Genomic DNA, 51,721 nt, shown 5'->3' with positions numbered 1-51,721 from the left:
ATCTCAGCCCTCAAGGAGTCTCCCACCCTAATTGGACCAGAATACATAGCTAACAAATTCCCTTTTTCATCTCTTATCACTCCCCCTATTCCAGAGGGCCCTGGATTGCCCAATCTACTACCATCAAAGTTCAGTTTGATAAAGCCGCTTGGTGGAGGGGTCCAACAAAAACTTGAAGCTTTCTTAATCGAAGTTGATTCTACAATTTCCTTCCAATTTCTTAGCATCTCATCAACTAAGAAATCAACAAGCAATTCCAAAGTTTTTAACCAATGTATCACTCTAATGTGAATAATATCCAACATTACTTCCAAGCTTCTCTCTTGTCTAGAAAAATTCATGAATTTCTCTCCTCCCAAATAGTCCAACAAATTGCAGCCCTTACCATCTCCACATGAACCTTGCTTTTTTGTTGAGCAGTTGGGCATGGACATGAATAAGCTTTGTGCATTCAAAGGGGGAGTCCACCTGCACCTAAACAAAGAAGTAAACCATTCCCAAATAGTTTTAGCAAACTAACAGGAAATTAGTAAATGGGATCCAGACTCACCATTTGATTTATAGAAGACACACCAATGAGAAGACAAACAATTATCGGGTCTTTTTCTTTGAAGTAAATCTCCTGTATTAACTCTTTCCAAAAAGACTTTCCAACAGAAACTCCTAACCTTCGGAGGTATAGATTGACACCATGCTTCTTTAACAGGGAATGACAATCCAACAAAAGAAGGTTGTATTAGGGCTTTGAAGAAAGAGGAACAGGTGTAGGAGCCCAGGTTCCAACCGAATCTAGAAGGTGAGTTAGAAGGTACAAGGAAGGAGGAAATTAGTTCATTTTTAAGGGTAGAGATAGCAAAAATAGTTGGAAATTGATCTTTCAAAGGGGAATCTCCAATCCAAATATGTTCCCAGAATTTAATTAGGTTGCCTGAGTGCAAGTCATACTTGATCCAGGGAGAGAACACGGGCAAAGTAGCTTGAATAGCTTTCCAGGCAGATTCTTTTGTAGTCCTTGCTAGAATCCCAGAGTCCCATCCATTGTCTGCCACCCCATGACTACTTCCCACTACCTTTGCCCAAAGTTTTTCTTTCTCCAATGAAAATCTCCATAGCCATTTCCCTAATAATGTTAAGTTCCTATTCCTTATGTTCTCAGTTCCCAAACCACCCTCCTTACTCCTACACACCACCTCCCACCTAACCCTATGGTCCTTCTTTTCCTCCCCTGACTCCCATAGAAAATCTCTCATAAGTTTTTCCAACCTGCTAGCCACCCTAATCAGAATCTTAAAGACATAAAAAATAGACAGGAAGATTAGCTAATGTGGACCTAATTAAGGTGATTCTCCCTCCAAGAGACATAGTTTTTCTTCCAATTCGCAAGTATCTTTTCAAACATTTCCACAACTGGAACCCAAAATTCATCTCTTTGAGGATTATCTCCCAATGGAAAACCAAGGTAGTTTAAGGGCCAGTTAGATACTACACACACCAAAATGTCTGCACACTCATAGACCTCCCTTTCCCCCATATTGACTCCAACTATATAATTTTTCTCAAAATTTACTTTTAGGTTTAACATTTGCTCGAAAAGTTGTATAGTGAACTTCAAGTTTCTGCTCCTATTGAGATTCCTTCCTTCACAAAAAAGAATTGTGTCATTTGCAAATTGCAAGTGTATAACCGGTATATTCCCTCTTCTAATTCTCCATCCCCTTATTAAATCCCTAGAATCTACTTTGGAGAAGAGTTCCCTAGGATTTCAATAATAATATTTGTTTGTTCAATAAAATCCATCTCATTGAGGGGGTTTTGGTCCAATTTAAAAGCCCAATCGTGATGCCAGTGGCCTCCTCCCTGGTCCTTTATGATTCCCCAAACATGAAGGAGAAAATGACTGAAGATTATCAATTCCTGTAATGGTTTATTACTCTCAAGCAACACCACTGATACCACCGATGTAAAAACTTGGTTTGCAATCTATTGATGAAGCAAATAGTGGTTCTTCCTCATCCTCGTAAATGATCCACTTGGGCCTATTTCGCCTTTCTAGCCAAGTTATCCTGGATAAGTTGGCTCCGCTATACGATGGTCTATGATTTCCAACCAAAACGCAGAGAATCGGTATTCATATTTGTCTATCTTGTCATCAAAAGCAGGTCAACAAGATGCAAGGAAGATTTTCATCTTGTTAAACCCTAAAAATTTCTCAATATGGTGGTTATAAATGATGAGCCCAAGGTTCAAAATTTAGGCACGATAAGCCCCATATTGGGTGTATCGTATCACATCAGTGGGTACCTAATACATTTGTTCACAAGTGTTTTTTAAATAATTATATATATGTACTTAAAATTGAAACTTGAAAAAAAAAACTAAAAAAAATGGTTTAAAGTACTAATACACCTCTAGTGATACACATACTTTGAACCATCGATGAGCCTTTACCCAAATGATTGACTCTGATTATATTGAGCTTTTGGCTATTCTCTTTTCTTCAAAGATCTGAAGTCAAGAACCTGATCCAACTCCCTATTACCAGTTCAAGGCTAAATCTTGATGTAGAGGCTACAACACTTAATTATAAAGAAATACATGACAAATCTAGAAGGAACAAGAAAGTGAAGAATTCTTGTGCTTGAAATTAGCTATGTTCTTATTTTAATTTTTTTATGATTTCTTAGTCATTTAATGATTTCTAGTGGATTATATATATATATATATATATATATATATATATATATATATATATATATATATATATATATATATATATAGGTTATTTTTTTGTTTTCCTTACTATTTTGGGATAGGGGTATATTTTTCTAATTTTAGGGTTTTATTGGTTGCTGACCTAAATAGAATCCCTATATAAGAACATTATTAGCTATTGTTCAAAGAAGAAGAAGAGGATATTCAATTACTTCAAGCTTAAGAAAGTTATTTCTTTTCTTTCTTCACTATATTTTCATCATTTTCTTGAATTTCTTAAATAGTTTGGGTGATCTTTGTTGTAAAAATCATTAGAATAGATCTACTAAACCTATTATCCCACTTTAGCCAGTATCAAAGCCTGAGTTTTCCCTCAGACATGGCCCAAACAATGCTTCCAATGATGGATATGAGATTTGCTCAACCATCAAAGAGTTACAACAACAACAAATTGTATCCTTTCAATGTTTAGAAGTTGCTATTAGGTAGTTGACTAAAGCAATCACTTGGACTAATCTTCAACTGCCTAGTACAACACCTTCCCAACAAGAAACTAGGGGTTGCCTTCTATAGCAACAGGAAGAGTTGATCTAGAGAATCATTTTTAGCCACAAGTAGTGGTCCAGCCCTAAGAACAACAACGTTTCCAAGCCCTAGCAAAAACCTTTGATTTTAGTGATGAAGAAGAGGCTTTAGGAGATGATGTTCATTGGGCTTTTCCATAAGAAGAGAGATCTTTTGGTGTGGTCAAGCGTATTCTTCATGCAGCTAAGCAATCAATACTTGACACATGAGAAAAGAAAATCTTCAAGACACAATGTAGAATAAAAGAGATAGTGGGTGACTTAAATTATTGATAGTGGGGCGGTAGCGAATGTCATTGCCAAATCAATTGTAGAGCAGTTGGGCTTGCCAACAAGACCTAGCTCTGATCCTTTCATTGCTGATTGGGTGAAGATTCAGCCAGAAAAGGTTTCACAATAGTGCAAGGTGGCTTTCTCTATAGGTAATGTATATTATGATGAATTACTATATGATGTTATGGATATTGATGTTAACCACCTTATTTTGGGAAGACCTAGGCAACTCCATTGTGATGTCAGTCATGGGGGCAAGGATAATCTTTATATTTTCATTAAAGATAAGTAGAAGATTGTTCTTGCACCTTTGAAAATGAAGGAATGACCCAAAACGTCTCAAGTGGAGGGGCATACCCTTCTTACTCAAAGATTCTTGGAGGAATCTAAATAGACAAGGCATATATATATGCTATTGTTGCCAAGGATGAAGGTTCCCCACCTACTGGTGTACCCGATGCCATGAAACCATTATTTGAATAATATAAGTGTTTTTCCTAAAGAGTTACCTGATAGATTGCCTCCTATGAGGGAAATACAACATGCTATTGACTTGATTCCAGGGGCTAGTTTGACAAATTTGCCACATTATCGAATGAACCCTAAGGAGCATGAAATACTCCAAAGGCAAGTGGATGAACTTCTAAGGGAATGAATGGTGCAAATTGATACTAGCCCATGTGTTTTTCCAACTTTACTTACACCAAAGAAAGATGGGAATTGGAGGATGTGTGTGGACAGTAGGGCCATCAATAAAATAATTGTTTGATATCGGTTTCCAATCCCTAAGTTAGATGATATGTTAGATATGCTTTATGGAGCAGCAATGTTTTCTATGATTTATTTGAAGAGTGGTTACAATCAAATCAAAATCCGCCCTAGAGATGAATGAAAAACAACTTTCAAGACAAAAGAATGATTGTATGAGTGGAAAGTTATGCCTTTTGGACTTTCCAATGCCCCTAGCACAATCATGAGGTTGATGAACCATGTTTGGAAGCCATTGATTGGAAAGTGTATGGTAGTATATTTTGATGATATCCTGGTGTATAGCAAGAACAAAGAAGAACACCTACAACATTTACAAGAAGTATTTAAGATTCTCCACCAAAATCAGCTTTATGTCAACCTTAAGAAGTGCAGTTTTATGGCCAAGCAGCTTGTGTTTCTTGGGTATGTGGTTAGTGATTCAGACATTATGGTTGATGAGGAAAAGGTTAAGGTTATTAGAGACTAGCCTTTGCCTAAAAATGTACATAAGGTGTGCTTTCTCCATGGTTTGGCTATTTTCTATCGGCGATTTGTAATTTTGTACAACACTTCAACAACATTTGTCAGTCATATTGATTGCTTAAAAAGGGGTAGTTTCAATGGACACCAGAGACAAAAAGGGCATTCCAATGAATAAAGGAAAAGCTAACCAAGGCTCTCGTAATTGCTTCTCTCAACTTTGATAAGTTATTTGAGGTGGAATGTGATGCTTCAATGACAGGTATAGGTGTTGTACTATCTCAGGAGAATCGACCAGTGGCTTTCTATAGTGAAAAGTTAAATGAAGTGAGAAGGAAATGGTCTACCTATGAGCAAGAGCTATATGTAGTAATGCATGCTTTGAAGCATTGGAGGCATTATTTGGTCCAAAGGGAGTTTGTTTTATTTACCAATCGTCAAGCATTGAAACATATTAGTGACACAAACACTACTAATCGTATGCATGCTAGATGGAAAACCTTTTTACAAGAGTTTACTTTTACTCTCAAGCATAAATCAGGGGAATAAAATAAAGTAGTAGATGCTTTGAGTAGGAGGGTTCTTTTGATGAAAACATTGGACGTAGAAATCATAAGGTTCAAATGCATAAAAGAACTCTATGCTATAGATGAAGATTTCCAAGTTGAATAGAAGAAACTCCAAATGGGACAATATAGTGAGTTTATCTTGCACGATAGTTTTCTCTATCTAGGAACTCAATTATGCTTCCTAGAGGATCCTTGAGGGAGAAAACTATTAAAGAATTGCACAATGGGGGTCATTTGGGCAGAGACAAGACCATTGAAATGGTGGAGAAGCGTTATTATTGGCCACTCAAGAGGGATATTGGGAGGTTTGTACAAGGTTGCTATGTTTACCAAACATCTAAGGGGAGAACCCAAAACACAGGGTTGTACATGCCCTTGCCTACACCAAAGGGTCCTTGGGAGGATCTATCCATGGACTTTGTGCTTGGGTTACCTAGAACTCAAAGGCAGCATGATTAAGTGTTTGTAGTAGTGGATTGCTTTTCGAAGATGGCTCATTTTATTCCTTGTAGGAAAACAGTTGATACAACACATGTAGCCAACCTATTCTTTAGAGGAGTGGTTAGACTACATGGCATTCCAAAGTCAATTACCTCAGATCGTGACACAAAGTTCCTTAGCCACTTTTGGAGGACTTTATGGCGATAGTTTGACTCTGAGCTACAATTTATCAGCACTTGTCATCCTCAAACCGATGGGCAGACAGAGGTGGTGAATATAACTTTTGGTAATATACATAGTCTATCTAGTGGGAAGCCTAAACAATGGGATTTAGCTCTTGCACAAACAGAATTTGCCTATAATAACATGGTGAACAAAACTACTAGCAAATCCCCATTTGAGATTGTGTTTGGATGCACTCCTAGACATACTTTAGACTTGGTGCCACTTCCAAAATTGCTAGGATATAGTGTGTAACGAAACACTTTGCTGACAAGATCATATCCATTCATGACGAAGTAAAGAAACACCTAGAAGAGGCCAATGCCAAGTATAAAGAAGCAACTGATCAGCATAGGCGACCAAAGTTTTTCCACAAAGGGGACAAAGTAATGGTTTTTCCAAGGAAGGAGTGGTTCCCTACAGGCAATACAACAAGATGCAGCTAAAGAAGATTGGACCCTACAAGATCGTGAAGAAGATTAATAACAATGCCTAAGTTGTAGACCTTCCTACTTCTGTGAATATATCTAGAACTTTCAATGTTGCTAATCTCTGAGTACCATCCACCCATCTCTAAACAAGACTCAAAGGCGAGTCATTTTAAACTAGAGAGATTGATGTAAAGGCTGTAACACTTAATCATGAAGAAATACATGACAAATCTAGAGAAACAAGAAAGTGAAGAATTTTTGCGCTTAAATTTATCTATGTTCTTGTTTTAATTTTCTTTTGATGATTTCATAGGTTATTTCTAAGTCAATTATGTTAGACATCTTTGTATGCCCTTAGCTTCAATCTGATTTGATGTACTTTTGATATTTAGTGTAAATAAATAAAGTGCATATTTGATTCATGTTGTTTGGTTTAATTCTATATAAGACCCTAAAATTGGACACTTATAGAGACTCGTGTTAGTTTTAAATGTTCACAGTTGTTAGATAAGTCTAGGGAGATTTATCCTGTCAATGCTGATACTGGTGTGCCACCAAGTGTTGGGATGGCCTGTCTCGGCCACTAGGGTAAGACCCAAGGCACATGCAGTATGGGATTACTCAAATCCTTGAACCGGACCAGATTTCCAGTATTGCCCTGGACCTTGGAGACAGATGGAAAAAACTGGAAAGTTACACCTGACCCCTAGACTCGATTATGACACTTCACTCACTAGGTGTCAGATCGGGTTGTTTTTGATATGCCAATCAGTGAAATTCTTAACGGGGATCAAAACCTGGGTATGTTGGGACAGTCTGAAATTCATCTGAGTGGGTGATCATAGTGATATGATCAACCCCTTTGTCAGACAAAGGTAATGATCGGGAATGCACTCTCTTTGATGGAAACCAAACTGTCGGCAGTTGATTTCAATCGTTGGAATTTTTTTTTGCAAAATTTATATATGACATATTTATATACGGTTTCAAAGTGTTTGCAAATGGTTTTAATTCCCGGGATCCAAGTGAGCAGAGAGTGCGGCACTGTTCCATGCAGCTGAGGAAGAGGTCCTCTCTTGTCGGGCAGTGCTTGATCATTAAGGGCCGAGAGGTTAAGTGTAAGACCATTTAGGATAGTACCTAATGGGCTAATCTTGCACTTGCCCACAGTCCCTGGGTTTTTATAAGATGGCTTGGCCCAGGGACCACTTAATGTAAGTGTTGGGTCCATAGGGTCCATGTGATGGGCTCAGGGGTTCATTGAGCTTTTTCAGTGAATTCGACTGGGCCTTGTAATAAAGGTTAGGCCGAACCCATGTGGCCGGTGTGTAGATCAATGATTGGGTTCCACGCCATACAAAGAAACCCAACTGGGCAGCAGATTGGAGACTAGTTAAGCACTAAATACTTAATGGGCCAAAAGCCCATTTTGAGTTGGGCTGATATGATCACCCATCTATGGGGCGAATTTGGGATTAAAGTTAGCAAAAGGATTGGGCCTCTAACCTTATCCACTCTAAGATACAAAATTCAAATCATATTTGAATCTGGTAACCTCCTGATAAGATTAGGAGTAAGCTAATTTAATCTGTAGATAGGATTAAGATAATCCCCTATCCAAATACTGATTTGGATTGGGATAACTCATAATTTAGGAGGTTTCTTAATCAAGAAGAAAGAAGGAGAAACCCTAAGAGAGAAAAGATTTTTTCGAACCAAGGGTGCAAGCAAGAAAGTTTTCTGCGAATTGAGATAGAATCTCATACACACTCCAGAGAGAAGAGAAGCAATTCAGCCATCTTCATCCCAGGAGTTCTCTTCCAGCCGCCGCCATTCCTTTTGGCAAGATTTGATCTTTGTAGAAAAAAGAAATCAAGAAATCAATTCTTGACATCAGTCTTGCAGAAAAGTCTGAAAAAGATTTGGTGCTCAGAGTTTGCAGAGGATTCTTGAGAAGGATCCAATGTGTAGGACGCATTCTGCCGGTTCCGTTCCACATACAGTTGTGCCATCTTTAGCAGGAATGGATCTTGGTGTCCTCTTTGGGCGTGAATACCAACTTTGGGAGATACTGCTTCTTCGGATCATATATAATCCTCCATTTTCCTTTTAGTTCAAATCTGGTTCGATTATGGTTCAAGTAGGATCCTTGAATATTGTATTCTAAATTTAGGAAATACAATTCCCAGTTGGGAGAAGGCAGGAAAATTTTTGAAATTCGCCCACCCATTCCGCAATCTTTTTGGCGTCCATTAGATGGATCCTACCATTCTTTCAAATTAATGATTTCTAGTGGATTATTATTGTTAGGAAGAGTCTTATAGGATGTTATTTTTGGATTTTCCTTGTTATTTTGGAATAGGGGTTAATGAATCAATTCTTGGTCATGTATCAATCTTTTGGCTAAGTACCTCGTCATTTGGTCCGCTTCCAAGTGAACGATGACTCAGGCCGAAGTGGAGAACTTTGGCTGCCGAGCTGAGTCGAGCTAGGCAATGGCGAGCTGACTATAGTGTCGAGCTGCCTATGAGGTGCCGAGTTGCCTATGAGGTGTTGGGCTGACCAGGTGGCGAGCTACCTGTGAGGAACCGGGCTGACCAGGTGCAGGGCTGCCTGTAAGGTGCCAGGCTGACCAGGTGGCGAGCTGCCTGTGAGGCGCCAGGCTGACTGAAGTGAAGAAAATATATCATATTCTTATCTATGAAAATTCAGTCTTTCTAAACTTAATTTACATTTAAATGGATTCATTACTCATGTATTTCGGTTCAGGGCATGAAAAAAAGGCATCAGGAGAAAATGAAGGCAAATCGAATGATTTTTCACAGTTTCGGCACCGATTAGTAATCTGGGCCTAACTCTTGTATCTGAGGTCCGATTGGCTAATTCAAGACTCACTGGAAAGATAAGAGAGAAAACTACAACTTTCATGTTTTGGGCTTTGCAAATTCAGCCTACATCGAAGTCATATCCGGGCTCGAAGTCGGGGCAAATTCGTAGGAAGGCCCAATTCGCAGTTGAAGCCCAACTGACAGAAAAGACTTACAGCAGCTCAATTCACAGAGGAAGCCTAATACGAATTCAAGAGCAAGAAATTGAGAAGAATCCTACCAGATTTAAATTTGTGATGTAATCCTTGAAAGATAAAGAGATTGAGTTCACTAGATAAAGAGATAAGAGTAGGATTAGACTAAGGCTTTCTATTTTTGAAAGATAAACTCCAAGAAGGAGTTGGAGACCACCCCCTCCCCTTAAGCTATATAAAGGGATGAGGGGCGGACTAGAGAGGCATCAAGAAGCAAAGGAGCAATCCAACTATCAAGCAAGAAGTCTGCAAGAAGGAGGTGGCGGCAAGGAGAAGAGGAAATCTCAACTCCAAGGGCGAAACCATGAGTTCTTTCTTTCTTCTTGTTTGTTTTATTTCTGCTAGTATAAACTAATTTATCTATAGTTAGGGTTGTGGAAAGCCTAATCGTATCAATGAATATATTTTTATTTTGATTTATTCAAGATCGTGATTTCCATATAGTCTATGAATTATCTTGCTTAATGCTATTAGGAGTGACCATTTCTTAATTGATCAGGCGTATGTGAATGAATCGAGAGAGGAATTCACATAGCTGACCACATAATTCATTGTGTGAATTGAATGGTATATAGGGGTATATACACATGATTCATCTGAATATAATAGTTTTTCCTTGGACTTAATGCACTTCTATCTTGAGAACTCTAGTCGAGAGATCAAGGATTTACCTAATAGAAGTAGTTTTAGTATATCTCGAGAGAGAATATTAAATAAAATTGGAAAGACTTCAGCTTATGGGAATGACAAATTATCTTGGATAATCTCATCCATTAATATTCATTGGAATGGTTAGCTGGACCGAAAGCCCTAGCGAATTCAACCAATCGTTACATACTTCAGCATTGTTACTTCTGCTCTTGTTTTCTTGCTTCTGTTTTTTCCAGTTCTTATTCTCAAATCTAAAATTCGATTGTCCAAATAATTAGGGAATGTTGTAGTTCTAATACTTATTTTGTTAAATCCTCGTGGGAACGATATTTTTATACTACTTGATAACTAGTGCACTTGCTAGGGTTATATTTATAACTATCACTGACCAGGTGCAAGGTTGTCTGTGAGGTGTCGAGCTGCCTGGTGATGAGCTGGATTGATGAGTTTCGTTGCTCTTTAGAGACCTACAAGGAACCAAATGTCAGATGATCCGAGGTGACTAACCCAGCGAGGTCACTCTGATGCTTAAGTCAGTACTCTCATAGTAGACTGCGAGCTAAAAATCACAAAGTATGAGAGATAGAATTTGCCTACTTGCTTACTTTTTTACTCGCCTCCTTGCCATTGGGGTTGGTGCCTTTATATAGGCATTGTTTGGCATGGGTTTCACGCACCATATCCGAGATTTCTACGAGGTCGTCTAAGTGATTTGAGATTCCTAGAGGTAACCACCATGCACATTGACCACCCTCTGGATCGTTCGGCACGTGGGCCAACTTCCAAGGATCGTGTGAGTGTTTGGATATGTATGCTGATCGTGCCTGGGACAGGCCGCCAGGTCAATGCATGTGCCAGGCTGCCAGGTCGTGCCTGGACCAAGCCGCCAGGTCGGTGCTTGTGCCAGGCCGCCAAGCTGCGCCAGGGCCAGGCCGCCAGGTGGGACACCATCAACTTGTTGCCAAAGTGGTTTCGGGTGTCACCTAATTGTTTCGAGGTGTCGTGTGTCACAATATCATTGGAGAGCCAAATCCGCCCTCATCATTTGCCCCCCCCCACTCCCGAGCCGAAAGTAACTCGACAAAAGGAGTAGATTTCTCCTTTTGGCCTGGAATGAATAATTCGATGAGCTCGTAAGCGTCATTTCAATTCCTTAGGCTCTAGGAGCAACTCGTTGTTCGCTCCTTGATTTTTCCCATGCCGAATAGGCGACTGGGTCTTATATGGTGATGAGGTCTTCGCTAGTTCGGTATTTTGGCCCTTAGGCTCTGGGAGTGACTCATAGTCCACTCTCCTTGATCTTGCCCATGCCAAAGAGGCGACTGGGTCTTATGTGGTATTTTAGTCCTTAGGCTATGGGAGCGAATCGTAGTCCACTCTCCTTGATCTTTGATTTTGCCCATGCCGAAGAGGCGACTGAGACTTGTATGTCCATGCCGAAGAGGCGAGTAGGATTTATCGTAGTGCCAAGGTCTTTTATCAGTTCGCCAATTCGCACCTAGGCCAGGCTGCCAGGTCGATGCCTGGGCCAGGCCGCTAGGTCGCGCTAGGGCCAGGCCGCCAGGTCGCACCTATGTCAGGCCGCGCCTGGTCGGCTCCTTAGAGCTACGGCTGCGCTGCATCAACCTCGTTAGTGATGTCGGTTACCCACTCCTACAAGAAGCTATTAGGAGCTCGAACTACGGGGGCAGCACTACTAACTTTAGGTCACCAGCTCGCACGGGAGCCTTGGAAGGCTCGACCGGCAGGAGCAATGCAGTCTGTTGGTCGCCTACTCCTGCGGAAGCCATGAAGAGCTCATCTTTATAGAGGGTACCTCGCAAAGAGGACTAATGAGGCTTTATCCGAGTTGAAATAAAGTTGGTAGAGCTATTTAGTTTGTTAGCCACCAACTTCCTACATAGTCTTTGAGTTCATAAAAAATGGAAACTAGAAAGTGAGAGCTTTTAGTTTCTAAAAGGTGAGAACTTAGCTTTCTAGAAGAAGAGGACTTAGCCTTTCAAAGGATGAGAACTTAGCTTTTTGTAGCGTTTCCCACAGACGACGTCAATTGATGAATCGATTCTTGGTCATGTATCAATCTTTTGGCTAAGTACCTCGTCATTTGGTATGCTTCCAAGTGGCTAATGACTCAGGTCGAAGTGGAGAACTTTGGCTACCGAGCTGAATCGAGCTGGGCAGGCTAGGTGGCGAGTTGACTATAGTGCCAAGCTGCCTATGAGGTGCCGAGCTGCCTGTGAAGTGTCGGGCTAACCAGGTGTCAAGCTGCCTGTGAGGTGTCGAGCTTCCTGTGAGGTGTCGAGCTGCCTGTGAGATGCCGGGCTGACCAGGTGTCGAGTTGCCTGTGAGGTGCCGGGCTGAGCAGGTGGCAAGTCGAATTGATGAGATTCGTTACTCTTAAGAGACCTGCAAGGAACCAAATGTCAAAGGACCCAGGGTGGCTAACCCGACGAGGTCACTCCGATGCTTAAGTCAGTACTCTCATAATAGACTGTGAGCTAAAAATCACAAAGTATGAAAGATAGAATTTGCTTACTTAATTACTTTGCCATTGGGATTGGTGCCTTTATATAGGCATTGTTTGGTGTGGGTTTCATGCACCATATCTGAGATTTTTGCGAAGTCTTCTAAGTGATTCGAGATTCCTTGATGTAACCACCATGCATGTTGATCACCCTCTGGATCGTTCAGCACATAGGCCAACTTCCAAGGATCGTGGGAGTGTTTGGATATGCATGTCGAATTCGTTGGCGAGCATTAATTGCAAGTCACCAAGTCGACGCATGTGCCAGGTCACCAGGTCGCGCCTATGCCAGACTGCTAGGTCGCACCTAGACCAGGCCGCCAGGTCGATGCTTGTGCCAGGCCGTCAGGTTGTGCCTGTGCTAGGCTGCCAGCTCGCACCAAGGCCAGGTCGCGCCTGGGCCAGGCCACCAGGTGAGACACCATCAACTTGGCTAAGGCAAGTTGTTGCCAAAGTGGTTTCGGATGTCACCTAGTTGTTCCGAGGTGCCATGTGTCACAATATCATTGAAGAGCCAAATCCGCCCTCATCAGGGGTATTTTTGTAAATTTAGGGTTTTATTAGCTGCCAACCTATAGAACCCAACAAATCTGCTAAATTGTTCTACATTAAATCTACTACTATCCATTGTAATCTTGGAATTAAAGATTGAAATCCGATTTTTTCTTCCCTGTATTGAAATTGTTGTTAAAATCCTATTAAGTTGCCCTCAAAAAGATGAAATGAAGTGGCAAAAAATAATTGGAAGTAAAAGGTGGATCGAAGGGTCTATAAAATGCAAGCTCAGAAAGAGAAAAAAGAAAGTTGAGAGAAAGTTCTATATTAAAGTATTTCACAAATTTTGTTGTGTAGTTTCCCCCATTTTGTAATTCTATCTTCATCATACCAAACATAGACTTCCAATAACTATCTTTTATTCTTCGTGAAGTTCCACATATATTAGATATGGTTATCCATTTCTAACCCTTGCCCGCTTGTGCTTGTTGGAAAAAAAAAAATTCTCAAAAGATATTTAAGATTAGAGAAATTTTCACTTTGGTATCCTAAACTTTGGGGATAGTGTCAAGTTAGCCCCTAAACTTTCAAACATGTCACTGCAATACCTAGACTTTCAATAAGTGTCAAATTGGTCTTTGCCATTAACCAACCATTAGTTATCTATTAAAAATGTCAAAATTACCCTTCAAAAGAAGACACTATTAATAAAAATGAACAATCTCAAATCCTTGCAACTTCTATTCAAGAAAGTTGGGGTTACATCTCAATGGGCATTCTTGTGACCCCATCTTTCTTGAACAGAAAAGGCAGATATGAGACTATTCATTTTTTATCAATGTTTGAATGGTTGATAAAGAGAATTAGATGGCACTCAAAGGGTATTTGTCTTTTCAAATGGCAATTAATGAATAGTTAACGGATTGGTTAATAACAGATACTAGATTGGTGCGTTTTGAAAGTTTGGATACTAAATTGTAAAGTGACACTAGACCCAAAGTGTGGAATTTTCCTAAGCTTCAATTCATTTCTTTTTGGAATAACTTTGAAATTAATCTTAGAATTTTAATTAATTATGGACTAATTGTACATTACAAGTCAAGTACACATACATTCAGACTTTAGCAGTAGCACTGGACCACACCACGCGTACTCCTGCCAGTTTTCTAAAAAATAAAATGGTGGAGCCCAATTTGTTAAAGGCTTGTAGCTAAAGCAACATGGAAGGTCTAAAATCCAAACTCTCATTGTTGTGTCACATTGCTTTTTACAATAAGGACAACCAGAAGGAAGCTGAAGGGAAAGTGGGTAATAGATACTCTCCCTCCATCCTCCATGCTTGAGTTGCTTGTAGACCACCACACTTCTCTATAACAGAGATTAGAGATAATATCATTAACAAAACATTATCATTTTGATTTAAACCTTAAACAAAACTGAATATACACAATTGATCCCCCGCCTCCACTGTTGGAGTGTTGGGAGTGATGCCCATCTAAGATCTACCAACTCAACTAACAGGGTTATTAATTAGTGTAATTAGTGATTTGGCTTTCCTAATATAAATAGAACAAGAGTACAGATGTGAGATGCCAAAGATGTTAAGTCAACAGTAAACACCCATCTCAAGGCTTGTTTTCCGCTAGCTGGTCCTGGTCCAATAAAACTATTATTTGCATTCATTGCATTTAACACCACGTGCTGAGAATGCTATCCATAGATTACAGATCTGCTGCAAATATCTCAACGAAAATTAAGAAAGTATTAAATTTAATCAGAACGAGAAAAAAACAATACAACAAAACATATCTTTGTAAGAAGCTTGCTATCATGACAGCAAGGAGGGACCCTCGTAGATCAGGGCCCAGTGTAAGATGGATTATTTATGCTGCATGGTCAATTTTAATTATATTTCTTCGGTTGATAAATAAGTCCATTGCACACAGACACACACAGCTAGTTTTGTTTGGAATAGTTACCACTACTAGAACAATCAAAATATTTTAGAAATATGATTTTATTGACTTTTCAAAACGAGATACTTGGGTTCCCTCTTTGTCTGTAGCCTAGATCTTATCTAACAAGCTCTAACCATAGCTGTCAAGGTGACGCCTAGGCACCTGCCTAGGTGATAAGCTGTTCTTGGAGGGTCACCTTGCCCAAACGCCTATATACTTTATATGTAAGATTTCACACAATATTTTTATATTTTTATATGGTGTTATTTATAGTAGTACAATAGATATTATTAGACTATTATTCATATTGAATTATCAAATAAAGACTATTATTCATAATGTGGACTTATAGTATTAATATTATTATTCTTGTACTAGTTTCTTTTTGTCATCTTATCTATTTGGAGTCCATCGACACACAAATCGGTGACATTGTCTTGAACCCTTGAGAACTTTAAAACTTGAATTGGCAAGTGAGAAATAACTTGATTTTATCCAATTGACACACAAGATCACCAATAAGACTTCATAGGACCGAAAACAAGAGCTCAGCCCTTATGTTTTGTATGCTTTCTTTTCTTATAAATATGTTGATTATCTATCATCTGATATAGGGTTTATTATTTCATGAGAATTATGGTAATTATTAGTTAAAGAACACTACTTATTACTATGAAACCTAGGAATCTATCCTAGGATTTATATTTTTTTATTTAAAAAAAAAACATGGCTTAGGTGCCCGCCTAGGCGACTAAGCAACAAGGCGCCCCTATCGCCTAGTTTCACCTTGGCGCCTTGAAACCTAAGGCTCTAACAGCAGTTCAACAGGCTAACACCTTCAGAAAAGACGACTTTCGTGAAATCTGTATGTTTTCTGGGAGTCCTCTCTCAAATAAGACATTTTACATGAAATCCCACATTTCCCTATGTTTCTTCTATAACAATGATACAAGTACCTATTTGAGGGCCTATAATTTAACCATGGACATGGCATTAAATAGAACAAAATTGCAGAAGAGGACTTATGTAGTCGAGCCCATAAACTTGGGATAAAGCTTTGTTGAATTGAACTTAGTTCAGTTAAATCTTGTTCCACGTCCTGGAATATTCATGTGAAAAATGGTCATTTGTTTGGGTTGCTCCTACCTGGAGTATGCATGACAAGGTTGAAATGGCTAAGACCATAAGAACACAACCCCATCTGAAAATCTGAAGGCAAGGTCCTGAAAATGAAGGCTCAAGAAGATTAGGATAAGGATAATTTCACAATTAAGAATATTAGCCTCCTAATCATGTTATAATTTGGCCATTGTTAGCAAAATTGAGGTAAACAAGCAAAATAATCAATGAAACATTAAATAAAAGAGAATATGCTCCAGCTTCAACATTGTTACAGGGAAGCAAACCATTGTGCTGACTTCATGACTAATTTGGCTTGGAAGTCACGCGAAAGGCAGAAGGAATTTAGTACTCCACCACCAGGGATGGGCCCACTTCTTGCCGATTTTATGGGAGTTTCTAGTCCTTGTCCTTGTGTCTCTGCATAGTGTGTGTTTTGTTTGTATTTTGTATTTTGACTTACAGTTGGATCGGAAAATGAATAAGCAGATGGAGACAGTTTCTCTTTATTTTTCCTCCTCTTGAGGTTCGGGCAGACAAATTTTGGTTGTTTCAAACAGTCGTAGATAAATTCTTTAATAGCACTCCACATGTACATTGTCCTACATTTTACGCAAGAGCAATTTCACATATCTTGGCAGCAATGATCTTTTAGGGGGAAAAGCAAAATCTAAAACTTCCAGTTATTAATCGTCATTTTCAACAAGCTACCCATTTTTGAGTGTTACTTAGCTTAGCAATCAAATGGCATTGGTTTTAAAACAACTTACTAATTCTGTTTGTTATTTCTGAATCTGTTTACAACATATATCTGCAACAAGATGGCGGATGTGTGGAGCATACCATTTCACTCTCTCAACATGTTGCACATAAACCTCCCAACAGTGACCTAAAACAAGAAAATCCTCAATGACAATATGTTTAATGTCTTATGTACACACACATGCAGTAACTTGAGGAAATTATACCTTCAGAATTAGCAATCTCAGTTATAGATTTGGCAACATGCTCTGACCATAAGCCCTCCTCAGAGTCCTTCACATTCCCATGTACATGTAACAACCCCCCTTCATTCCTGCAGATTCAGAATAATGGCCAAAAAGATTCATTATGCAGTTGTATATAACTGAGATCTTCAATCACAATTGAATCTAGCATGAAGAAGGCAACTGACAAAATTAGTCAAAAAAAAAAAAAAAGCAACATCTACCGGATTAAATTCACTTTGTCTACTGAAAACCAAAATATGTTCCCATAAATCCCAAGCTCCTGACAGTAAGGACGGTTTGGTTTAAAAGTCATAAAATTGACAAAGGACCAATTCTGTGAAACCATCTCCACAGCATCACCATCAAGTGACTCAATGCCTAGTCATGAGTAAAACATTAAGCCATCTTTTTTTTTATCAATAACAACAGATTTCATTAAATAAAATAAGGTTATAAAAAAAGGGGAGCTAAAAAATCTTAACTGCCCAGGGAAAGGATAAATCCCAAGCTGAAATAGAACACAACAATTACAACTGAGCCCAGAACCCAGAAATCCTATTCACTCCTTGACTAGCCAGACCATCAGCAAACGATTTTGCACTTCTCTTAACCCAATTACACTGAACTTCCATATTCTTGGACAACCATTTGAATTTCCTCCTCATTACTGTAACTCCAGAGCTTAGAATTGTCTTCTTTCAACCAGTTCACTTCCACCACAGAATCTCCCTCTACAATCAGCTTCTTGACCTTTAGTTCTTTAGCCCTTTGTACCCCTTCCAAGGCTGCTAACACCTCAGTCCTCAACGAATCCCCCACTCCAATTAAGCTAGAGAACATAGCTGTTATATTACCATTCTCATCTCATAAAACCCCCCCAATACCCTTATATGGATTCCATGTAGTATTCAGGGTCTTCTTAGCCGAGACTGAACTTGCAATTTCTTTCCATTTCCTTAACATATCATCTGTGAACGCATCCATTGCCTTCAACCAGTGTATTACCCTTATATGGATCACTTCCAACATTTTTCCAACCCTCTCTTCTTTTCTAAGAAAATCCTTGAATTCCTTTCTTCCCATATTGTCCAGCAAACAGCAGCTCTCACACACCTCCACATGATCCTTGATCTTTTTGTTGGGCAGTTAACAGAGGAAGAGGTAAACAAGCTTTGCACATTCATTGGGGGAGTCCACCTGCACCCAAACAAAAAAGCAAACCATTCCCAAATATTTTTTACCAAAACACAGGATATTAGTAAGTGGTAACCGGACTCACCAGCAGCTCTACAAAGAATACACCAGTGTGGAGATAAACAACTATTGGGTCTTTTTCTTTGAAGTAAGTCACCTGTGTTAATTTTTTCAAAAAAGCTTCCCAACAGAAACTCCCAACCCTCGGAGGTATAGGTCGACACCACACATCCTTGACAAGGAATGACAAGCCAATAGGACTTTCCAGATGCAATAGAGCTTTAAAGAAGGAGGCACAAGTAAAGGATCCACAAGGAGACAAGGTCCAGATCCTACTATCTATTTTTGTCGACTCCAAGAAAACCCCATTAAGAATGGACAGGAGATTAGAGGTACAATCAGTTTTGTGTCCCTGAGGGCTCTTCTCAATCCCAAATTCCACCCAAACCCAGAATTTGAATTTGAGGGAACAAGGAAAGTGGAAATTGGTTCATTTTTGAAGGTGGAGTTTGCAAAAAGGGCTGGAAATTGGTCTTTCAACGGAAGATCCCCAATCCACACATGTTCCCAAAACTTAATTGAGTTACCCAAGTGCAAATCATACCTGATCCAAGGAGAGAATAGAGGCAAAATAGCATGGATTGATTTCCATGGTGATGCTCTTGTTGCCATAGCCATAATCCCATAGTCCCATCCATTCTCTGCAAGCCCGTGAATACTACCAATTATCTTAGCCCACAACTTTTCCTTTTTCCAATGAGAATCTCCACAGCCATTTCCCTAGTAGAGCCAAGTTCATTTTCCTAATATTCCCAATCCCTAAGCCTCCCTCTTGCTTACTTCTACACACCACCTCCCACCTAACCCTATGATCCTTTTTCTCCTCCCCAAGCTCCCACAAGAAATCTCTTGTCAACTTTTCCAACTTGTCAGCCACCCCTGCAGGCACCTTAAAAACTGAAAGGTAATAAATGGGCAGGTTAGCTAAGGTAGCCCTAATTAGGGTGATTCTTCCTCCTAGAGATAAAATAATTCTTCTTCTAAGATGCAAGTCTCTTCTCAAACCTATCCACAACCGGAGTCCAAAAACTTCCTTCTTGAGGATTATCTCCAAGAGGAAGACCAAGGTAAGTTAGAGGCCAATCCAACACTTCACATTCCAAAATGTTTGCACATGCAAAGATCTCACTTTCCCCCATATTCACACCCACCACACAACTTTTATCAAAGTTAACTTTTAGATTTGACATTTGCTCAAAAAGTTGTATAGTGTGTTTCAAATTCCTAATCCAAGTCATGTCCCCTCCCTCACAGAAAATAATCGTATCATCTGCGAACTGCAAGTGTGTGAATGGTATGTTCTCGTTGCCTACCCTCCACTCTTTGATTAAGCTCCTAGAATCTGCCCTAGAGATCAATCTCCCCAAGACTTCAGCAACCAAGGTGAACAAGAAAGGAGAAAGGAGGTCTCCTTGTCTTATTCCCCTCAATGCCGACAAGAAGTCCACCATCGTTCCATTCACCAAAATAGTGTAATGGCAAGTCCTAATACACCCTAGCACCCACCTGCACCATCTATCCCCGAACCCAAAATTGATCATCACCTCCAGCAAAAAGGACCAATCTACCAAGTCATAGGCTTTTTCCAAATCTAACTTACAAACCACACCCTTTTTCCTTGATTTCTTGAAGTCCTCCACACTCTCATTTGCTATAAGTATTTGATCAGTTATCCGCCTACCTCTCACAAAAGCTCCTTGGTTATTTGACACGATGGTAGTGAGTACCTGTCTAATTCTAATAGACAAGACCTTCGCAATGATCTTATACAAGCTATTAACTAAACTGATTGGTTCGTAGTCCCTTGGGTGTGTTGTTTCTCTCTTCTTAGGAACCAAAGCAATGAAAGTAGAATTCAACCCCGGATTGATCTCTCCTCTTCTGTGAAACTCATCAAAGACCTTCATTAGCTCCTCTTTCGAAATCTCCCAACAATCTTGATAGAATGCCATCGTAAAACCATCTGGGCATGGTGCTTTTGATCTATCCATAGAGAATATTGCCTCTTTGACTTCCTCTATTTTAAACTTTCTCTCCAACCACTCCCTATCCCTTCTACTTAGATTTGGCCACTCCATCCGCTCAATCCACACTCTATTACTTAAAGGCTTCCTATAGATAGATTTAAAATGGTTTGCAAAGGCCCTAGCAATCTCACCATGATTAAAATGATTGTCCCCTTCACTTCCAGGCTTGATATGAGATTTTTTCTTCTTCTCCCACTTGCCATAGCATGAAAAAATTTGGTATTCCTATCCCCCTCCTTTAACCATTTACACCTTGACTTTTGCTTCCAACTAATTTCCTCCTTGAGCAATTCATCCTCCAATTGTTTTCGCAATTTCCACCTTTGTTCTTTGTCCTCCTGTGTAATACAACCCCTCCCTTCCTTCACATCCAGATCTTCCAATTGTGTGCAATCACAGCTTGCTTCCTTTCGTCTAGCCTCCCAAATTCAAGCTTATTCCATTCCTTAATTTTGCCCTTCGAAAATTGTAACTTCCTATTGAACCTCATCCCATACCATTCTACTGAGAGGTGGCTTTCTAACCACCATTCATTGATTTTATTAATGAAACCTAGGTGGTGTAACCACATATTTTCAAATCTGAACAGGGCAGGCTCTGTATTTCCCAATTCTTCCTCTCCAATCATAATAGGCCAATGATCTGAGGTTACCCTAGGAAGTGTCCTCGAGGTCAAATTACCCCAATGTTCCTCCCAATCTACTGAGAAGAGAAATCTATCCAGCCTAGAAGAAATGGGATTAACTTGTAGATTGGACCATGTGAAGTTACTGTGCACCATAGGAATCTCTTTAAGTTCAAACACCTCCACAAACTGGTTAAACTTCCTCATGCTTGTAGTCACCCTCTGGTTAGGATTATTTGTTTCTTCTGAAAAACCTGATTACATTAAAATCACCTCCTATACACCAAGGTCCTTCCCACAAACCCCTTATATCCCCAAATTCTTCCCACTGAACCCTCCTCTCTCTATAATCATTAGGTCCGTAAACATTTGTTAAAACCCACTCAAATCCATCCTCCACCTACCTAAACTTCAAAGATACTGAAAATTGGCCTATCAACTCTTCCAATCCTATGCAGACCTCATTCTTCCAAAGTGTAATTATACCCCCTACAGACCCCCAAGGAGTAGTAACCCAACTGATACCCCTAGCTCTCCAAATACTCCTGGCCCATCTAGCATCAAATTTTGCTCTCTTAGACTCCTATAACATAACTATATCTGGGTTTATCTTTTTAATCATCTCTTTAATTACTGCTCTTTTCCTAGCACTTCCCAACTCTCTAACATTCCAACTGACAATTTTCATTCTGCTCTCTTGTTTTCCTCCCCCAAACCCAATAGGTCATCACTTAACCCCCTTCATTCTTTCCCCTTTGACACCCAAAAGCTTGTCCCCTCCAGCATCCCTTGTCAGTCTTTCGGCCTCGCTTAGCTTCCTCTTCCTCACCTTACCTTCCTCCTTTTGCAAGAAAATCTTCAGATCATTTGGGTTTTTCAAGCTACACCCCAAGTTCCTCACAAAAGCTGCCATGGAATCCTCACTATTCCCCTCCCTCACACTTAACTTATTGGGACTTCCTTTCCTACTTATTCCCTCACCACTTCCTTTCCTACTATTCCCCTCCCTCACTATTCTCCTTTTGTAATTTATTTTCCTCAAATTCATCCACTAGCCTCTTTAACATTTCTCAGATTCTTATATTTCTCTCTATTGCCTCCTCCCTTTCACCTTTTTCAATGTCATCTCCACTTCTACCACTCTCTTTTCTTCCTTCTTCTCCAACACAGGCTCCGTCCTCTGGAATGGGAAGGGAATCTGGCACAATAGACAGAGAGCAGTCTGTAGAGAAGAGGGGCCAAATGGCCCATAGGCCTTATTCTGGGCCCATCCTGTCTATATTAAGTTTTTGTAAATTCTTGCCCAAGGGCCTCCTTGTAATTATTCAAACCTATCTTAATAAAATAGTGTTAGAGTGCTGAGAGAGGTCAAGTTCGAAACTCTCATTCTCAGACCCTCATTGCTGAACTCTCAAGCTCTCCTCTCTTCAATTTTCTTCATGGTATCAGAGTAGGCCTGAACTTCAATATTCTAGGGCTGGAAGCTTAGGCTCGTGTTGCTTGATTCTTGGAGGTCAATGGAAGTGCCCAAGACTAGAATCTCTTGGAGAAGTGTTTCGGTGACCAAAAAGAATCAGAGAAAAAAAAGAAAGGGGGACAGTTCGGTTCTGATTTAAAGCTCTAAACTGTAAGTTGTGCTCAGATTTCTAGATTATTTTCTAATGTGTTTGGATTGTTGAAGTGTCCGAGAAAATCTGGTTGTTCTGTACTACTTTCGACTGTGTTTGGACTGTTGAAGTGTCCGAAAATTTCTGGTTGTTCTATATTATCTTTAGCTGCCATTGAATCTGGTTTAACCCAGAAATTTCTGGGCTGTTTTTCACTCCTTCTTGGACTGTCAAAACTGCCGAAACATCCTTGTAACAAAGTTGTGGATTGTTACTTATATTTGGCTGTTTTTTGGGAGCTGTACGAACTGTTCTTGAGGCCTTTTTCTTTTTTGACAGTGGGGTTGTCTCTATTGCCCACACTGTGTTTGTAAAAAGGCTTTTTTAGCAATACCAATTGGTATTTACTCTTCTTGGTTATTTCTTTGGTGGTTACCTTGAAGTCCAGATTTGAAAAGGTACTTCGGCTGAGTGCTCAGTGCCTAGAAGTTTCTGATTACTTCTTGAAGGCTGAACTCAGTGTATTGCCTTCTTGTGGTCGGCTGAACTCAGTGTATTGCCTTCTTGTGGTCGACTGAACTCAGTGTATTGCCTTCTTGTGATCGGCTGAACTCTGTGTATTGCCTTCTTGTTCAGTATACTTGTAGAAGTCATCTGAAATCATATTTGAAGTGTTTACATGATGTACTCCTCAGAGTTTGAAAACAAAAGTGGTGCTGAATATGGACTGGTTCAGGGGACTCCAAGTGATTCCTTATTGACTGTGACCACAGTTAAACTAGATGGAACTAATTATCTAGCATGGTCACAATCAGTAAAGATTTATGTATGTAGTAGAGGAAAGTGGGGGTTCATTTTCGGGAGTAAGAAGGCTCCCCTAGCAGATGATCCATCCTACGAGAAGTGGATGCAAAAAAATTACACTGTCATTAGGTGGCTTATGAACTCAATGCAGCCACAAATTAGCCAACACTACCTATGGATGAATTCAGCAAAGGAAATTTGGGACAGTGTTGCAGAAACCTATTCCCAAAAACTCAATGTGGCACGAGCATATAAATTGAGAAGTGATGTAAAGAATTTAAGGCAAGGGGAGAAGCCTCTTGCTGTATATTTCTCAACCCTGAAGTCTCTATGGCAAGAGATTGACCTAATAGAAGCTGTAACTTGGGACACCACCAATGATGCAAAGACCTATAGAAAATTGGTTGAAAGGAACAGGGTATTTGAGTTCTTAACTGGACTAAACCCAGAATATGATATCACAAAACAGAATATTCTTTCCAAGGAGTGTGTCTCATTGTCACAAGCTTATGCATTGGTGAGTAGTGAATAGAGCAGAAGGGCTGTCCAGGTTCAAGGGGCTGATATTAGTGATCACTTTGCCAATATGGGGGTTAAACCTAAAGGAAATGTTGGAACTTCTGGTGGCACAGGAAAGAAAGAATTTTTATGTGAGTACTGCAAGAAGCAGAAGCACACCAAAGACAAGTGTTGGAAACTACATCCTAATCTTGTTCCCATTCGGTTTCAGAAAAAACATGATAGTAAAAGATCAGGAAGTGCAAATGTAGCTACCGGGCCAGATAGTGAAGAGATGTTTGCTTCTGCACAGTTGGCAGCCATGAGAGCAGAATGTGAAAAGTTTGGGAAGATGCTCAGTCAACTGGGTAATGTGACTTCTCCTTCCAACCCTTCAGGAAATTCTGCTTCTTCTGCATTTGCTCATTCAGGTATAAGGGCTTCTGCCAATCATGCTACCACTTCAGGTAATCTCAAGATCCCTTGAATTATTGACTCAGGTGCTTCTGGCCATATGACCAATCTTTCTACTTTGTTTGTTTCATATGACTTGCTTCCTAAACGTGATAAAATCACTTTAGCTGATGGTTCACTTGCACCTATCTCTGGTAAGGGAACCATCAAGGCTACGGATTCCTTGTTATTACCTTCTGCCCTTCATGTACCTAAACTAAATACAAATTTGTTGTCTGTAAGTAGTTTAACCAAGTCACTAAACTGTTGTGTAACATTTTTTCCTTCCTACTATGTTTTTCAGGATTTGGAGTCTCAGAAGGTGATTGGGAGTGGCCATGATGCGAACGGAATATACTTGCTTGATACTCCGGGACAATGCACTGATCATCTTGGGAATGTTGCTCTCGAATCTGTTTCTTCAGAGTCTGTTAGTCGGATCATGTTGTGTCATCGTCGTTTTGGTCATCTGTCTTTTTCTGCCTTGAGTAATCTGTTCCTTGAACTGTTTAAAGGAATTAGTTTGTCCAGTCTCCATTGTGAATTGTCAAAGCATTGTAGAAACAATTATCTTTTAAGCAATAAAAGATCTTCTCTTTTTAATATTGTGCACTCTGATGTGTGGGGGCCTTACCACTTACCCTCCATGGGTGGCTACAAATATTTTATTCTGTTTATTGATGACTTTTCTCGTTCACTTGGATATTCCTGATGAAATCCCGTAATGAAGTTCCAAGACTTGTAAGACAATTCCATGAATTTGTTCTAACCCAATTTGATACCAGGATTAAAATCTTCAGATCTGACAATGCAAAAGAATACTTTGAGAAGAACCTATCCTGCTATCTCCCTGACATTGGGGTTATTCATCAAAGCTCATGTGCTAGGACCCCAGAACAGAATGGGGTTGCTAAGAGGAAAAATAGGCATATTGTTGAAGTTGCAAGAAGTATCTTTTTTTTTTTTATCAATCAAGAAGTATCTTATTTGCCTCACATGTTCCTACAAGGTTTTGGGGTGATGTTGTTGATGTTGTTCTTACTGCTACCTACCTTATAAACCGTATGCCATCCAGGGTTTTGAGGTTTAAGTCTCCCTTCAATCTCCTTCATTCGGACAATGACCTTTTTCCTGTTCCTATTCGTGTCTTTGGCTGCACCTGTTATGTACATGTTCCAAGTGTCCAAAGGCATAAATTTGAACCCAAAGCTCAAAAGTGTATCTTCCTTGGTTATTCCCCCACACAGAAGGGTTATTGTTGTTTTGATCCAAAGACTGGCACTTGGTATGTCTCAATGGATGTCACCTTTGATGAGCTTTCCCCCTTTTATGGTTCCTCTCCAGAAGGGCATTGTCCACAAGGGAAGGATTTGTCACAGGTGTTTGCTCTTCCTCTTCCTGTCCCTGTTGAGTCTCTTGATGTGTCTGCTTCTCCTTCAAATGTTTCAAGGGTGGATCAGTCATTCCATTCTCCCCTGTCCCAGTGTTCTTCCCTCTTTACCTCCTCGTCCTATCCTCAATCCCAAGGTGTATCAAAGGCAAAGATCCAGAAATGTGTAGGTTGCTTCTCCTACAATACATGAGCCTCATACACTTCCAGTCACAGAAGAGACAACAGGTACTATTTCAGCACCTTTGGGGTCATCCTTCCCTGACCTTGATATTCCCATTACTGTTAGGAAAGGAAAACAGAAGTGCACTGCACACTACATTTCCAAGCACCTTTCTTACAGTTTGCTTTCACCTTCATACTTTGCTTATCTCTCTTCTGTTGCTTCTAACCCTATTCCCAAGTCTGTGTCAGAAGCTCTTAAGATTCCAGAATGGAGGGATGTTATGAAATCTGAAATCGATGCCCTACACAAGAATGACACATGGGAAGTGGTGGATTTGCCTGAAGGGAAAGATCCAATCGGTTGCAAGTGGGTCTTTACTATCAAATATCGAGTTGATGGCACCATTGAAAGGTACAAGGCCAGGCTGGTTGCAAAAGGCTATACACAGACATATGGGATTGATTATTTGGAGACCTTTGCACCTGTTGCCAAGATGATATCTGTGAGAGTTCTTCTATCTTTAGCTGCTCACTTTGACTGGCCCCTTTCTCAATTGGATGTGAAGAATGCTTTTCTGAATGGTGAATTACATGAAGAGGTTTATATGCCTCTTCCTCCAAGGATGTATGGAACTGATATAAAAGGGAAGGTATGCAGGCTAAAGAAATCTCTTTATGGACTAAAACAGTCCCCTAGAGCATGGTTTGAGAGATTTAGAACAACACTTGTTAACTTTGGTTATGTGCAGACACAGTCCGATCATACTCTTTTTGTGAAGAGGAGTGGACCTCTGGCAGTATACCTCATGGATGTAGATGATATTGTAGTGACTGGTAATGATGTTTCAGGAATTCATGATCTAAAATCTTTTCTCCATACAGAGTTTGAGATTAAAGATTTGGGGGAATTGAGATATTTTCTTGGCATAGAAGTGGCTCGATCCAAGAATGGGATTCTTATCTCCCAAAGGAAGTATGTTCTTGACTTGCTCTCTAAAACTGGAAAGATGGGTGCTAGACCAGTTGCTACTCCTATTGATACGAGTCATAAACTCTCAGCCTCAGAAGAGATTAGTTGAAGACAAAGGAATCTTTCAGAGACTTCTTGGGAAACTTTTGTACCTATGCATGATTCGGCCAGATATTGCATATGCAGTCGGTTGCATTAGCCAATTCATGCATGCTCCCTGAGACACTCGTATGGCAGCAGCAAAAAGAATCCTATGTTATTTGAAGGGCTCCCTAGGAAAGAGTATTTTGTTTGCCAAGCATAGTCATATGAAACTTGAAGCCTACATCGATGCTGACTGGGCCGGAAACATTGACGACAGAAGATCTACTTCTGGGTATTGCAGCTTGGTGGCTGGTAATGTTGTTTCTTGGAGAAGCAAGAAACAATCGGTTGTTGCACGGTCTTCTGCTGAAGCTGAATATAGGGCCATGGCACATGGAGTTTCTGAATTATTATGGCTAAAATCATTGATGGAAGAACTTGGGGTTGAATATGACAAGCCAATGATGTTGTACTGTGATAATCAGGCTGCCATCAACATTGCTCACAACCCAGTGCAACATGATAGAACCAAGCATATTGAAGTTGATCGACACTTCATTAGGGAAAAGTTCTCTTCGGGTGAAGTGTGTCTTCCTTTCGTCACATCTAAAGGATAGTTGGCGAATTTTATCACCAAAGGTATTCCCAAGGCAAAACTTCAGCATGATACCAGCAAGCTTGGCATGATTGACATCTATGCTCAGCTTGAGGGGGAGTGTAGAGAAGATGGGCCAAATGGCCCATAGGCTGTTTATTCTTTCTTGTTATTTATGTTTTTCTGTAATGGGCCTTATTCTGGACCCATCCTGTCTATATTAAGTTCTTTGTAAATTCTTGCCCAACTAAGGTCCTCCTTGTAATTATTCAAACCTATCTTAATAAAATAGTGTTAGGGTGCTAAGAGAGGTCAAGTTCGAAACTCTCATTCTCAGACCCTCGTTGCCGAACTCTCAAGCTCTCCTCTCTTCAGTTTTCTTCACAATCATAAGTAACAAAAATCGAATTGACACAGATACCTTAGTTTTGCTAGTTCTAGGGGGAACTGCAGTGACTGGTAACAATGTCTGTTATTCCCTGTTTTGGAGTGTGAATGTTATCTATTTCCTCGGCTTAATTCTGAATGGACAGCTTTCCTTTCTCTTGTATAACACAAGTAATACTCCCCACACCCTGTTGTTTACCCCTTACTGACATACTTCTATTTTGTTGTTGGGAAGCATCAAAAACTTACATATAGCCTGCCTTGGAATTTGGTTTGGCAATGGTTCTTCTGGTTGAGAGCAAAGGTTTCCACCCCCAAAGATTTGTCTGTGCTCAGTTGCGTCAACCTCCTCTTCTCTATCAAGTCGAGTTGTTACACCATCAATAATGTCGTTTTCTACTTCTTCAGTAAAAAATTGTTCCAGGTCTAGATTGGCTACAATCTCTTCCACCTACAACTCCCTTTCCGCTACACTACCAAGACTGGAGGAAACTTCAGAGTCATCTTCCCCTTCAACCTCCTCCAAATTGCAAGCTACCCAACCTTCATCCTTTGAGTTCCTCTCCGCCACATCTGCTCATGCATACCTAGGGTTTGGGCGGTCTGAATAAGAGTGACCATCAAAGTTCGAAGCCACATCTGTGCAAGGTACCCATTGTAGGAAACCCCTTGAACCCTGTTCAGTCCTTCGTGACTGTCCAACCCAAACTATCTTCGTTGGAGAAGAAGATAGACAGAAGCTGCTGTCTATAGTCGCGAGTTGCTTCCCCTAACCCACGTGATCACTTAAAACATCACGTGGGTCGGTCTTCACACCACTGGTTAAACCGCATCTACCCCCGGTTGGTTCAGAGCAGACGGTTCTCATATTATAATTACTCGACCCACTCCCCCTCTTGTCCACATCAGCATAGGAAACCCGACCCTCTTTTGCTCCTAATAATTCAAAATTTTTTTAATTTTTTCCTTTAATTAGCTTACTTGTGCCTTGGTTTTCCTTGGCCGACTTTACAGCTTCCCCAAATAAATCTCCTTGCTCGCCAATAACTCTCACCACCGGTTGCATGCCACGTGTATACCAGCCTGCCACCTCAGCATCTTCAACCTTTTTCTTCTTCCCCAAAGAGTCGCTTCCACTTCCGAAATCAGCCAAACACGATACCAGTATCCATCAGCTAACACATCAACTGATCTGGGCAGGAACTCCGGTTTCACCCCTGCAATTTTAACCTCAGCAGTGTATAAATCCTGAAAGTTAAACTCCTCCATGGCTCCTCCCAATAACACTATAAATCAGCCAAACATGATTCCATTCAATATTCAAGTGGTAGGTTAAAAGATGAAAAGTTTCCCTTGAACTAAATGTGTTAAGGGAGACAGGATTGAAGAGACACTGGATTCCTGAACTTTGACCGGCTACTAGCTGAAGATATGTTTCTTTTGGTACAGAGAAACCATTTAGATCTAGGCAGTATATTTTAGTTGAAAAGGCAGTATACACTTCTGTCAAAACTAAAAATATGCAGAAGACTAATATTTATCCAAAAGTTTACAAGAAAAGGAAATTAAAATGAAATAAAAAAGTTCTTCTCCTAGACATGTCATTCATCAAAAAATCAATTTCTGTATCACAATTTTCCATTGCACATAAGATACTAGTAGGTTGTCAAATCTTGGAGCGGAATGTTGTTGGGCTATTCCTGTTTTTTTGAGAACTTCAAAATGGGTTGGAGGCTTAGAGCTGAAAAGTATAATTAGCTTTAGAAACATAGCAGGTCAAATAGTTTTTTAATGCTTAGTCATGTTCTCTTCTTTCATATGTTTAATGAAGCTTTCAGCAGCATCATTGCCCGTCCTCCCTCTGTTATTGAACTTTGAGCCTTTCTCTTGGCAGCATTAGCATCACCTGCCCCAGCAATCTTTCATTTTACCCTTTATTTGCGTGGGTGGGTGTGCGTGTGTGTGGGTGTGTGTGGATGGGTGGGGGGGATATTTGGACCACTCCCTTGGAAGTGAGTATATAACCCCCTCCTTTATTAAGGGACCTTCTCCGCATACATTTTAGAGAGTAACCTCCAAGCATCACTCAACATGAAGGTGTTTTCCAGGTAATCCATTCTATTTTATTTATTTATTTTTTTTTTTTGAGAGAGAGAGAAATTTTCCAGGTAATCCTGTCAACAAGAGTGCTTTCCAGGCAAGCTATTTAAACTTGGTTAGAGCATTTACCTAGCAATCCCTGTGATAGAAGGCACCTTTAGGGAAGCCCTTTATTCGAGATGCTTTCAAGGCAACTCCTATAATGTGGGAGCTCATAGCTCTCTTCCCAGCATGTTGTGTCATACCATCCCATTTGCAACATAACCTCAACCTTAGATGGATTTCATCACATCTTGAAAATAGGGACATGTAATAGTATGAAAATCTCTATACACAGCATGAAAAGGACAGAGAAATTTGGCCAAATAAATGTGACAGGTTAGGGATACACTTGCCTTTAATACTTCTCTTAAGGTTTTATTGGTTTCCAGTGCTATTTCATTTGCACTTGGTACAAATACATGAGTGCAAAAAGAAGAATGCAAATTCTGGTTCACTTCTGTTTTGAATTTTACTTAATTTGGTTCAGGTTTTATTTTACTTCATTTGCAGTGCAAACAAACAAAATAAGGTAAAATTTGAAACAAAAATAAATCAGAATTTACACTAAAATCATTGGCACTCCCATACTTTTTGCACCAATACAAATGAAACTGCACTGCCCCCCCCCCAAAAAAAAAGGCCCAAAATTCAAGACAAAAGTTTGGCTTTTTTTAAGTAAACATATTTTCAATATTAACATACATATATAAATAAAACAACTAAATATAAATGTATGAAGAATTATTAAATATAACTTCTGACCTGAGTTTTAAAGATCAGTACAATTCATTTGTTAAACATTATCTTGATAAATTGACTTGCTGACAAACTTTCTAGTTGAAGTCTTAAACATCACCTTAATGCCTTCACAGCAGTAAGCCAGCTACCCTCACTTGTTGGCAAGAGACCCAGGCAGACACGATCAGCAACCCCCTGACACACCAATCAATGAAATAAGTCATGGAAAAAAAACACTTCTTATTTTGATATCATTTTTTTAGTAATAAACAAAAAATATAATTTTATTAATAAAAGAAGGAAGCACGCTTTGATGTCATAGGCTTTTCTGTTTTCTTGGGAGATAATATCACTTCAATTGGTGTTTTCTTTGTGAGAGACCTCTGGATACTGGATAGAGTGGTGTTGAACTACCAAGTCTCCTAATTAGTTTTGAGTCCTAACTGCGCTGATATTAACACAGTGCCTAATCTATCTACAGCATGAACTTCTGGCTTTCAACTTTAGGTTCATGTTTTTACCATGTACATGCAGAAATTAGAGTAAGATAATGCACAAGATAGTGCTGATGACACTAGATAATGTTTAGAAAAAAGCATCTAGGTTTCATGCAGAAGCATAGGTCACAAGGCATTCTATTAAAAACGTAACAATAGATGTAAGCATACTTTAGCAAAATAAAAACAACAAATAAAAGCAAAAGATGTAAACACACCACACTGACAGGACAAATTTCTAGAAATGTCATACCTATGAGATCTAATCCAAGATCAAAGTTGAATGGCTTGATGGGATGACGGTAACCACCCAATATTCTTTGGAAAGTCATCCCTCTCTGGAGGGAGAGGCAACCTCTTAATATAATGTTATGCACCTTTGTTCTTCTTAATATAAAAGATTTTTATTAAAATCTTTATCCCTCTCAGGGGATCTCATTTTTTATTTATTTTTAATAAAAATCATTTATATTAAGAAGAATAAAGATGCATAACATTAGTTGGGTGGTTAAAGTCATACCTCTCTGGAGAGAGCAACAACCTCTTCTCTCTCTTCCCCCGCTCCTACAAAAAAGGAATCTTTGGAGGGAGGGGCTTCTAGCCTAGGGTAGCAAGAAGGTATTTGAGGTTTCTAAAGGAGATAAATACCTTGTCTGAATAAATTTACTTTACCTTTTCCAAAAAAAAAAACAAATTTGCAGGTGAAATGGGATCTGGGGGAGGAGGTGTTGGAGACCTCTTCGAGGCCGGGACCATCACTATAGTTAAGTTGGATGGTACAAACTACTTAGAATGGTCACATCTGCAAAGATGGCCATTGGTGCTCGTGGGAAATTGGGGTATGTCACCGGTGAGGAAAAGAAACCTGAAACTAAACACTCTCGGTGGGTATAAGAGAACTACATGGTGATGACTTGGCTAAGCAATTCCATGTTACCATATATAAGTAAGAACTTTTTATGGGCTAACACAGCTAGGGAGATTTGGGATGGAATAGTAGAAACCTATTCACATAATGAGAATGTTGCTAGAGCCTACCAGTTGAGAAACCAGGTGATTGCTACTAAGCAGGGAGATAAGTCTGTTGCTATTTATTTTTCAGCCCTCAAAACCTTATGGTAGGAGATAGACCATCTCAAGACTGTGGTTTGGGAAAGTAGCAAAGATGCAACAACTTATCAAAAACTGGTAGAGAAGAATAGGGTTTGTGAGTTTCTAGTTGGACTTAAACCTGAGTATGACATTGCACGACCGCATATTCTTTCCCAAGACCGTGGAACTCTCTCTCAGGTATATGCCTTTGTGTTTGGAGAGGAGAGTAGGAGGAATGTGATGATGAGGAACCCAGGCCTTATTAAGTCAACTATGGTTAGCACAGTGAAGCCTAAACCGAGTAGGGACAAGGGTGGAAATGAACTGAGGACAAGAAGGATCTGATACATGACTACTATAAGAAACCTAAACATACCAGAAATACTTGCTAGAAGCTTTATCACGCCTTGTACCGAGCCAACTAGAAACAAGAAGGGAAATGTGAATATGGCACTGGCAATGACTGGTGATTTATCAGGACCACCTACAACAGCCTCTAAAGTTTGTTGCAGTAGTTGCAGTAAGGGTCGAATTAGAATGACATGGGCAATTTCTGAATTAGAGAGATACAACCAGCTCTAACTCATTATTAAGTGGACAGCAAGGTGCAAGTGGATCAAGAGGTAACCATTCTCCTCATACTACCTCTGCTCTGGCAAAGATAGAGTTTCCATAGCAGATGGGTCACATGGTCCCATTGCTGGGAAAGGGTCTGTCAGGACAACCGATACCATTACCCTACCTTATGTCATTCATGTTCCTAGACTAAGCACTAATCTTTTGTCTATTGGTAGCTTGACAAAGAATTTCAACTGCTCAGTAATTTTTTCTCCTGGTCATTGTGTTTTGCAAGATTTGGAATCAAAGAGGACGACTGGAAGTGGTTGTGAGGTGAATGAAATCTATCTTCTTGATGTGCTTCCCAGTCATTAGAGTCAACATGTCAATAGGAGCATTGAGTTAGAGTCGGTGGGTTAGATTATGCTTTGGCATAATCGGTTAGGATATTTGTCTTTTTCTTCTTTGTGTTTTTTGTTCTCAAATTGTTTGAGTCTATCAGTTGGTCCAACTTGGAGTGTGAGGGTTGTCAACTTGGAAAGCATTATAGACATTCCTTTAAAGCAAGTAATAAAAGATGTTCTTTTGTTTTTGATATTGTTCATACTGATGTCTGGGGGGCATACCATGTTCCTCTATGGGTGGCTATCGGTATTTTCTTCTATTTGTGGATGATTATTCTCGATACTCTTGGATATATTTGATGAGGTTTCATGATGAGGTATCATCTTTGGTTCAACAATTCCAGCAGATGGTGCTGACGCAGTTTGGGGTACGAGTTAAAGTGTTTAGATCAAACTATGCCAAGGAATACATTGGAATAAAAAACCTAGCATCGTACCTATTGGAGCATGGTGTAGTCCATTAGAGCAGTTGTACATACACTCCACAACAGAACAGTGTAGCAATAAGGAAGAATAGATATATTGTGGAAGTAGCAAGAAGCATGATGTTGAGCTCTACTGTACCAGTTCGTTTTGGGGGTAATGCAATTCTTACAACAACTTTCTTGACTAGTCGAGTGCCTTCTTGTGTCCTTGGATATAGCGCTCTGTTCAGCCTTCTTTTTCCTAAGAGGAGACATTCCATATTCCTCTAAGGGTGTTTGGATGTGTATGCTTTGTCCATGTTCTTGGTCCTCACCGCTCAAAGCTGGATCCTAAGGTGAAGAAGTGTGTTTTCCTTGGGTATGTAGGAAATCAGAAAGGGTATTATTGTTATAATCCAGTCTCCGGGAATCGGTATGTTACTATGGATGTCACCTTTTTTGAGTCCACACCTTTTTCTCGGGGGGTTCCTCTTAGGGGGAGTGTTATGGAGAAGGAAGTGAGCAATCTATACCACTTCCTGTTCTAGCTCCTTTGTCCACCTCGATGTCTAACCAAACTATCTCACCCACTTAGCCACCTCCATTGTGTCCTGTCTCTCAGTGTTTTACATGACAGCACAGGGAGGTTGATTCCACAGTAGAGGAACCTACATCACTCCCTATCGACACGTAGGAGATTCTAGGTTCGACTGACACAGACCCAGGTATGCCTCTTGTTTCCTCTGATGGTTTAGTTCCTATTGATACTACTACCCCTACTCCTAACACCATTGCAAATGACCTCGATTCCCTATTGCACTCAGAAAAGGGAAGAGGAAGTGTGCTACTCATTGCATCTCACACTATCTTTCCTACAATGGATTATCTCCTACATACCGAGCCTTCCTTTCATCCCTTGACTCGGTGTCTATACCCAGGAGTGTTAGTAATGCTCTCTCCAAACCTAAATAGAAGACAATAATGTAGGAGGAAATGAAAACATTAATTAAAAATCAAACGTGGGAGATTATGGATTTACCTGATGGAAATACAGTGAAGTACAAAATTGATGGAAGTATAGAAAGGTACAAGGCATGGTTGGTTGTAAAAGGGTACACTCAAACTTATGGCATAGATTACTTGAAAACTTTTGCACTAGTGGCAAAGATGAACTCAGTCCGAATTCTTCTATCACTCGCAACTACATACTCTTGGCCACTCTTCCAACTTGATGTGAAGAATCATTTCCTCAATTGGGACTTACAAGAGGAGGTGTATATGGATCTTTCAGCTAGCTTCTACAATGATGTAGAAAAAGGAAAGGCGTGCAGGTTGAAGAAGTCTCTATATGGTTGAAGCAATCAACCAAAGCTTGGTTTAACAGGTTTAGAAGTGCATTGGTTGTATTTGGCTATACTCAATCTGATCACACTCTTTTTGTGAAAAGAAGGGGGTCACTAGAGTCAATTTTGATAGTGTATGTGGATGACATTGTAGTCACAGGAAATGATCTGAGCGAGATTGATACTTTGAAGAAGAATCTACACAAAGAGTTTGAGATTAAGAATCTTGGGGAGCTAAAGTACTTTATGGGCATTAAGGTGGCAAGGTCCAAGCATGGGATCTTTATCTCACAGAGGAAGTATGTTCTAGATCTACTACAGGAGATAGGAAAACTTGGGGCAAGGGCAGTTGATACACCTATTGATCAGAACCACAAGATAAATGCTTCAAAAGGTGAACTAGTGAAGGATCTTGGAACGTATCAAAGGTTAGTGGGGTAGTTTCTATACTTATGTATGATGCAACCAGACATCTCTTATGCAGTGAATATGGTGAGTCAATACATGCATGCCCCACGAGTTCAGCATTGGGAGGCTATTTACAAGATGTTTTCCTATTTAAAGGGGCACCTAGGTAGAGGGATATTGTTTGTTGACCATGGACAGTTGAAGTTAGAAGCTTACATAGATGTTGATTGGGTAGGGTGTCTAGATGACAGGAGATCTACATCAAGGGTTTGCACTCTTGTTGGAGGTAATCTAGTTTCATGGAAGAGTAAGAAACAGACAGTTATGGCAAGGTCAAGTGCAAAAGCTGAATACAGAGCCATAGCACATGGTGTCTCAGAGCTCCTTTAGATCCGTTCCTTGTTAGGGGAGATTGGAGTTGAGGCCGAAGAACCTATGATGCTATATTGTGACAATCAAGCAACAATTAACATTGCCCACAACCCAATTCAGCATGATAGGACGAAGCATATAGAAGTGGATAAACATTTTATAAGTTTGCTTACCATATGTTGCATCTAACTTGCAACTTGCTAATGTTCTTACAAAAGATGTTGCAAGAAACAAGCTGGAGCATGATCTACGCAAGTTGGGAATGTGTGACATTTATTCCCAACTTGAGGAGTGTTGAGTTTTGGGCTAATATTACTTGATTTTTATTTACATAACATAGTTAGCGAGTTATTGGGCCTTAGGCCCATTAGTTTATTTTTAAGTTGAGAGTGCTTATTCAGTTTTTACAAGTAGCTGACTTATTAAGGGCATACTTGTCTTTGTACCCTCTTTTATTTGTGAGTATATAATCTAATGAAAAGGGCGGCCAAACCTAATTTTTGGCTTCTCCCATTCTCTTCTATCTCTTTTCTCTTTCTTTCTCACCTAAAACCTTTTCTTCTCTTTCTTTTACAGTTTTTATATCAAAACAAGTCATCCAAACTTTTCTACTTTTCTTTTTCAGCAAATATCCTTTGATTCCTTTCCTCCCAAATTGTCCAACAAACTATTTCCCTAGTGTACCTCCGCAAGATTTTTCCCCTCTTTTTGATCCAGATACCAACTGAATAGATGAGGAGGCTTCAAATGCTTGACGGGGGAGTCCACCTGCAACCAAATAAAGAGAGAAACCACTCCCAAATAAATGAAGTAAAAGGGCAAGATATAAGTAAATGAGAGCAAGACTCGCCATTGGCTTTACAAAGGGTACATCAGTGTGGGGACAAGCACCAAAAAGGCTTCTTTCTTTGAAGTTGACAAGTATTAATCCTTTCCAAAGCTATTTCCCAGCAAAGTCTCCAACCGTAGGTGGAACCAGTCTTCCCCACACTTCTTTAGAAGGAAAGGGAACGACAAGAGAAAGAAAAGGTTGAGTTAGGATGCTAGGGCATTGAAAAAGGAGGCACAACTAAAAGAGCTAGAAGAGGAAAGGGTTAACCGGGCAATCCCCCTTTGACGGTTCTAAGAAGACCTTTTGAAGTACCTGAACCAAGGACCACACCAACTCCATCTTAGAATCTTTAAGACCTCGTCTAAAACCCAAATCCCAATTAAATTAAGGTCCTGGACCAACAGATGAAACTAAAGATGAGGTATTTAAGTTTTTGTACCTAGAAAGGGAGAACAGGGAAGGGAATTGGTCTTTAAGTGGTGTCCCCCCCACCCACACATGTTCCTAGAACCTTACCATGTTTCCAGAACACAAGTTATACTTGACAAAAGGTAGAAAACAAGGAAGAATGGAATGAATGGCCTTCCAAGGTGTTGTCGTTGCTCCGCCCGAAATTCCTGCATTCCATCCATCTGTCGTCAGCCCGTGTATGCTCTAAATCACTTTTGTCCACAATGTCTTGATCCACCAAAAATCTCCATAACCATTTTCCTAACAAGGTCGTATTCCTCTTCTGAATGTTCCCAATTCCTAGACCCCCTAGTTCCTTACTTCTACTCACCATTTCCCATCTCATCCTATGATCCCTCTTTCCTCTCCCGATTCCCATAAAAAATCCCTCATTAGCTTCTCCAACCTTCTACAAATCCCCGTAGGCATCCTAGAAACCGAAAGAAAGTAGACTGGCATATTGGCCAAAGTTGATTTGATCAAGGTAATTCTTCCACCCATCGGAAGATAATTCCTTTTAGGCAAGCCTTTTTGAGAACCTATCCACTACGGCACCACTAGGCTCCAAAGATTTATGCTTCTAGGGTTGCCCCCCAGAGGTAAACCCAAATAACTCATAGGCCACTGCTCCAAAAATTTGTCCTTTTAAGCAGGCATCATCCATGTTGATGCCTGCTACAAGTCTTATTGAAGTTAACTTTCAATTTGTCATTTTCTCAAAGACTTGGATCACCTCCTTCATATTCCTCACCCAATTAAGAGCACCTCCCTCATAGAATAGGACAATATCATCGCCAAACTGTAGGTGAGTAATAGGCACACTTTCTCTTCCCATTCTCCAACCTCTCACCTCACATCTGCTCTCTAGAAAAGAATGCCTAGCACTTCTGCTACTAATGTGAATAAGAAAGGAGAGAGCATGTCCCCCTGTCTAATACTCAGATGGCTGGAAAGTGGTCAACTATTGTGCCATTAACCAAAAGTGAGTAAATGACAAATACTAATGCATCCCTTAATCCACTTACACCACCTATCTCCAAAACCAAAATTCCACATCACTTCCACTAAGAAATCCTAGTCCACCAAATCACAAGCTTTTTCTAAATCAAGCTTGTAAAACAAACATGGGGAGTCTTTTTGGGATCAAAACTGATTTGCCACATGAACTCCATGGTCATTTAGAGTTCCATTAAATGGCCCAATTAGCATACCCAGCCCCATTTGGTGTAAGAGATAACTAAGGCAAAGAAAATCCAATATCTGACCCAAACCCCTTGCATAAACAACCCATGTAGCAATACACTGTTAGTAACAGTCAACTTAACCTATTTACCAGGAGGCACTACGGATTTCCTTTTTAGCATAGATAGAAAATAAAATGGCATTAACATAAAAAACAGCCTCCCACTAAACCAACATCATATGCCAAAGTACCTCAGAAGTATACAAAATTGTGGTTGCAATTCTACAGTCAAGCCTGGGACAGAAATATGGATAATAGAAGAATAGATTTGAGAATAAAAGGAACCCAGCGAGACATACCTTAGGTGCTGTGACACAGTTATCTCCTTCAAGTATGACACAACGATCTGCAACAGAATTGGCTTCAACATTTCGTCTGAGAGCCTCTACAGCATGGGGATTCCATTCACATGCATAAACCAGCTTTGCTTTGGCCCTGCTTGACAAATATTTCATTACGATTTAATAAAGAAAGGATCCAAATTTTTCATTGAGATTAGTTGCAAAAATGATCAGTAATGGCATATTAGCATTGTGCACACAGGCAAATGGATAGGGATCCACCATTCCATGTGTCGAAATCATCTCAACTGCAAAATTTTCCTAGCTAAAGGTCAACCCCATGGGATGATGTTCACTATCTAATCTATCAAAACTTTAACTGAAGCAGCTGCAAATAAATTATCAATAAAAAAGTATCTGCTGCAAACCATCCAAACAAGTGAGATATAAAGGTTATGATCATTTGATCATCTACATTTTTGGTCAAGGATATCTTTAATCTGGGACCCAGCAAAGGGTGAGCCAACTTACTGCAAGCCTCATGTACAATCCTATGCAATTCATAGATAAGCATATGATACATCTAATTGCACTTAATTATCTCTTCAAACAATTATGTAAACTGCAAAATGTTACAAAGGACGGAAGCTTCAATAGATTCTAAACAGGAAGGAGGGGAAGAAAATTTTCCTCTTGACATTCAACAAAGAAATTCAAAGCAAATGAAGAATAACATCCATACCCAATAAGAAAAGGCAGCACAAAATATCCAATTCCAGCAAACAAATCAACAATAACTTCATCTCTACAATCCAAATGGGCCATGCGGAGCTTCTCAGAAAGATTTCCCCGGGAGAACATGCACTTTGTCGCGTCAAATGAGTATATTATTCCATTTTCACGATGATCAACCCAGCCATTTTCTCCCACAAGGATCTCCAGGGTACTATCCCGTGTTCCAGTTGGTGCAATGCGACCCTAGAAAGAGCCAGCAAGATCATGTGACAAGCATTCAATGATGCCAACTCCTAGAACACCAATTTTAGGCATTTTTCCAAGAACTTCTTGGCTAGAGAATTTAGCAAGGGTTTTTTATCTCATAAATTACCAATTGACAAGAAACATGATATTCAATATTCCAATTTCTATTTGAACTATGAACGTATATGATTCATAGTAAGTCAATCATTTATAGTAAATGGAGTGTAATTATATTCAGGATACAGAACAAGTCATTGGAAGGTTAATGCTTTACTACCTCAGTAAGTCATTAAAGAAGGGATTACTAATTTTACATCCCTTGTTATGGGATGAAAACTTTTATCCCTGCTGTGATTTCATAATACTTCTTTTACCTTTTATGGGTAACAATGAATAACTCTATCAAGAATTGGAACAAAAATGAGTATAAGCTTCTGAGATCTTTTTTTTTTTTTTTTGATAAGTAACTCCTGAGATCTGATTGGAAGTCCACAAGTAAAGTAATTACACCTGATTTCAGAAAACACCTGACCTCATAAAGCAACTATCAGAACTAAGCTTAATTGCTCCAAGGAACCTCTGCAATCTGTTATTACATAATACTCAGGCACTTCAGCATACCTTGGAAACAGAGTATTGTACCAACCATACCATAGTGGACGAATACAATTTTCAAGATCCTGTTCTAATGTTAGTTATTTCCTAGCACTGCTATTGCCATGACTCATTTTGACCATAGGAATATGAGAATGTTATATCATTGCAGAAGCCACTGCATTAGAGTTTATAATATTAGAAATTTTCAAAAAATAAATAAATATTACTCAAAATTAGTAGTAGGTTGGCTGCAATCAAATAGTTTGGGAACGTGATCCCTTAGACAACCTGTAAGGGAATTATTGAGCCTCACAAGGGATCTGGGTGCACAAGTTTCTTGGTATAGGAGGTCAGCAAATGCTTTAGCTGACAACCTAGCAAAGCAAGGGGTGAATCAGGAGTTTTTGTTTTGGGCAGTGTTGTAATTTGTTTTTGTTCAGGTCACCTTACACTTTAGTAGGTGACAGTTGTATCTCTGGCTTATTAGCCAATGAAAGTTACCATTTCCTATCAAAAAAAAAGTTTGCAATATCAGTGCATGCATATGAAGTTATCATTGATCATGACCTCTCTACATTTGTCCAAGTGCCAGATTTTGGCAAATACAGTTGGTTTTCTTGATTAAAATCTCATGGCATCCATGATATCACAATCATTCAGGTTTTGTTATCAATTTTCCTATTGAATATCATTTTCCTAGGAAATAATTCACTTTCATTATATTTATATTCAATCTAAACCTTTACCTTTTTGTTACTATTCCATTCCTTGTTATGCCTGGTACAGCAATGATGTATATCCCAATCATAATATAGTTTCAAGTTAGGGAAAAATCGTTAAACATCCCCCGACATTTGTAACAAATACTAAAACTCCTCTCAGTTTTACCCTAATCCTTAAAACTCTCTCTCAAAAAAATCTGCCATTAATTTTGACAGAATTGAGGACATGTCGAGAATACCCTTAAAACCTTTAAATTTTTCAATATGCTGCCAAAGATACCCCTTTATAAAAATTAAAAAAGAAACAGAAACCAAAATTTACTATTAGCTCTGAAATGACTGCTTCACCAAATCCTAAACTATTTGCAACAGTAGAATATTGTGATTAGAGAAGATAATCCATAGATATGATGGGTTCATATATGCATGTAAGTTTATCCGGTGAATGAATTAAAACTTCTATATTTATTGTTCTTTTATTTTTTATCACTAATATATTCATAATGCAATTTCTTATGCATATCATGGTAGAAAAACTGCTACTTACTTCTTGTTGAATTTAGGACTGATATTGAATCAGTACAATATTGCAGGTTTCAAACCCTGTAAATTCTTCATGAACCTCAATTTAATGTGACTTTTTGTTCAATTTAACATGATTTCAAATAGGGGCATTATTGGGTTTTTGATAAAACTTTAATGTCATATCTAACCATGTACCAATGGCAATTAATGGCAGACTAATTGATGGGGTATTCTTGTCCTGCCACATCAGCCAATAAGGAAGGTTAAGTCCTCTGAAAAAGGTGAGTAAAGGTTTGAGTATTTATAAGAAACCTATGGGGAAACTTTAGTATTTATCCCTTCAAATTGTTATAAAATAACCATGAGCATAGTCTTATTGAATTAAGATGCATTTGATAACACTATATGCCATTAAAAAGAAACAATTTTAGACAGAAAGTGGAATAAGACAGCAATTTCAAAACCAAGATGTTATTTCTTTGTTCCTTGTTATGCCTAGTACTGCATTACATATTTCTATCCCTTCTCTGATGTTTACCATGATCTTAAATAGTTCTATACTATTATAAAATAACCATCAGCACAGGCTCAATGAATTAAGATGCAGATGATGACACTAGAGACTACCAAAAAGAAACGATTTAAGATAGATAACAGAATCAAACACCATTTTGGCAACTAAAGGCATATTAAATCCAAGCCCTAGATAACATACTTGGCGAGCAAGCCGACGAGTACCAAGTGATCTAGCAACAGTAGACCAAAGTTCCTTCCCAATTGAATCCCACAATGGGTCTTTAAAGGATGTCACTGGCAGCACAACAACATCTCCAAGCTGTTCCCACCTGAAGTAGTAGATTTATTAAACTGAAGGTAATATGTATTAGATATAAACAACAAAAGCACCATATTGTCATACTAGTCGAACTTGAAGTGCCAAGTTTATAATTGAAGAATTTAAGTACCTCTGAAAAAATAAGTGCATACCCACTAGGGCCTACAGGCAGATACCAAAAAGAATAGAAACAAGCAGCATCTACAGCATGAACCACAAACCTTGTAGGTAATTGCTCTAGCAAATGTTGTGGTAGGCCTCTGTGCTTTATCAAAGAACATACTGCTCCACTCATCATCTTTAGTGGAGACTTTGGAAATTTTCTGACACTGATTACCTCATCCACAAATATGGAACCACCACATGACAACAAAAAATTCAATGCTGTTGAACAGGAAACTTCATTTACTGAAATCTCCTTGCTTGTAAATTGTACAACTGGATGGAGGCTATCAAGGCCATCAAATTTGTCTTTAATATTATGCTCCTTTTCACAAAAGAGAACACAAAACTTTTCAGTGATAGGTATGCAAATATATGTTCCATCTTCTTGGGAATAAACCTTCCTCCCAAGATCCAACCATCCAAACTTTTTCAATATATCTTTCCCCAGTTTGGCATATTTCCTTTCAAGTTGAAAAACCCAATGCTTAGAACCCATCTGATTCTCGACACTTGCACTAAATACTTCACTCTCATTATTTAAGTTAGAATCTTCAGTTATGGTATGTCCAAGATTATCCACTGGAGTCAAAATGGCACTGTTGTTCTTTGTCCTCACATCTCTTGGATGGTTTACAGTAGGTCTTAGTCCCATATCTAAAGGAATAGAAAATTCAGCTAAAGATGTTAACTGTAGCAAACTCGTTTTCATTGGCTCACTGAATTTTGTTCCAAATGCATAACATGATGCTCCACCACCAACCATAATAAGATCATCATGAATAACACTGGCTGTGCTACGAACAAGCAAGTGTTTGCCTGCAGAATTGAGCATAACATGCTTCCAAAGGCGGAGTTCTAAATCAAGTAAAGCTACTTTTTGATGCTGCTGTCTGACAGGACATCCCCCAATAATGCCAAGGTAATTTTTATAAACAAACATAGAATGCGAAAACCTTGCATGAGGCATTCTCCCTGTTGTTGCCTCTTTCTTCCAAAGACATGTTTTGCTATCAAAGCTGTAAAGGTCTCCAAGTGCTTTTTCACCATCATACCCTCCAAACATAAATAACTGAGACCCATGTGCCACTAAAGAATGGGAATGGCGTGGAGATGGCCACTCCCCCCGGATGTTTACCTCAGTCCACTGTAAATTCTCTGTGTCAAGTACATGCATAGAGGAAAAGATCACATCATTGTTAAGTCCACCAAATACATAGATTTTTGAGCCTACAACTGCTGCAGCATGCCGGTGCCTGTGTAATACAAAATATATCAAGTTACAGGTGGGAAAGAATTAATATCTACTTTGGAATTGTTACTCAAACAAGGAGACTAATGTGTAACTATTAAGCTTCAAGAATGATAATAGGTGATTAACATTTAACGAGGCTTGCCAAGGATGAAAAGTTCTTTTTTTTTTTTTTGAGTGAAGCAGTTTCTGTAGATAGTTATACTACTGATGCTCCTGCACAAGTTTTTATCATACATCCAATTGCAAGATTCTTTTTCACAACAAACTAATCACCTAGCAGTGCAATTAGGACATTAAAATAGAAGAATTTAGAACATACTAATTACATCACCTAGGATGGAATACACTGCCAGTGCATTCTAGAAACTTCCATGTTTTCTTATTTGTGTCAAGAACCCAAACATCTTTCAGAATATTCATAGGATCACTCCTCCCTCCAATAACAAAAACGCATTCCCCAACCGATGAAGATGTGTGACCCAGGCGCGGAGATGGAGGTCCCTCGATATCAATGGCATTTAATGTCCCGCACAGTGGGTCGAGTACTAAAGAATCATTTCTTCGTGCATGTCTCCCCAAGCCTCCAAAACCACCAAAAACCAGAATCTTTCCGTATTTTGCATTATTTAAGGTACAGGCTGAGTGACCCCAGAGAAAGAGCTTCTCAACCGATTCTCCAACAATCATCATCTGAACAACAGAAACACTGTATCCAGTATCTCTAAGAAACCCTGCCAATTCAAGAAATAAATTATGACCCATGGTCACTGTCAAAATAAAGAGAAAGTTGTCCTGCACTAAAACTCAAAACAGAAACAATAGAAACAAAGAAATGCGGGATGCCTGTGCTTATTAGTAGCTATCGAAAGATGAAATGTACACTCATTGAAGCATTGTACAGTTTACATAGAACTAATTTGCATTGTTTACCAGTAGCCATCAAAAGAAGAAACTTACACTCATAGAAGCACTGCGCAAGCTACCAAGAACTAAAGTTGCACAGAAACTGATTCAACTTGCATTTAGAATCTAGTCATAAACCCATCAATAATAAGATTACCTGATTGTGCGTCATCAAGTCTAATCTGGGAATTTTGGTCACCATCTGTGAGTTTATTAGAACCAACAGTCAGTTCATCATTTACACTACATCCGTCTTGCCCTGAAGTACACATTGAGGAAATCTTCTCATGTGTTCCCATGTCCGGAAGAACTCGATCCTCAGGAGTCCCCATTATTGATTCGGAGATATCAATGCACTGCAACACTCGAAAAAAGCCTTGGGTTCTCTTCCGATTAGTCTCCAATTTCTCGTTGGCAATTCCGACAAGGTACCGAACGTACTCGGGTGAGACCATAATCCTGCCCATCTCCCCCAACGGCACCTCCAACCGTATAGAGCATCGAATAGCGATGATTATACGCTTGTGCAAACTGGTTATGCCCGATTCTCTGAACCCACAAGATATGGCAGTTGATACGAGAGACTGAGCCGACGGGATGTCTTTGCATTCAACGGCGAGGATAAAGGGCTCGAACCTGAATACCAAGTCACCTTCCAGGCTGGGAGGAGTGGAGTCGGAGGGTTTAAAGAGAAGGTTGACTACGGAGTCGGGATCGGCAGGGTCGTGGGTAATAAAGATCCAAGAGCCGCCTCTGGCCTTCTTCTTGGTGTGTGAGGAAGTGGCGTTGTAAAAGGGTTGGCAGAGGATGGAGATACGGCCGGAGCAGGAGCTGGTGGTGAAATAAGCGGGATGTCGATTAAGTGCTTTGAGGAGTGGAATTATGGTTGCGTCCAACGTTCCTTTCGGTGATTTATCCGTCTCTGTTGAGTCCATGGCTGCAAGAGTACTCGCCTTTCTCTTTTCGAACTCCATGCTTGCTTTCCGTTTCCGCGTGGACTGTCTATTATCCTCGCCGCTTCACCAACCTCGGCCGCGCCAGGCGACATCACTCCATCACTCCTCCATGTATAAGTAAGTATCTGCAAAAAATATATATATCCTAGTTGTTTTTGACTTTTGACTTCCTGATTAGGTCTTCGAATCATGATCTAGCCATCTGATTTGGATTCTGGATTTCGGCAATCGGCATTTGGCATTCGGTATTTGCTGAAGCAGCGAAGCATACAGTTAAATGGCCGGCTAATAGGAGAAATATCTCCTATGGCACCAATCCAACGATTCAAAATAGGCCACCACAGTCCATATTTCCTACACGGTAGGAGTAGAATCTTTTATCGATGTCCCCAGTCCCCACACCCACATGTGGACAGCCACTTGGAGGTTGGACGCTACCCTAGAGGGGAACCCAACAGCCTGCGATTGGAGAATGCTCTCCACATGACACGTAACCCCACACTATAATATGCTATGACCACAATAAAAATTTTAATCCTGAAAAACTCTTCCCGTTACCCCAATCTAGTTTTATCCCCCTCCTCTCTCTCTCTCTAATTTCGTTCCTCTCCACCGCACCCTACAAACCTGGATTGCAACTGGAGCATTTTCTTTACTCAATCCACTATTCAACCTCAGGGGTGTGGAAGGCCATTTAGTTTTTTGTGAGATAATCTATTGCTATTCGACAGGTGAGATAATAAAGCTCTGACTCTTTGTTTTTTCAAATAGCCAATTATATTTAAAAGGTTCATAATAAATTTTATGAATTCAAATTGCTTTTCCGTATGTTCAATTAGTTTCCAAATATTTATAGTTTACTGAAATTCTTCAAGGATAACTTTGGGTCACCCAACCTTCGTAAGAAGAGGAAAATCCTGATACCAATTTTATTTTAGGCAAGACCATAGCACTACTTAATATTTTGTTATTTGCCTTCTACATTAATATGCATCATGTAAAGAAATTTTAAAATTTGCAATGATACAGTTAGGAATGACAACGGGGCGGAGATCATATTCCCCATCCCCAATCCCCGCCAATGATAAAATTTGTCATTGGGATTGGGGATGGATCCCCCACGGGGACCTAAATCCCAAAATTTTTTAGATAATAGTTTTTTTTGAAAAATAATTTATTTAAAATAAATAAAAAATTAAATTATAAAGAATGTTTTAAATATATTTTGATATATATATATAAATATTTAATATAAATAACATTTATATATATAAATATGTAATCGGGGTTAGGGCGGGGTAGGGACCTCAATCCCCATCTCCAACCTCGACCCTGATCAGGGATTCCTATTAATCCCCACCCCCGTTCCCACCCCCACCAAAACAATCCCCATCCCTGACCAAAGTCGGGTCCCCATCAGGGATGGGGAAATTTTCCATCCCTAGATACAATGTTCATGGTACTGTTCTAATAGATTGATCAATCTATCTCTATTTAGATAATTTCTTATATAGTTCTCTACAACTCCTCAGTGTGAAGGAAATTCTAAAAGTAAAGTTGACTTCTTTCAAGTTTTCTTTAATATGTTTAGTTTTACCATATGTTTTACTAGAAATAAGGTAGCTGAATTAATATAAAATAAAAAACTCATATTATGCCCACCATTTCATAATTGGAGATTCGATTTATTTTCAACCTCTACTATGAAGCTAAATGGTGATGCTTAATTACCTTTTTTATGCATGGTGAATTACTTTACTCATTGCTATAACCATTCTCTAATATATAATTTTATTTCAGTAAATGATCATTTTTATGTCTTTACTTTTTACCTAAAATTTAATTAATGGCCTTTATTTGCAAAATGTTGCCTCCACATGCTTGAATTATAGGAATTCATACTATATAAATGAAGTCTAACCTCCTTAGAAAATCTTTTTCTTGTGTAAAAGGTTCTTGCTTGCTTCTTAGTACTTTTTTTTCTATTAACTTATGCTTGGTTTTAATAGAAAGTAAGAATAGAAAAGGGCTAATATGGCCACATGTTACGGTTTAAAGAAAATGATTGGAACAAATTGGTATATTAGTTGATTTGTGTTTTTTTTTTTTTTTTGCAGAAAATGGAACAACTTCCTAGCAGAATAAATAATGAAGAGTGTAATGAGAAGAACACTCAACTTGATGAAGATATAGAGAACAATCAGTTCGATGAGGATTTAGAAATTGTATGTAGTGTTGCACATAAGCTTGATTTTGATATGAAAGGAATTTGCACTAGCCCCTCAAATGCAAATTTCTAACAACCAAGCAATGAAACAAATGTAAACCAAAACTTTATGGTCCCAAAAGTTGGTATGATATCTGAAACTTCGGAAGATGCTTACCATTTGTATAATGAGTTTGCTAGAAATGAAGGTTTTAGTGTGTGGATATCGCAGGGGTACAAGCTAAAATCTGGTATTTGGAAGACCAAAACATTTTGTTGCTCTCGTGAAGGCTTTCGTGGTAATGATAAAAGGTGAATTGATGCAAAATTTCATCATGACATAACAAGAACGGGTTATGGAGCAATGGTTAAACTTGTAATGCAAGAAAATGGAAAGTATTGTTTGATTGAATTTGAAAGAGGTCATAATCATCAACTTGTTATTCCAAGCAAAATCATATATGCTTAGGTCACAAAGGAAAATAACAATAGCTCAAGCTGCTCAACCCGATCTTGCTAGTGGTTTTGGTATACATCCTAAGGCAACATTAGAGTTTATGGGTAGACAAGCTGGTGGAATTCAGAATCTTGGTATCACTAATGTTGATTATAACAATTATTTGTATGCTAAAAAGAAGAAGGACATAGAAAATGGAGGTGCAGGAGCTATACTAAGGTATTTTGATAAATTGCATGATGAGAATATATCATCCTTTCACTTTGTGCAACTTGATGAACATAATCAAATTACAAACATCTTTTGGGCTGAAAAGATGTTAGTTTATTATAGCTATTTTTGAGATGTCATTTGTTTTGATACCACTTTTCGAACAAATGAGGACAAACAACTGTTTGCTCCTTTTGTGGGAATTGACTATCATAAGCAAACCATCTTTTTTTGGAGCCGCGTTGATGTATGATCAAAGCACCCAATCTTTTAAGTGGGTGTTCCAATCTTTTTTAAGGGCAATGTACGAGAAGCAACCAAAAACAATTCTTACAGACTAAGATCTAGCAATGGCAAATGCAATAAAGCAAGTATTTCAGAAACATGTCATCATTTATGTATATGGCACATATATCAAAAAGCAGCCAAACATTTGAGTAATGTATTTGTTGCTTCCTCATCCTTTGATAGAGACTTTAGTAATTGCATATATGACCATGAAGATGAAGATGTGTTTCTTACTACATGGAATTAGATTCTAGAAAAATACATATTGAAAGAGAACATTTGGCTTTGAGGATTATTTCAAATAAAGGAGAAATGGCTTTAGTATATGGACAAAATGAATTTTATGTAGATATAAAAAGCACACAAAGGAGTGAAAGCGTGAATAGTATGTTGAGAGGGTATTTGAAATCATCTCTTGATTTAGTTGATTTTTTTAAGCATTTTGAGAGAGCTATAGCAGATCGACATTTAAAAGAAATGGAAATAGAGCTAAAGATGAGCTAAAGTACACCCCATTTGTCTTTTTCAATAAAGATATTGAAGTGGGATTCATGGAATTTGAAAAGGAATATTCAATGGCCCTTGATTGTAATATTGTATGTAAAGTGGAGGTTGGAACAACAATTATATACAAAGTGAAGTATTGCAATAAACTCCATGAGTATATTGTTACATTTGACGCATCAAACATAGTGGTTGTATGCAATTGCAAGAAGTTTGAGTTTGTAGGATTTTTGTGCACGTATTCACTTTGTGTTTTTGTAGAAAGGTTGTTAAAACAAGTTCCATCACGGTATATTTTGAAAAAATGGACACGAGATGCAAATGATGGAGCAACTTTTGATTATCATGGACATCTAATTAAATTTGATCCTAATGCTAGATTTTCCACAATGCTTCCAAAGCTAATGAAAGTATCTAAAGAAATATCAATATGTGCTGCAAAAGATAGAAGGGCATTCTCATATTTATTACATGCATTTGATAATGCTCGCAAAGGAGTGGAAGATATATTGAAGAAAAAGGGTCTTGGATTATGAATCTTTTAATGTGAATGAAATGGAAATAAATAGGGAGACAATGAAGGAAAATGATGAAAAACCATTAAAGTATGGTAACATAGAAATGAAAGGATTAGTGATAAAGCATTAAGTGTTTTGGGGACAAACAATGATAATGTGCGAAAAAAAAGTTGTTTGGAAAAATGAAAGAAAAGAAAACGACAATTTTAACATGATGTATGATATTTCTTTTTTATATATGTTTTTTGAATCTTAAGCTAAGTCATATTATTTACTTGTTAGGAATCACATCAAGGTGCCAAGGAAAAAAAGGTTGTTGGAAAAGATAAGATAAGCAAAAAGTCTCAACATGATGTTGTATGGTACTTCTTTTATTATTTTGATACTTTTAATTGATTTTTAAGCTCATACATATTATTTACTTGACTTATTTTATTGTTGTTTAGGAATCACTTGAAGGTGCCAAGGAAAAAGAGATTGTTAAAAAAGATAAAATAATCAAAAAAACATCTTTAAGGATAATCTTTCTTAGTTTTAAGTAATTTGATGATAACTCCTTTGTATTTTTGTGATGTTTAAATAGAGCTCATATGATGATACTACTACCGTGGCTATTAATCCTAATGTACGACACATGCTCAATCGGAATCACTTGGCTTATACGTACCAACCACAATTAGTGAGTGCCAATTTTCACCAAATGAACTTGCATACAAGTTGGTCACATGTAATTAATTAATTGATTGATTATTTTTCTTATGTTTTTAATATTTATTTCTAACATCACTCACATCCTTTTAGGCTTCATTAGCTTTAGTAATTTTACAAAGAGAGTTTGTAAGTGCAAATACACAATTGGGTCAAGTTAGTATATTAAAATTCATAATACATGTGCACTTGAAAATAACACTAACAAATATATTTTATATTTCTTGATTGTATAAGAATTCTCAAATGCTAACATCTATACAAAGAATTTAACTACAACTAATATTGGCCAACATGAGAAACCACCTTCCTCGTAAAATTCATGAAACATGTAAATAAATTTACTATTTTTTTTATGTGAATGCCAATTACTAATAAATTTGATGCCCAAACCTTATTGCATTTTCAAGTAGATGTAAAGAGAATTTATTAAGACTATTGAAGAAACATCAAATTTTCAAAATCCCCAAGGCCGCTATAGATAATTAATATATTTATTATTCTGCTTGTTTTCACTGTGGACCCCTGGCGGTTGGTTAGTCTTCGAAGGTCCGGAGATGGTGGTGGGAGAGAGAGGACATGGAGAAGATAAGAGAAGATAGGGGAGAAGGAAGCTTTTCTCTGTGAGAAACCCTAGGTCCAAGTTCTATATTCTGTTGTTCCTTAGGGAGGAATTGTTGTTCCCCTTTTATAAAGAGAAAGTTAAGGTTATCCAAGAAGAAACTATTTCCTATTAGGAAAGAGGATTTTTTCTATTAGGAAAGGAGATCTTTCTTTTTGTTTTACTATTAGGGGATTATTAGAGAATCATGTCCATTTTGGATTCTCTCCGTATGTGACCCTATTGTGCTGACGTGGTGTGAATGACGTCATTATTTTGCGTACATTCTTGCATGCATAATTAAAAGACGTGCACGTATATGGCATTTATTCCCGGTCTACCGTGATTCCGTGGTACTTGTAATAGTGTCGGGTTTATCGCAATTCCATG

General features: G+C 38.8%; 1 protein-coding gene, 1 non-coding gene and 1 pseudogene across 23 annotated transcripts; 2 read left to right on the top strand and 1 right to left on the bottom strand.

The window, feature by feature from the left end:
- The first annotated feature begins 2,425 nt into the window (after window positions 1-2,425).
- LOC148875385 (small nucleolar RNA Z103) lies at window positions 2,426-2,528 on the top strand. Its single transcript, XR_016106034.1, has one exon. It is a non-coding gene; the product is annotated as a small nucleolar RNA Z103 (small nucleolar RNA).
- Window positions 2,529-14,609: 12,081 nt separating this feature from the next.
- On the bottom strand, window positions 14,610-46,023 carry LOC148875384 (Met-10+ like family protein / kelch repeat-containing protein). 22 transcript variants are annotated; one of them, XR_016105001.1, is made up of 12 exons: window positions 45,041-46,023; window positions 44,312-44,711; window positions 42,785-43,981; window positions 42,444-42,573; window positions 39,646-39,881; window positions 38,922-39,057; window positions 31,138-31,214; window positions 17,260-17,366; window positions 17,062-17,180; window positions 16,567-16,893; window positions 16,319-16,395; window positions 14,610-14,946 (listed from the first exon to the last, which is right to left on the bottom strand). XR_016105001.1 is itself a non-coding variant. In XM_088964604.1 (12 exons), the coding sequence occupies exons 1-12, from the start codon at window positions 45,855-45,857 to the stop codon at window positions 14,936-14,938; spliced, it is 3,561 nt and encodes a 1,186-aa protein (XP_088820730.1). In that variant the 5' UTR covers window positions 45,858-45,963; the 3' UTR covers window positions 14,610-14,935. The 22 variants fall into 22 exon arrangements, 11 of the variants coding, with proteins under 11 accessions (XP_088820730.1, XP_088820733.1, XP_088820735.1 ...); XR_016105000.1 differs by having other exon boundaries at window positions 16,579-16,893; XR_016105003.1 differs by having other exon boundaries at window positions 14,610-14,943; window positions 16,579-16,893.
- Window positions 46,024-47,959: 1,936 nt separating this feature from the next.
- LOC148875383 (protein FAR1-RELATED SEQUENCE 5-like) lies at window positions 47,960-50,040 on the top strand (annotated as a pseudogene).
- The last annotated feature ends 1,681 nt before the right edge of the window (window positions 50,041-51,721 follow it).

This window comes from Nelumbo lutea, chromosome 1 (genome assembly GCF_056320005.1).
Source record: "Nelumbo lutea isolate HS-2025 chromosome 1, American lotus-T2T, whole genome shotgun sequence".
Classification (NCBI taxonomy): Eukaryota; Viridiplantae; Streptophyta; class Magnoliopsida; order Proteales; family Nelumbonaceae; genus Nelumbo; species Nelumbo lutea.
This window is presented reverse-complemented; position numbering and strand designations above follow the sequence as displayed.

What these genes read in the sequence shown, in the direction of transcription:
- LOC148875384 (XM_088964604.1), bottom strand. Translation starts at nt 45,857, where the DNA reads ATGGAGTTCGAAAAGAGAAAGGCGAGTACTCTTGCAGCCATGGACTCA. An exon ending in TGAGATTGCTAATTCTGAAG is followed by an intron (nt 17,181 to 17,259) that starts GTATAATTTCCT and finishes TTCTTGTTTTAG; the next exon opens with GTCACTGTTGGGAGGTTTAT. An exon ending in CATGTTGAGAGAGTGAAATG is followed by an intron (nt 16,894 to 17,134) that starts GTATGCTCCACA and finishes CGTAAAATGTAG; the next exon opens with GACAATGTACATGTGGAGTG.